At 46.1% G+C, this 72089-nt stretch overlaps 1 pseudogene; it reads right to left on the bottom strand.

The window, feature by feature from the left end:
• Positions 1-26589: 26589 nt before the first annotated feature.
• On the bottom strand, positions 26590-44243 carry LOC143642270 (uncharacterized; annotated as a pseudogene).
• Between the last annotated feature and the right edge of the window lie 27846 nt (positions 44244-72089).

Raw genomic sequence — 72089 nt, 5'->3', positions numbered from 1 at the left:
TGTTTTTGTAGAGTCAGCATGGCTGCTGGTGATTGCTAGTCTCCAGTTCTTGAGAAGTCTCCTGAATCTAGGCTTTGCTGGTGAAGGTCTCTTACACAGCTGAGTCAAGTCCTCAAGCAATGGACATGAACGAATGGACATGAACAAAGGTCGATTGCCCTGTGTAACTGGGGCTGGCTGGCCTCGGGATCTGAGTCAACAGTGGAAAGCCCGGAAAAAGCAAAACTGAAAATTTCCTTGAAGAAAAAGAAATTCCACCTGTGGACGGCAGCTTGAGTTCACAGCCAACGTGCCAGGCTGCCCCATTGGACAGGCCCAGCCAGGTCTCACAATCTCATAGAAGGTCAACTCCTTGCAATAAATCTCTCTCTCTCTCTCTCCATGTATGTATATGGCATCTTATTTCATAAGACCATTCCATTGTCCCAGAAAGTGAGCCCAGGTTCTGTTTTCTCTTTTACAGGGAACTAATATTGTGCTGCTATGCATTCCCACAAAACTCCTATTGGAATTTTTTAATTTCCATAGTGAGATATTAAGAGGTAGGACCAGGTGAGACCTTTAGGAAGTGATTAGGTCAGGCAGGCTCAACCCTCAAGAATCAATCAATGCACTCACAGATAAATGATTAAATGGGTCGATAGGTTATCTGAAGAGTGGGTGGGTCTGTTATTAAAATCAGCTTAGCTTGCTCTCTTGTATGTGTCTCTTGACCACGATGTCCTGAGCTGGCTCTGGACTTTAGAGAGTCCCCATTAGGAAGAAGGATCTCACCAGATGTAGCCTCTTGGCCTTTCAGTCTCCAGAACCAAGAATTAAATAAACCTTTGTTCTTTATAAATTAATTGGCCTCAGATATTCTGTTATAGGAAAAGAAAATGGATTAGGATATGTTCTGAATCTTATTTCTTGGAAAATATTTGATTTTTCAATTATGACTGACTGAACCAAAAGAACCAGCCTCGAGTCCATGTCATTTGAGGACAACAAGTGATGAACATTGATTTATAATTTGATTCAACTTAAAGAAAACTTACTTTCAACTCTTCCTCTGTTGAGGTCTGTGCTAGGTACTCAATAGCTATAAAGGTAAAACAGTCCCTGTCTGTAAATAATAATTATAATAATTACCGTAAGGAGGACTAGAAGAAGATAATAAAAGCAGAAACTTTCACATAAAACTGTACTGTAATATAGGTCCAAATAATGCTACTGGATTTAAGAGAAAAGCAGATTGAATTATGTTGGGAAGATTAAAAAAAAGTTTTTTTTTTTTGTTGTTGTTTTTCGTTTTGTTTGTTTGTTTGTTTGTTTGTTTTTTAAAGAAGAGGTAGGTAAGAATTTGATCAAGGCCTAAGCATTGAGATTCTGACAGGTGGAAATTATTGTCAGAGGAAGGAGAAAATTTCAGAATTATTTTATTTTGCTTGAACTGGAATTATAGGAATTTGAATAGATGATGTTTGATAAAATCTCATTTACTGCACAGAATTTGGAATTACTCTCATCCCCAAATTAAAAATATAATTTGCAGTGTAGTTCTAATCTAGTAGGCTGAATGGATAGTAGGGGTTTTCAAATTATTGCCAAATGTTGATGCCTCATTTGCTGGAAAAATCCTTACTGATGATGTCATTATTATTTAGTTCCAAAACCAATTTGTCATTTATGGGTATTGGAAATCCTATAACTGTGGCAATTATGATGCTACTATTTTAACATTTGCAGTTATTTGAATCTAAAATATCTTATATATTTTGTAACAGTATTGTTTAAACCTTTATTACAAACTGGTGCTCAGACTGGTACAGAAAAATGGGCCTAAAAAACCCTGATAACTTTGGAATGAAGCTAGATGTGGCAAAATGCTATGAAGGAGACCAAACAGTGGTTATGATACATGATAATGGTCATTTAGAAGAATGTGCTCTGCAGAACATTAGCGCTAATGTGGAGAAAAAAATGAAACAGGGTACTTTACGGTGGGTATGTATCACTTAGGCTCACAAAAAATTCTGTAATTGAACAAAATAATGGTGAAAATGGGAGAGCTGATGGCTACCCATCTGAAAGGGCAATTTTTCTTGGAGCTTTATGTGTTCCAAGAACATATTCTCCTACCATTATGTATGTTCCTGCAGGATAATGGGTCCTGAGACAGGAGAGTCAAGGAAATGAACTCTTGGTATGAAATGTGGCTGGCTCTGGCTGGGAAGTCACCTTGTGTGAAGAAGAGGAGGAAAGCTCGGAGCTTGTGGGGAGAACAGGGGAGAGGGAGTTAGAGGAGGATGCTCAGAGCCCTCGGGGGGGGGGGTCTCCAATCCCTGGGGGTGGGAGGCACTGGAACTTAGCTTAGTTTAGTTGGCAAGACTAATGTATCAATGTAGTCCATTTTCTTTTGCTATAACTTAATCCTGGAGACTGGAGAATGGATAAAGAAAAGAACTTCATTTCTTGAGTTCCGGAGGCTGGCAAGTCCAAGACCATTTGCTTCACCTGCTCAGCATCTGGTGAAGGTTTTCTCACGGCATCCAAACATGGCGGGCCTCACATGGCTACGCATAGTACACCTGTTAGCTTGGGTCTCTCTTCCACTGATACCATCGTGGCACCCACCACCTTCATAACCTCCTCTAATCCTAATTACACCTCAAAGGCCTCATCTGCAAACACCCAAAACACAAGAATTTGTGGATAAGTTTCCAGCCCAGGAGCTTTCCAGAGACACCTTCAAATGACAGAAGCAGGGATCTCATGCCGGAGATTGTAGATGCTCAGCAAAGTTGAGTAGGAAGAAAAGGAATGGCTAGAACCACCCTGCAGAAAGTCATCAGTACTTTACAGAGGAGACACTGTGGGACACGTACCCAGGTCCTGAGATCCAACAGACGTGCACCCATGAAATCCCTCTGCTGCCAAAACAAATGTCCCTCAGGCCCCCATTGCTTTCACAGAACCAGCAGTGACAGACACATGCACTCATTTCCAGGAATCTTAGAATTCAGGGAAAAGCCTCTCTGAAGTACATTCGGTACATATAAGTGACATCTCTCTCTTTTTTTTTTCTCTCTCTCCCTAATAAGGATTTGTTGTGACAGAATCACACGGCAGTTTCATAAATCAAATATCAATTTGTTAGATTATTTTTTACTAGTGGCATGGGGTAATTGCTTCTGGGAAACCTCTGTTCCATTATTAGAAAACAAGATTTCTTCACCCCAACCAACAGTGTGTAATTACTTTGGGGCACTGGGCGGGAAGGTGTTAGGATCATCCTCGCCAAACACCATCATCAACATGCAGTGAGAACTGTTTGCAGAGGATTTTTACTTTTTCTGTAATAGCTGGGAGACTGAGCCAATCCATGCTGATTAGTGTTTTATAGGCTGTAATTGGAAAAAGAGAAAACTCCCGAATCTGTATGGGCCTGTTAATACAAATAACGCCAGTGAATCCAACTCAGTCAAGTCGACTGTCCATCTTGAAAAGAAGGGAGGGGGGACACCAGGGTGTTAGGAGGGTCTCCTGGAAAGTCCGTAAAGAGTTCTCATGCTGGAGAATCACCCAGACCTCGTTAGCAGGCCGGGCCTTGTTTTGGATGCCACGAGGCTGGTCCGATTTGCTGATCCTGATGGCGGCTGGGCAGCCCGTAGAGATTCCACACGTCCTGAGATGTGAAGTCTGGTCTTCAGCCCTGTCTTTTGCTTCCCAGCCCCTACTTGCCACCCCTTACCACCTTTTCTTGAACTCTCTGGGGACTGCAGTCCTCCATACATCCCACGCAGGCTCTGATCTCATTCCGGTCCTTCAGACTCCTGAGATTCCCATGTTCGGTCCTACCCTGATTCCACCGGTGCCCTAAACTCCTCCTCACCAAACCTCTCCCTTTCCCCTTGCCTCTTCCAAACAGGACCCTTTCCTGATGCTGGTCACCCAGGGCTAAGGGATTCCTTTCTCCCTCCTCACTTTCCCAAGCTCCTTCTCCTTTGCTGGCATATTGGTCTTCCTTAGAGTTCTGTCGACACCCTCTTTTTCTCACTCCGTGTGTCCTTTCTCAGGCCTCCTCACCCTTTTCCAGAACCTTAGTGACCATCCATTTGTTATTGACTTGCCATCCCTGGACCCGTCATAGTCTATCTTCGGAGCTCTGGATCCATAGTAAACCAACTCCTGGAGTCTCCTCTTCCATGTTGTATCTGTTTCCTGGAACTTTGTAGCCCATTAGTACAGACTGATGCCTGAAATAACAGAAATCCGTGCCCTGTGCACATCTGTAAGAACGACTTTGCTTGTGGCTGGAGGTTAGGTACCCCAAATCAAGGTGTTTGCAGGGCGATGTTCACTCTGCAGCCTCTAGGAAATCCTTCCTTGGTTCTTCTAGCTTATATGGTTGCAAAAAATCCTTGGGTATTAAGTAGCTTGTGACAACATAACGTGTCTCCTCCTCTGTCTTCAAAGAGCCACCTTCTCTTGTGGATGTCTGTAGCCATGTCTCTATTTTCTTTATAAGGAAAGTAATCATTGAACTAGCCACCAATGCACCATGACCTCATGTTAACTTAGTTATATCTACAAAGAACTAATTTCAAAATTCACAGATTTCAAAATTCACAGATTTCCAAGTTCACAGATTGAATGGACATGAATTTTTTTTTTTTTTTTTTTTTTTGGTGCTAGGGATTGAACCCAGGGCCTTGTGCATGTGAGGCAAGCACTCTGCCAACTGAGCTATATCCCCAGCCCTGGACATGAATTTTTCGCAGACGCCATGCAGCCCAGTGTAGATCTTTCAGTTTCCTCAAGCTCGACTATCCCAAACTGAGCTCAGCCTCTGCCCTTGAATTTATTCCCCATCCGGGATCCCGTACCGGCAAACACATGGCCGTCCTCCCTGCTGTTTGACCTTCAACCTGGGAGACCTCCTTGACTCTCTGGTCTCCTTGCTTTCCTGATCCAAGCAAGGTCAAGTTCTATCAGTTGGAGCTAAACCTCTGCTCAAACCATCCCAAGGCCGCACCACCTCTGTCTCAGATGACTGATCAGCTGCAGCAGGTCCCGCTCTCCACCAGCCTGCTCTTGACCTTGGAGGCAAAGAGGTCTCTTCCAAACACTCTTACACCGCACCAAACCTTGGCTCAGGACCCTTCTGTATTTTCCCTTTGCTTCAGTGCAAAGCCCAGATCTCCTAGTGGAGTGGAAGACCTCTCCTCCTTTGCCTCTTCTCTTATGTCTCTCACTACTTCTTGCCTCTGGCTCCATGGTCCAGTTGAGATTGCCAGGTTTTCTAAGGCTTCATGTTCTTTCCTGCCTCTGGACATTTGCACATGTGGTGCCTTCCTTTAGATGCTCCTCTATCTGAAACCACAGTCTTCCCTCTGCCTATCAACCCCTATCCCACCTCTGCTCGCTCTCCCACTCCTAGCCTGAACTCTGTTCCTCTTTCCTTCCTTCCCTGATCGTCCTGAAGCAGAAAAGTCGCCCTGTGATAAGTTCCCTCTGAACCCTTGAGAAGCCACCCTTTGTTTTAATTTCTAATTTGTCTCCCTTCAGTCTCCCTTATAACCTCCCAGGAAATGAATCTTATAATGTGGAATCTCCAGTGTCTCACAGTGAAGGGGCCCCTCAAAAACAGACTTGTGTCTGTCCATGTCCCCTCTGCCTACCGGGAAGGACACCACGGCACATTCCCACATACTTACGGTTTCCCGCATCTCTGAGTGCAGAGCAGACTCAACCTGCTGGGGAGTGAAAAAAGAAAAAATCTTCTGGAACAATCCTCAGATTCCTCACCTCTCTGAGAACAGCTCTCAGAACACCCCCAGTGTGGCCGAGTCCCCAGTGCAGGAGTGATGACCTGCTCATTACACACAGCTGGCAGCCTCCTGCCCACCCGCCTCACTCTCCCTCACTTGATTTGGGGTCTGCTTCAGAGGAACCCCAAATGGACACCAAGGAGAGGCAACCTCCTGTTGAGGCTCCTTCAGGGAATGAACTTTCAGAAAAAGATGCTGCATTCCTTCCTCACTGAGTTTCCACTTTTAGCTAAAGAAGATCTAGCGGCTCTCATCCTTCCATTGTCTAGATAAGGAAACTGAGGGCCGCCCATCCTCTGCCATCTCTTCCCCTCTCTCCACCATCTGCCGCAACATCTTTTAACATTTGAACTTCCCTTGACTCTTCTCTTGTTGCATGAGGAAGCTTCTGGCTACCGCATAGAAAAGACCCAAGGGGGAAAGAGGAGGCCAGCCGGAGAGCCACTGAATGGACATCATCCCGATGACCTTTCCTTCGGAGGTGGCCAGACCCTACGTGTGGGAGCCCACGATGTTCCTGGGGGCTGTTATGGCCTCCGTTGCCTATGCAGTGCTGCAAAGAGCTCTGAAATGCTCCAGGGACTCACTTTTCCAGAGGAAGATGTGGAGTCCGGTGTTGATGGCAGGCACCCCAAAGAGTGTGGCCTCTCCAGGGAAGATGGCTGCTTTGCTCCACTTGGAAAAAGGAGCATTTGATCTTTTTCCCTGCTTCCCAAATCACCTTCCCCACCTCTGTAAGGCACAGTGAATGCGATGCAGAGGCAGAGTGCAGGGGGGGGTGTGTGTGTGTGGCTGACTTTTACTTCATCCTGGTAATGGGTCTTAAGCTCCTCTGTCCATTAGCGCCTTCCCTGGAGTCAGCTCACCTCTAGTTGGAAGGTGCCAGTCCTGGGCTCTGAGCACAAGGTCTGAGCTTTCCTCCTTTTACTGGCTGGGTGGAGGGACTCAAGAGAGTTTAACTTGGAAATGGAGAGACTTTGGAAATATAGTGCTTTTTCCTTTATGTGGTTCATTCAGTCATTCAACAAGTATTAATTAAATATCAGTTCTATGACTAGCGCTGCCGGGAGGACTGCAGTGCTGCAGCGGTGAGACAAAGGATGGGCATTGTGCAATCTAACAGTGAAATCGAAGGCAACAGGTGGTGACGGGTTCTAGAAAGAAAGGCAAAGCAGGGTGAGGGGCAGAGGCACACAGAGGGGGCACTGTTCCTAATGTGGTGGCCAGGGAAGGCCTGTCTGAGAAGGTGGTATTAGGGAAGACACTGGAGGAAGCGAGGGAGGGAGGGGCTATGCCAAGAAGAGGACCAGCTAGTGCAGAGCCCTAAGGCAGGGCTGGCTCCAGGTGTACTCGGATGACAATCAGGGAGACCGTGGAGCCATGGCAGAAAGAGTTGGGGACAGGATGGCAGAAAAGCAGACGGGGAACCTAGTTAAGAGTGTTCAGCAGGCCATGAAAGAACTTTGGAATTTATTCTTAAGAAGCCATCAGATGGTTCTGAGCAGAGCAGGGGATTGGCGGGGTCTGATTTATGTTGCAAAAGGGAACTTTTGTTTGTTCCATAGAGAAGACCTGAGGAGGACACGGGGGACAGTGGAGGCCCGCAAGAGAGCCATTGAAGTGGACATCATCCTGAAAACTGGCTCAGAAGAGGGGAAACTGTCTCAATCAACTTGTGCTCGTGAAACATATTTTGCAATAAATCCATTAAGTGCAGATATTTTTTTTTTTCTCAAAAGAAAGAAAAACATATTGAACACTTCCTAAGTGTTCTAGTCTCTTAGTGGTGTCTTTAAACGTTAAAAGATTAGAAATTTAGGCTACAGACTGGAAGAAAATACTTTGCAAAACATATATGAAAAATGATGTGTATCCAGGTATATAAGGAACTCTCAGGACTCCAACAATAAGAAAATACCCTGTTTTAAAAAATGGGCAAACATTCTGAACAGACACCACACCAAAGAAAATCCATAGATCCCAAATAAGCACATGAAAAGATATCCATCATTAGTTTTTAGGGAAATGCAAACCAAAACTGTGGGATTCTACCATCCACCCTTTAGAATGGCTGAAATTAAAATGATTGGCCTCAGCAAGAATATGGACAAGGATCTGGAGGGAGACTGGAGCACTCTTGTTCTCCTGGTGGAAATGTAAGGCTGCCCCGGGGAGCAGTTTGGCAGCTTCTTAGTAAGTCAGATATTCTTAGTGTACATCCAGCCATCCCAACTCTAGGTAATTCCTGAGAAGAAAGAGGTTATGTGTTTACATCGAGAGCTTTATGTACATGCTCATCACAGCTTTATTTGTAGTAAGAAGAAACTAGAAGCAATCCAAATGTCCATCAGCAGACGAAGGGGAACCCAATTATGGGCTGAGTCATGCCCTGGAAACCTGCCCAGCAACGGATAGACAGGACAACACAGACGAACCTCAGAACAATCATTCTGAATGAAGGAAATAAGATGAAAAAAGAGTACGCCCTATTGTATTGCACCTATAATTCTAGAAAATTCCAACTAATCTAAAGTGATAGAAAGAACAATGGCTGCTTGGGAGTGGGGATGGGGAAAGTCTTGAGAGAGGAATTTCCAAGGGACATGGGGACACTTTTGAGGGTGATGGATATGTTCACAGTCTTCGTGGTGGTGTTGATTTCATGATTGGAAATATGTCAAAACTCGTCCAACTCCACCCTTGGCCTTCAATATTTTGTCTGATACGCGTGTTGCCTGTCAGCCTTCTTGTGGTTGAAGTTGTATGATTTACATGTGGACAGCTGATCATGTGGAGGTCTTGCCTCAACAAAACTTTTCTTTTTAAATAGCCTGCTGAAATTCTTGCACAGGATACGTAGCAGAACCACAAGCTTAAGTCCAGGACCATCTGATTCTAAAGCCTATGCTCTTGAGGACTCTGTAATCATGATTTCCTCTGCAATGCAAATAGCCAGCCTCAGTTGGTGCAGCTGGACTTCCCAATACTGGATGATTTTGGAACAAGGGGCAGCATTCTTTCATATACCTCTGATGTGAGGCAAAAAAAAAAAAAAAATATTCCAAAATTTCTGCAGGGCAATTTGGCAATGTCTTAAAGCTTTATGAATGCTTATATGCTTTGGTCGTGGATTCTGTATCGAGGAGTAATAATAGATTTCTGCACAGATGCATTTGCAGGCATAATAAGCCCAGTTTTTTTTTTATAAAAATGAAAAATTGAAAAATTAATCTGTATCATGCAGTCATTGAAACTATTTTAGCGGAAGAATATTTCCTGACATGGAAAAGCATTCAGGGTATATTATTATGTTAATGGATACATTTTCATAAAAGATGTCATCTGTGTGCAGGAAAAGTCTGGAAGTAAATTTTAACATGCTAATGTGGTGGCTACTTCTGGTGGAGGAATACAGATTATGGCTATTTTAATTCTATTTGTGCTTCTCTGAGTATTTTCTAATTTTTTTTTTCCCACAGATGACTATGCAGTAAGGCAGTGAGTAGGCTTCTTAAAAAAGAAGTTGCCCCTGTGTGTAGGTTTGTGTTCCCAGTTTTCCTGGGACGCAGTCGTCCACTGGGATGGATGGGTGAACATCCCAGGAGAGACTGCTTATTTATGGTGAGCTGGGGTGTAAGCTGTAGCTTGAGATGAGAAAGTCTAATGGTTCCGGCAATCAGAGCTCTTAGTTGGGCCAGGTGGGAACAAGCCCTAAGTTAGGAGTAACAGAGACCCACAAGGTAGGTGTCGTCATGGTTAGGAAAGAGAAGAGCCTATGTTACACTATGAGGATTCTCTGTCCAGACTGAGGACAGGGCTTTCGTTACATTTTATTTTATTTTTGGTACTGGGGGTTGAACCCACGGGTAATTTACCACTGAGCTACATCCCTAGTCTTTTTTATTTTGAGACAGGATCTTGCTAAGTTGCTGAGGCTGGCCTTGAACTTGGGATCCTTTTGCCTCAGCCTCCTGAATTGCCCGGATTATGAACATGCACCACTACACCTGCCAGAGGGCCTTTAAACGTAGGCTTTGGGGGCGAGCTGGTGCACCCCTGAGCAAGCCCACCCTCATTAGCGTGAAGTTGCCCTACCTCCTGGCTCTGTTGGAAACCGAGCCTCATTCCTCACCCGCCTCATCTCTGCCACAGGCTGCTGGGCTCCGCTGGGCCTCCTTCCCACACTGCTCCCCCTTGACCCTCTTCCTCCCCATCCCATCTCAACTTTATCCTGTGTTCTCTGGAATCTCCATTCATCACCCCCAACTTCCTCTGAGTGCTCAACTTCTTTACAGACTGCTTTTTTTTTTTTTGGCATTTAAACTTATGTATTTACCCAATCATAACACATTCTGCCTCCATGTATCCAACTATCTATTTCCCCAACTACTTTCATATTCTATGGGGAACACTTAGACACAACGTGTGCAAGGGCATTCTTCATCTTCCACCTCTAATGTGTTCTTTCCTCTATACCATTTTACTTTTTAAATTAGTCAGTATAACTTACATATGTATTTGTCACCTAGCTAGTTAGTATCTTAACTTAACCAAAGCCCCCATGTCTAGGTATAACCCTCTCATAGGAAGGATGCCATTTGAATGGGGGTCTCAAAATGCACGGGTATTTGGGGCTGGGGATGTGGCTCAAGCGGTAGCGCGCTCGCCTGGCATGCGTGCGGCCCGGGTTCGATCCTCAGCACCACATACAAAACAAAGATGTTGTCTGCCGAAAATTAGAAAAAAATATATTAAAATTCTCTCTCTCTCTCTCTCTTTAAAAAAAAAAAATGCATGGGTATTTAGTTATCCACATCAGAGGGGTCACCCCAGGCCGCTATAGTCAGTGTCTCCATTATTCAGACTTTGATCAGCATCAAATGCTTTGCTAGATAACAGAGTGATATTGGAAACACTTTTATTGGTGACAGTAATAGTCTGTTGGTCAGCATGATGATTATGAGAAATGAGCTCTCATTGGAGAAGTGAAAGTATTCAGGTTTTCCTATTGGCTAAAATGTTGTAGGGTCATTGTCTCCCTGCACACCCAGGGAGTGGAAATTATACAAGGTTGTGACCCACACCCTTTTGTGGGCATCTGAGACTGGTCATTGCATGGCCTTGTGTCCAGCCTCTGACTTTCTGGTCACCTCAGCTGAGAACAACTGATTTCTGCTTCTGGAATTTTCTGTTTTGACCAAACCTTTCCTATAAATGGGATGTTCACAGCTCCCCAAATTTGGAGCCCTGGGACTTCCTTTCAGTCTAGAGGAATGATAGCAGGAACAGTTTGGTGCCAATAAGGTGTTGTTGAATAAATGTCCGTGTGATAGGACAAATTTGGTCTGAAATTTGATTTTTGTAAAAGTCTGGAAGGAAAATTGTTAGAGAGATTAATTCCTCAGCAGTTATCATTATCCAAAAAAGAACCTAAGGGTTGTGCATGACCCTTTGACCAGTTCCCAACAGAAGCACGCATAAAGACAGCAGAGCCTGTCCTTCGTCCACATAGGAAATTTGGAAGTCTGACTTCAAGTTGTTGTTCTAAAGGAAAATTCAGGCCTCAGAAACTCTCTAGTGGAATGTGGAAGAGGAGGATTTCAAAGATTAGCTGCTGGCCACATTAAAGGCCAAGAGGGCAGGGATGTGACTGTAGTGGGGAATGTTGGGATGGAGTCCCCTTGAACGCAGTGGTGATGAAGAGACTTGTTAGGAAGGACATGCCCAATTATCTTTGCCCATAAAGATTTGTGGCTTATTTCCTTCTCTCAAAACAACACCAGACCAGACTCAAATGTAAGTGAGTACCTAAGAGCGGTACAATCAAGGGACGGTACAATCAAGGGTAGACCCATCCAACTGATGGAAACAGCAGTTCAGGGTCAAGTTCAGCCACATCACTGTGCCGTTCGGTATTTCCTTTGGTTTGAGCCTGGAGTTAGCTTTTAGGGATTAGAAGGCAACACACAGGAGATTCATCCCAATTAACCAGATACTTAATGTTATATTTTAATTTCTGGACTGGGTAGTGTTGAGAATGGGAGGTGGTTAAATGAAGGAAGTGTTAGTCTGCCCAGGTACTATAACAAAGTACCAAAGACCAGGTGTGCCGCAGACCGGCTGCAGCAAACTAACCAGCGGGTGACGAGCAACTTGTGTAGATTGACACAGCAGGAGTGGGAGCCGTTTATTGTAGGACAGGAGGGGTATATATCCATTCCACACAGCTTATCTTAATGAACATAAACTCGATACAGCAGTCAACCAATAAGGAATCTCCACACTTAATGGCTCGCTGGCGTTACTTCACAAACCACTCCCTCTGCAAAATGCCAGGCGCCATCTTGACTTGTTTACAGACCCTAACACCGGTGGCTTTATAAAACAATAGAAATTTATTTCTCACTATCTGGAGGCTAGAAATGTGAGACGGGGTACCAGCATGATTAGGTTCTGGTGAGTACCATCTTTTGGGTTACTGGCTGAAACTTCTCATGGAAGAAAAAGAGAGTGTGAGCTCTCTGGGGGTCCCTTTTGTAAGGAGCGCCACCCTGGTGATCTAATTAGCCTCTCCCATCCCCATTCCATCGGACTGAAGGCTAGCCTTCCAACCTGTGAGTTTTGGGTGGCGTAAACCTCCAGTTCACTGTACCAGTTTGTCACTTAGCTCACGAATATGTATTGTTTGCAGTTTCCAGAGGCCAAGTGAGAAAGGGATGTAATGGTTCTGACAAACTGAAAAGGGCCCTGACCTCTCTGAAGTCATGGCTGTTCACATTCCAGATGCTGAGCTCTGCCTTAAAGAGAAGCCCAGAGAGGTAAGAAGGGACCCAGGTCAGAGGCTTCATTCACAGGGAGACGAGCCTGCGCCTGAGGACCCTGGGCATCGCTGCCCAGCCACGTAGCTACTTCCAGAGTCTGGAGGCCCCAGGTGACCTTTCAAAGAATGAATTCCAGGCCCAGAGAAGACTCACTCACGCAGCTTCCCCCGCTGCTAATGAAGCACCAGAGCCCAGAGAGGGGAAGGGACTGGCCCCAGGTGCTCTCTAGCTGAGGTTGGATCTCAGGTTCCTCTTCCTCTTCCAAACCTGGCACCGCCTTCCTGGCTTTCTGGGTCTGCAGTCCCAGGCTGGGGGCCCTCCGTTCCCAGAGTGGGCCTTTTTGAATACACGGGTGCACACTTTCTATTTGTGTTCTTCAAGGACCTTTCCTGGAAAGGTCCTGAGAAAGGCTGGTGTCCTCCGTGGATCCGACGAGCTCTGGGGTGAGGTCAGGAGAGATGGAGAAGCAGTGAGCTGGGTTGGGAGGGCCAAGGGACACAGGCCCAAAGACCTCTCCCTCCCAGTTCTCCTCAGCAGAAGGAGAAATAAATTCCTCATCAGCTATCATTCTCCAAAAAAGAACCTAAGGCCGTTAGGATTCAGAGCGTGGAGTGCTCATCTGGAAGATGGGTTTATCCCTGTTCCTCTGAGCATCCGTTAATTTAATCTGGCTGTCAACTCGATGCTCAGCTGTAGACAGTGGCCCTCTTGGAGTGCAAGATTGGTTGAAAAAAGAGAAGTTTTGAAGTCATCAGGGAAGGCTGGGGGGATATTAGGAAGAAGAATGAAAATGTTTTCAACAACAATGCAACCTTGATGCCCAAAATACGCCATCAGATTACTTCGACATAGAGGGAGTGACGCGAGCTGACATGGTGGCCCTGCCACTCTCCCCGCTTCTCCCATCTCTGTCACCTCCTTCCCAGCCCTCATAGTCAGCCTTTGTACCCTCCTGTCTTACCCACGCCCAGGTGAGCACCACATCATCCCCCTTGCACCTGCCTGGGCTGCAAGTGTCACACTCCTCACTGTCACACTTTCATTATTTTCCTGTGTCCCTATCCACACCGGGAGCTCCAGGAAATATTAATTCATCCTTAAAGAAGAATAAAATTATGGCATTTGCAGATAAATAGATGGAGCTGGAGAGTATCATGCTAAGTGAAATAAGCCAGTCCCCAAAAGCCAACAGCCAAATGTTTTCTCTGATGTGTGGATGCTAATTCACAATAAGAGGGGGGTGGCTAGGGAAAAATAGAGGTACTTTGGATTAGGCAGAAGGGAGTGAAGGGACGAGAGGGGGTATGGGGCTAGGAAGGATGGTAGGATTTATCAGACACTATTACCCTATGTGTATATGTGACTACATGACCAGTGTAACTCCACACCATGTCCAACCAGAAGAATGAGAAGTTACACTCCATTTATGTCCGACGTGTCAAAGTGCATTCTACTGTCATGTCTAACTAATTAGAACAAATAGAAAAAGAACATATTCGAGAACTTTAATGAAACTGATGGTATCTTTGAGCCTGGGGGTTTGAATGGGCTCATGTTCATAATCCTGATAAAGCATCTCGACCATGATGTCTACCGCTCAGCACCCTGCCTATTACATCCCACCCCTCATTCCTGGGTGTCCCCAACGTGGGATTCATCTGTGCTCATGAATAAGTCTTTGAATTTCCCCTGGCCTCTGTCATGTGAAAAAATGCTCCTTTCTTCCTGGGACCTAGGCACCAGCCCATGGGGGGTTTGTCTGAGTGACAGACCCCCATGCTTTGCCAAAAATTGCCTCTTACTTCCCAGCGATCGGGACCTTTTTATTTTCTTCATCTTCTGTGGCCACCTGGCCCCTGGGGACGCCTACAGGGAAACACAGCTTACACTCACGTCTAGATCCTTGCTGCACTGAGAACAATGGGAGTTTTTCACGTTCCGTTCCTCTGTGTGTGTGGCAGGAGATCAGAACGAAGGTCCAGATTCTTCACATGGTGGAAACTCAGCGCCACTCCATCCGAAAGCAATGTGTTTCCTCAACTGAACGACTTATGAGGCTTTGATTTATGTGGTTTTTGCTCATGTGAATATGAATAAAGATATTTCTTCTGTCTTCCTGCTACTGTCTGACTCTGACGTTATTGGTAGATCCGGGCAGAAAGGCAGTCAGGGGTCGGTGGGGTGACAAAGGGGAGAGCCCAGCAGTGTGTGTCCTGAGGGGCAAAGAGTTCAGTGTGGGTGGGGGCGGGGCCGGCTGGGCTGGGGAGAGCTTCCCGGCAGACTGGTCAAATTACATCTCTCGGACCAAGATCCTCATTAAAGGCCAGCACCTCTGAGGCAGTTTGGCCTACCCAGGTACATCATTATGGGAGATGGGGCATAATGATAGTGATTTAAATGAAGTTAAAAAAGCAGTCTGCATTTGAGCAGGTATTCACTTTTCAACATCTCCCAAGAAGAGTCTCTATTGGGTAAAGAAAGTTCACGGAGGTAGATCATCCAAAGGCGAGCTTTGCCAGCCGGTCCGTGCCAGGCTCAGGAACACGCAGCACGCCGGTGGCGTGGTCCTGTGGTCCTTTCCCCCATCACTTCATGTCAGAGCGGTTTTGCCCTGTGACTCAGGTTCGATTCGCAGCCAGAGCTGCCTTGTCCTTCCCAGTGTGGCCACCGCTGAAGAGTGACACGGTTCCCTGTTAGAGAGAGTTTTAAGATGACCCTTGAGGAATCCCGGGTGGAGGATGAAGCATGGTTTTTCTGTCCCTTGCTGTGTCCCTCTGCCATCTTTCCAACCCAGTGTCCAGCAGGGTGACCGTGAGCTTCTTGGAGAAAGGGAGGGGCCGGGGCTGTTTTCTTGCTGCACCTCCTGACACCCAGCAGAGGAAGTGCTCAGCACAGGTGTGGGAGTTTGGCTAATTCACGGTAGAAAATAACCCCGGTTTCCTGTTTGCCTCGCCTTCCCGTCCCTTCCTTCCCGCATTTCCATCTCATTTTCATTCAAGTGGTGAGGAGGGTTGTCACTGCCCGTCAGGACTAACATTTTGTGCAGGCTCAAGAGGTGTCATTTGAGGACCAAAAATATCAACACCCACAGTCTTCCAAAAGTTGTCTCCTCTCCCTCATCACTATCTGTCCTTAAAATAATATCGAGTGTCTTAATCTGGGCTGAAGCCTCAGGTTACTCAGAGCGTTGGATGAAGCACCAGATCTTGAAACATCATGATCTTCAACATATCCACTTAGTCTGAAGGAATCTGAAGTTCAGAGAACACTCAGTTGTCTATGAGTCCATCCACGTAAGAAGACGGTGACTGCTCTGGGTTGGGGGACAGCAGGGACAAAGGCCCTGAGGAAGGACAAACTTGGTGTTTCTTTTTTTTTTTTTTTTTGGCACCGGGGATTGAATCCAGGGATATTTAACCACTGAGCCGAATCCCCAGTTCTTTTCATTTTTTATTTTGAGGCAGGGTCTTGCTAAGTTGCGGCTGGTTTTGAACTTGTGATCCTCCTGCCTCAGCCTCCTGAGTTGCCGGGATTACAGGGGTGCGCCACCACGCCCGGCCAATGAGTGTGGAGTTTCTAAGGAAGAAAAGGTGGATAACTGAGCTGAAGCTAAGTGAGGAGAGGGGAGAAGAGGCAGAGAAGAGGTAGGAGGGGATAAGGAGACAGAAAAGGGGGGTCAGATGTGGGGGACAGATGTGGGGTCCCTGCAGGCCATGTGTGAAGACTTCTGAAGACTTTACTCTCCGTGCATTGGCAAACCATGGGTGGGTTTCAACCCAGGGGAGCAATTTACATATCAGAAGCATCACTCTGGCTGCTGGGTGGAGAAGGGGCTTTATCAGGGCAAGGTCAGAAGCCAGGGGTCAAAGAGAGGTGGCAGTGCTGATGGATAAAAAGGAACAGAGTCAAGATAGACAGGAAGTTGAGAGATGGAGGAAGACGGTAAGTGATAATGGTATCTAGGAGCTCGGCTCGAGCAGTTGGCTAGACGTTGACATCACGGGCTGAACAGGAGACGTGAGGAGCCGTCAGACTTGGGAAGTAGCGTCTGACTAAGAGTCCTGTTTATACATTTAGGTGGCAGCATCTGTGGATCTCCCGAGGGAAGGTGAACAGTAGACGGGAGAACATGTAAGACTGGAGCTCAGGAGAGAGGTCAGGCAGGAGATGGACACCCAGAAGCCTTCAGCACATAGAATAGATGTAAAGACCAGAAAGGTCACCTACAAGGGAGAGAAACTCTCCCTAGACATGGGCAGGAGGAGGAGGAGCCTGGAAAGATGTCCTCATCAGCTCAGTTTGGGGTGGTTGGCACGGGGTGGGATACCACCGGGCAGTAGAGAGCTTCTATGGAGACTTGCAAGTGTGGATTTCTTAGAGCAGAACTCAGTGTTTTCCAGGAACGCTGGCTGTCCCGGCTGTCCAGCTGGATGAGTAACTGCAGCGTGTGTGAACTGCATGGAGTCCCCTGAAGTTTAGGGAAGTAGAAAAAGAGTAAGATTGCTAACATTGCAGAGTGACTAAGGATGTTGGAAAACTTCCCCATCATTGAGGTCAAGATGTTCCTTCAACTACCCAGTTTGTCCAGGTGGTTCAGTGCGGTGGTGAGAACACACTGCAGGTCTGGGTTCTCATCCTAGCCTCAATCCTCATTGTCTACTAGCTTGGTGACCTTGAGCAAGTCACTCAAATCCTCTGAGCTTCACTTCTTTAATATGAGAGATTATCTACCTCTCATTTTCTGTAGCACATTTTCACACACACACACACACACACACACACGCACACACACACAACCTAATGCTGGGGATAGTGATTTGAGCTGTTCGTAGTCCTTACCTGGTTGTGTGTCTGGTGTGTGTGAAGAACCCTGGAGAGAGCATATGGAAGGTGCTTGGCACCTGGCGATAGCTCCGTAGACGTCCTTTCTTACACGGGTGCTTACGTATCCACCTTCCTCTTCTCCCCCAGCCGCACTCTCTGCTCAACCTTGTGCTCATTGTCACTTTGGTCAAAGTTTCCCTCCATTTTGCAATGTCTTTTATCCTTTTTTCCCCTGCCTTTCCACTTCCTGTGTCATGTTCTATGTCTTTTATTCAACAATCAAAAAGCATTTTTAATGCTTTTTTTATGGTTCAGCTCTGTACCAACCACTGCACACCACAAACTCTTCTTAAGCACACCAGCTTTCCATTTATTTCCTTCCTTCCCCTTCCCTTCCTCTTTCCCTTTCTCTCCCAAATTTCCTTCCTTCTATCCTTCCTTCCATCCATCCATCCATCCATCCTTCTATCCATTTATCTATCCTTCCTTGAAACCATCCTTTAATTCATTCATCCATCTTTTTTCCATCCATCCATCCATCCATTCACTCATCCTTTCTTCCATTCATCCTTCCATCCATTCATCCATCCTTCCTTCCATCCATCCATCCTTTCACCCATCATCCATCTTTCCTTCCTTCTATCCATCCATTTATTCACCCTTCCTTCTTTCTATCCATCCATCCATCCACTTATCCTTCCTTCCTTTCATCCATCTTTCCTCCATCCATCCATCCATCCATCCATCTAACCAGCCATTCATCTGATCTCTTGATGTTTACTCCCAACTGATTTTTCATAATCTAGTGTTGAATTTTTCTAGTCTTGCAGTTTCTAATAATTCCAGGTGCATATGTTTGCTTTCTCAGCATGACTGTAATTTCTTGAGTGGAAGGAGAATATCTAAAACTTAAAAAAATTAATCAGAACAAAGAGCAAAAGGCCGGATACCCAACAGGCAGGCAATATACTCATGCTAAAATAAAATGAGACCTGGGAAACGGTCTGCCCAGCCCGGCTGGGGAAGTCCTCCAAGCCCAGCCCTCCTCCTGATTCCCTGCCTGCCTGCTGCAATGTGGCCATTTCCAGGCTGTGATTTACAAGATGGGCAGAGGTGCTTCAATTACTCAAATCACACAGTGCTGCCCAGGGAAGATGCCTGCCAATTGCAGGGCAGGCTGCTGACGTTCCCTTCTGCTTTCTGCAGCTTCTAAACACCCCATTTGCCTCTGTCACGGGCACATTCACCTCTGAGTCACCTTGTGCTCTCTCTGCATCCTCTCCCATCCCTGGCAACAGCTTCTGCATCAGCACAAAACCACATCTGATGTTCCAAAGCCCGAGTGTCATTTTTTTTTTCCTTTTAATTCACCTACTTCTTTGCCAGAGAGTTAACGAGCAGCTGGTGAGGACCAGGTATTGAACTGGGCGTCCTGGGCGTCTGGGAACACAGTGGTCAATCCTGTGTGATTTCCACCCTCGAGGAAATCAGAGGCAGACCACACACAGTCACAGTTCATTGTGATCAGTGTTAGGAGAGTGAGCGGAATACAGAGGCGCTCATTCTGCCTGTGAGTTGGGGAATGCTTCCCAGAGAAGGTAAAGGGTATCAGGAGCTCCCAGGGGTTAAGAAAAGGCAGATTATGGGCAAAGGCCTGGGGGAGCGCCAGCGGGCCAGCGTCCAGGGTAGAAGAGGTGTTTGTGTGAAGCGGGGAATCCTGGACGTGAGGGTCAGATTTGCAGGAGCTGCGTGGGCAGGCGCAGGAGATGCTAGGGAGTTTGGCTCTTACTCTGTACAGGCAGTGGGGAGCCACCGAAGGAGTCGGGAAACAGAATCGCATTTGTGTTTCAACAGGCAAATTGTTGCCAGGCCATTTATTATACATGCATTAGAAGAGGCAACGATGCTCAGGCAGTGGAAGGGACACAGAGATGAGGGACAGGATTAATATTGAAGGTGCTGAGAACGGGGGAGGAGTAGAGATGGTGGCACTGCAGGAGGGACAGTGAGACCTCAAGGTTGACCCTGAGGTTTCCAGTTCCAATAGCATGGTAGAAGGCAGATTTGGTAGATGGCCACAGCTACCAGTCGGCGGTCACAAGAGAAAAGTGGGGAATAGTATTAACAATCTGTAGTGACTTTGTGATAATGCACCAACCCAGCAAGACACTATAAATAGTATGTGACACAGTGTAGAGTCCTAAAAAAAAAAAAAAAAAAAAAAAAAAATTGTTCCAAGTGCCCGAGTAGGCTCCATGCAGATTTAGCTCTTCCCAAGTTTTTCAATTAAAAAACCAACCAACCGGATCATTTCGGAAGATGCACCCAGGCTTTGGATGCTGGGATTCACATTGCTTACCAGTGGCTTCCTTTCTCATCTTTAATTATTCTGGAAGGAAAGTTACAGTTTCCAAAAGACACTGGGTCCCATGATTCAACTCACATAGTCACTTTCCCAGCATTCCAGAAAAAGCAATTTGGAAAAAGCCCCCAAACCTCTTGTCTACACAGCAGCCCTTAGCAATGACTGCAATTGCTCAAATACACAGTTATTCATGAAGTGCAGATTACAGGGTGACTTAGCTGAGGGCTCTGTGACTCGCCCAGATAAAACTAACTAAAAAAAAATAAAGAAACCCCAAACATGCAAACGCCGGACCTTTTCTGAACATATGGCAGCATTTAGTTTTAGTCAGCAAGAACTAGGGACAAAACAAAACAAAGCAGAGCTGGGAATGAGGTATTTTTCCCCTTTATTTTGTTTTGCTTCTCGAGTGTGTGGATATCTGAGACCCAGGCGTGCTTATCGGGAGCCAATTTGGTTGGAAAATACCTGCTATTAATAAAATGAAAAAAGCAAAGGCTATTTGCAGTTTGTATATGGGTCTCGTTTCAAAAGTTTGTTGCTGGATCTGTGGTTTGAGACTTGGAAGTCGGTTTTGCTCAGAGATGGTGGTGGGCAGGTCTCCAGGCTTCCTGGGGAAAGAAGCCTGTCCCAACAAACACCCCCGTCATCCCCCGCCCCAGTGGCTCAAGCCAGAAACTTGAAAGCTGTTTGGAAACATCCTGATCCCATCTACTCCAGCACATTTGCCAGTCTTTCTCCAAACCACGTCTGGGGTCCCTTGCCTTCTCTCCATTTTGGTTCTCCATGCCTGGAAGATGCCCCCCCTCCACAGTGGACTCATCCTTGTCTCCAATTTAAATGTCACTTCCTCAGGGAAGCCTTCCAGGATATCTCAGGCACGACCAAGCCCCCTGCCAATATGCCCCTGTAGAATCCCTTGCTTCCCCCTGGAGATCCTGTGTCTGTCCTCCCCATTGACCTCATGCTTGAGCGTGGGGGTGGGTAAGTGGACAGAGACCACATCTGTCTTGCTCCCAGAGGCGCCTCCAACCCCAGTCCAGCTGCTGAACGTTTCAGGCACTCACTCAGATATTTGCCAAATGCATGCACGGGTCTGAGGTTGAGACCCCTCCCACCGCATATCACAATGGCAGGTCCCTGGGAGAAGCCCTCGGATTGCCACCCCACATGGCAGCAGGATTGTCCCTCCCCATAGCCACAACAGAGGGTGGACCATCAGGGCAGATATGGCTTCAGGCCAGGCTTTGGGTAGTGACCCTATGGTCAGGAACAGGTGCTCCATCCAGAAGGGCAGAGGCCAGTGAAGAGGGAGCCGGGAGGTGACCGGGGCTGGCTGGACTTGGGGACAGCAGGCCGAGGAGGCCTGGTGAACAGGGTGCTGTGGCACTCACTGTTTATGCTGAGCCTGGCTCAAGCCCAGAAGTAGAGGGTGCCCAGGAAACGGGTGCAGATGGATGGAGAGGGACATGCAGGGTCTGGAGCCATGGCACCATCCCCAAGGCCCTGCCTCCCTCCCTTCCCTCCCTGCCCAGGACCCAGGATCCCCTGCAGGTGTAACCCCAGGGACAGGAAAGGCCCCTCTCTGTCCGTTGTCCCTGCTGCAGCTTCCCAACAGTGTAGCTCTCTCTGGCCCAGGCCTGCCCCGACGCCCCAGGATCACCGGCTTCTCCTTCTCCTGCCCCCTCTGAGCCTTTGGGCAGGGGTTCTGAGGGCCCTTCCTAGGTACAGGGGGCATGCATCCTACCTGGAGGTCACAGTGGCCAAACATTTAATTAACAGACAATAAGAGAGTTATCATTTCTAGAATCACAAATGAAAGAACCCCGTTTCTCTGGACTTCAGTCTTGCTTCCTCCTTTGCACCCAGTAAACCGTAGGGCTTTGTTCCAGGCAGTTCTCCCCGTGTATCCCCAACGGCCCCCAGGCCTGGCTCTGAGCAGCTGGCTAACAGCAGCTCTCCCCTGGCCAGGGCTGTGGGGAGCAGGAACGGTGCGCCCTTCAGGGCTGAAGGGGGCTTGCTCACCCTCAGGGGAAGGGAGACATCTTGGAGAGAGCCTCGGTTCCCAAGTTGAGGAGTGTCCTTAAATAAGAGGTTGCCTCAGCCATGTCTTTCCTGAATTCATCTCACACACACACACACACACACACACACACACACACACACACAGTTGATCGCCCTGCTGGTGTGCACAGATTTGACCCTTAGAACCAAGCCTTGCAAGAAGGTAAGGGGAGAATCAGTGATGGCTGACGTTAGGCCCCGATGGGCCGGGCACCAGGCCTTGGCCGGTTGTGAGGGACGCACGCTGTGAGCTTCGCCTTTCGCCAGAGCAGCCTTGACGTCTCCTGGCAGGAGCTCAGTGGGGCTGGGGGCACAGAGAGCTAGGCAGGTGTGTGTTGGAGCCACCAAGTGATTCAAGTCACCAGGGCAGATGGAAGGGTTGAGCCTCCGATGACCTGCTACGGTAGAAACGAGAAAGGGCAGACGCCCCTGGTTTGCTTCCACCATGGAAGCAGGGCTGTCTCCAGCAGTTCGTGGGCCCTGAGGTTGGGGGAGGGCGAGAGGAAGGGCCAGGAGTAGCAGGAGCTGGGTGCTGAGCCGTGGAAGAACCGCGTGTCCTGGTTCCCTCTCCCTCCCCTGCACGGGGAGCCTCAGCAGGCCTGGGCAGGGCGGGCGGCTCTCTCCTGTGTGTCCTCCCAGGCTCAGCCTGTTACCTGCTGTGGTCAGGCCTGAAAACCACACCCAGGCATCTAAGGAGGAGCCAGGCATCTTGCCCACGGCCCCGGGTTGTTCTGGAGCAGAGCCTCCATCACCTCTGACTCCACTGCTCTGGGCGAATCTCTTGCTCCCCTCCCATCCTCCTCGGCTCCCTCTTATGGAGCCTGCAAACTGCCAAAGCCTGAGTGTCTCCCTTCCAGGGCCCTGGCTGTGGGAGCTGCCTGCCCTGCTCAGCCGCCAGGAGGCTGAGGTCCTGATTTTCACACAGTAGCTCTAGAAGGTGGCAGGCAAAAATAGTAGATGCTACAGAGGAGCAGTGTCAGACGGATCATTAGCATTTGATATCAGGTTGTCCCCTCTTATCCAAGGATATGTCCAGGAATCCAGAGGATGCCTAAAACCTGGTTCTATCAAAACCTATATTTATTCTATTTTTATACGTAAATAGCTATGCTGAAGTTTAATTTATAAAGTAGGCACTAAAAGGTTAACAACAATATCTAATAATAAATTAGAGCAATAATAACAACATACTGGTTTAAAATTGCCAGCTTCACTGTTCTTACACTTTGGGACCATTATGAATTAAAGTCAAGACTACTTGAACAGAAGCAGCATGATACTAGGACAGTTGATCTCATAAAAAGATGGCTACTAAGTGACTTATTATATGAGGGTAGGATATACAGTGTGGACACACTGGACAAAGGGATGATTTATGTCTCAGGAGGGAAGGAGTGGGGCTGTGTGAGAGCTCATTGTGCTATTTGGAATGGTGCTCAATTTAAAACTTATGAACTGTTTTTTTTTTCATCTGGAATTTTCCATTTAGTATTTTCAGACTGTGGTTGACTTTGGGTAACTGAAACCTCAGGAAGTGAAACTCAGGGTCAAGAGGGACTACTGTAAATTCATGGAAGAGCATAGAAGAAATAAACGGCAGGTAGGACAGAGTAAGAATGCATTTGCTCTTTCTCAACAAGTGTGGAGGATAAGTCACTGCTAATTGGACCTTGTGCATGGGGTGGGGGGAGCCTGGGAGAACAGGTCCAGGCTGCAGGAGTTGCTGGGTCAACTGCCTAAATGAGAGAGGGAGGACGGCATGCGGTGGCCCTGGTGCAATCTGTCAAAAATCCAATTTTCTGATCTTTAATAATCATGGAGTCTTAGAGTGGAACAGCAGTGTGGGTTAAATGAGACAGATCCCCAAAGCTTTTAGTGCAGGACTTGGAAAAAGCAATTACCCAGGAAGTGTTGGCTGACCCAACTATTATTCCCTCTTACCTCTCAGTCCTGCCTTACCAAAGTCCTATGAGAACAAGAGAAGGTGTTTTTTTTTTTTTCATGTAGCTCTTTCTTTGTGTAATTAGGGAGCTCCTGCAAAGCTGTATATAAATCAGATTTATTGTCCTTCGTGAACCAAGTCGACTGTTCTTCTTTGTCACCTTGGGCGTGCGGTTGGAGGGCCGGAATCTCTCCCCTGCATTCCCTTGATTGTCCACAGTTAACTCTGAAGGGGGTCTAGGTATGAGGCTGTGCCTTGGAAGAGAAAGCCCACCGCACCTGTTTGGAGCTTGTCCCCCTGTAAGGAATCTTCCCTTCCCAACCTGTGGAAGCAGGTGGGAGGGAGTGGCTCCAGGTTAGAATAATAGGAGAGAAGGAAGCTTAGGCACCAGCTGCTTGGTCACAAACACGCAGGAGGGTTTCTGTATGGAGATGGCCGATCAGCCTGCAGGCCTAGTGTAGTGGTGGAGTCAGCAACAGGAAGACGTCTACTGTTAGGTGTCTCCAGGAAGGGTAAGCGCTTGACTTCCTGTGCTGGCCATTTAATCTCCAAGAAGGTGACCACACAGAAGCCTAGATGCTTTGGGGGAAGAGCAGCGCCACTGGGCAGGCAGGACGAGGCAGTGGTGAGAACACAGGTACTGAGGTCACGTCGTCCTCTGGTGCAAGACCTGGTTGTGCTGTTTGCTAGCTTTGCCCCTTCACCTTGCTGGGCCTTCGTTTCCTACCTGTCAAATGGGGGAGAATAACATTCCCTCCTTCCTAAGGTGGCCGCAGATGTGAAATGAATCCATACACGTAGCACACGGGAAGTAACCCACGAATATAGTCTTGTCACGTGATTCATATTTGTGATGGGAAGTTTGGACGGACATAGTCATGGACCTTAGACATTAGGGAAATTTTTCAAAAATTAAAATGAATTTTTATGGAAAAATTTAATAACTTCTAATTCAAACATTCAGAGCTAAGCCAGGTAGAAATGGTGGAGGGGAATCTGGCTTAAGATAGTTCAGCAGGCTCTTCCGTAAAGGACAGGATAGTAAATACTTTTGGCCTGGTGGGCTAACAGGGTCTCCGTCCCCTGTAGCAGGAAGGGACAAAAGCACAATGTGTCAACAAAGGGGCATGCCTGGGTTCCCATAAAGCTTTATTGACACGAGCAGGTCTGCGTGGCGGTCTCTGGGGCCCTGGCGTTGGCAGGATGGGAACACTCCCACATGACCTTCTGCTGAGTGACTGTGAATGACATCAGTAAGGGGCAAAACCAGGAGGCAATCAAATCAACCGACGTGGCTGCAGAGGCGCTGCTGGCCCCACGTGGCAAGAGGGGTGCGTGGAGAGGAGGGCCCTGGCATCTTCTGCATCACATAATTCAGAAATGGACGCGCTGACGTTTTAAATTTTTTTTAAAGGTGACTTTAAAATTTTTTTTTAAACTTAAAAAAAAAATAATAAAAAGGTTAAGTTATTCATGAATCCGTGAAAAATGTTAAGGATTGAAGACAAAGAAAAAGGAGGAATAAGTTGAGTTTTGTTTTCCTTTTGGGGATTTGAAGCCAGGCAAGGACAGGCCTCTCACCTAGGCACAGGGTCATGATGCCAAGAGATGTCATGGCCTCAGTCATGGCCACACAGGAGGGACTTGGAAGTGGACTGGAAAGCTGTTTAAGGAGGAAGAACCAGCCTCCTTGGAAATGTTAAGGAGGAGGGTTTCACTCAGCGTAAATCGAAATCTCTCCTCGTGAAGGTCACGCAGACCTGCTCTTGTCAATAAAGCTTTATTGGAACCCAGGCACGCCCCTTTGTTGACACATTGTGCATTGGTACCTTTGTCCTTTACGGAGGCCCTGCCGTGGCCAGCATTGCTTCCTGATCAACCATTCTCCTACTTTCTTTCCCTGATGGTAGACCTTGCCTCCCAGCACGTCCCCAATGCTCGCTCAGCTTCCTTTATAGTCGGGACAGGGGCAAACCACCTGATTCTGGCTAAGAAGTCTGCTGAGTGGCTTTTGGGAGAAGCTCACCTTTCTCTTTCCAGGCATGTAACAGGAGGAGAAATATCACTCTTCTAGTATTTGATGTGCTCTATGAGAATGTGGTGTTTGGCACAATGACAGCCACTTTGTGACCATGGGGAGCTAAGCCTCAGGTTACTATCCCGTACTTGGGGGGATGGTAACCTGAACAGAACAGAAAAATTAAAAGAAGGATCTTTGATTCATTGAACTGTCAACTATCTTCAGGCTTTTTTCCTCCTCCTCTTCCTCCCTCCCTCCCTCCCTCCCTCCCTCCCTTCCTTCCTCTTTCTCTCTCTCTCTCTCTCTCTCTCTCTTTTTTTTTTTTGTACTGGGGATTGAACCCGGAGGTGCTTTACCACTGAATTACATTCCCCAGATTTTTTTTTTTTTTTTTTTTAATTTGACACAGGGTCTTGCTAAATTGCAGAGAGTCTTACTAAGTTTCTGGGGCTGTCCTTGAACTTGAGATCCTCCTGCTTCAGCCTCCTAAGTCACTAGGATTTCAGGCATCTGCCAAAATGCCCAGTTCATTTTCAGGTTTCTGAGAAAGGGTTCCCATTGAGGATGCAGGTCTAGTTGTTGGAGGCAGTTCCTGATGGCTCCCCCCTCCCCAAGGTATTCACATGGTGGGGGGGCACCATGTCAGGTGTGAGAGCATCTCAGTATTCCTGGGTTCCTACGCTCTAACTGCTTCGATGCGAAGTCTCCCAGCAAGGGGTCCGAACGCGGTTTTGTAATTTTTATTTCATGTCGTTATATTTTGTTGCTTTAACTATTGGGGGAAATAGAGGTGTTTTAGTGTGGTTTATGGTTTCCCGCTCTCATGGGGCTTGTCATTTTTTCCCAAGCCCAGCTCTGTGGAAGACAGGGGTAAATCTTGGAGTCTGATGTCTTGGAGGGACGAAGCACCCACTCTCTGTGTGTCAGAGCTCATGGGCACGTCTCGGGGGCACACCAGCCTTCGCATCTCCCAGGGGGCAGAGAAGGGTGGCAGTGAAACAGGGCCTGGGGGGTGGGAGCACCTGCTCAAGAACCCTGGGGGGATCCACACGCTGGCTCTGGCACAGACGAGTAATGATCTTAGGCAAGTTGCTTAACACGTTTCAGACCGTTTCCTGCTCAAAATGAGCGCTAGGTCAATATCACGGAGGTCGTGAGAAGTAACTGTCTGTAAAGTCTGCAGTTTCACCCCTTGCACGCAGCAAGCACTTACTACGTGGGCTCTGTTGGCACTTACTACGTGGGCTCTGTTGCTCCCTGTATACGGGAGACGCACTCTTCCTCTGAGGAGTGTCCCTCTTGGAGACTGTTTTGTGGCAAGATTTTGGAGGTGGGGATGGAGGTAATAGAAAAGGACTCCTCTCCTTTGAGGTCTGTGCGTTTAGGAAGCTGTTCTTGTGAACAGTTCTTTGTGTTTGTTGCCTGATTTGGGCGCGTGGCTTGGTTCTCCTAGCAGATTGCAAGGGGCTTAAGGGTGGAATTGAGATTTCAATCCTAGGGGTCTCCAGGGTGACCTTTGCACACAAGCATGCTCAAGGGATGCCGTCCAGTGGATGGGGCGAGAAGGAATTTGGGCTAGAAAATCCAGAAGTGCGAAAAGCAGTAGCGCTCTAATTTGCTGTGCCTGGGAATCACAGGCAGACAGGAACCAGCGTCTGATTTTCTCTGGTTCCAAGGACCTGGGACTTTTGGTTTTTAAAATAGGGACTGAGGGATTTGGTGACTCAGGACTTAAAAGTACTAAAAGTTGGAAAGTTCTGGAACAAGTGTGAAGGGGAGAACTAAGAAGCCAGGAGGAGTAAGTAGCTCACTCTCTCAGTAGAGCTTTAAAACCCTTTGATCTGATATCTGGGAACCACCCCAGACCTACCAATCCATTTGTCTTAGTGGGAGGCTGGACACCAGCATGTCTAATCACTCATTCTTTCAGAAAAGGATAAATGAGGACAAACCGAAGCTCCTGACCTGGGTCCCAGTGCACACTGTGGAGGTGTGAATGAGTCGGGTGACATGTTGGTCCCCGTCATGCTTGGGCAGGCTGGCTATTTAGCTCCATTGGTAACCTCCTAAGTTGGGCCCCGAGGGCCTCCCCAAATATACCATTTTCCATGGGAGCCACGACATTATCAGGATCAGGACGTGCTGAATGGGTAAGAATGCGCCAGGGTGGCCCGTAGAGGGTGGTTTTAAAAAGGAAATTCCAAGCGCCACCTGAGACCCTCCAAGTTGAAATCACTATAAGCCTTGGAATCTATATTTTAATGAGGCTCCTCAAGTGATTCACGGGCACAGGTGCATTTTAGGACCTCAAGAATATATAACAAAAATTTCTTCCTCCCCTGTCCACCCCCTTTCCCTTGAAATTACCTCATCTTTAAGTGCAAAGCTGTAACCACTGCCTCCAGATCTTTCCCTGAGCACAGGGACTTAGTCTGGTGTCAGATGGGATGATTATTCTCAATTCTTTACTCCCTTCTGCACTGTGGGCTTCCAGTGAACAAAAGGAATATATTTCTCCACAGAGGATGAGTGAGAAGCATTGACACTTGTGATCGCAAGCTACTGAGATTTTTAGGGTCCTTTGTTACGCAGCATCATTGTGGCCAGAACTGACTAATACACTCTCTGGAAAGAGAAAGCACTGAGTCTTCCCTCAAAGACTTTATTTAAAACCCATTATAAAAGAAGAGCTCACCATGGTGGCAAGAGCCTGGAAAGGAGAGAAGACCTGCCCAGACTGGTAGCGCTTGTGCACATTGACCTCTCCAAAGCGGCTGCGGCGTTCCTTGCGCCCGGCTAGTCTCTTCTCCACCTTCATGTCCGTAAACTGCCAGAAAGCGCCCTGGTGGGGCCAGTGGACCACCTGTGCCAGCAGAGGGGCCAGGGAGCAGTCGGTTACCACAGGCTCGCTCCAGGGCTGGGGTGTTTTCCAGCCCAGGCGGCTCCTGTGCATGCCTTTCCCTTATTAGCTGGGCTTCCATTTGCCTTTCTCAGACAGACAAGAAGGCCCTCCCTCGGTTTCCTGTGGGAACTCTGCCTCCATGGATGGGGAATCAGAGCAAGCCTGCGAGCTCTTGGCTTACTGTCCATCTCCACGGTGGACTACAGACCCAGGTCTTTGTCCAGCCTAGAGAGGGCACGGTTTATATCTAAAACAACGCCATTCCAGAAGGCCAGAGGTTGAAAGTCCTCCTTCCCACAGCCGCAGGCCGGGTGATGGTAACAGAAGGTCCCACCTGCGATTCCCATCTCACCTCCATTAAAAAACGGGTGGAAGGCTGGGCGCCATCGTGGTGCACAACTGTAATGCCAGTGGCTCAGGAGGCTGAGACAGGAGGATTGTGAGTTCAAAGCCAGCCTCAGCCAAAGCAAGGCGCTAAGCAACTCAGTGAGACCCTGTCTCTAAATAAAATACAAAATAGGGCTGGGGGTATGGCTCAGTGGTTGAGTGCCTCTGAGTTCAATCCCAGGTACCAAAAATATAAAAAACAAAAAGCAAAAAAACAAAACAAAACAGCTGCATTTACATTCCACTAGGAGACGCCCATGGGGGGTGCCCGGTGGGTTCCCTAAACCAGGAAGTCTCCCTTCAGCCCCCCTCGCCCAGGCACTGGTCTAGGATTCTGATTCTAACGGCAGTTCCTGCCGGGTGCCCCCCGGGGGGGAGTATCTCTGGCCTGTGGTCTCCACTGCTCTCCCCATCCTGGCCACCGAGCCCCTCTGGACTGACCAGGGAGTTCCTAATTCTGCCTGGTCATGGTTTCTCTGCCACAGCTGGTGCCTCCTGTAGCTCTGCCCACGTGTGGCCTGTGGGAGGGAGAGGCCTGGCCTCGGCTGTTGGCCAGGGGGCCCTTCCCAGGCACACTGGGCCCCCTCCCGTGGAGGAGGCTCAGCCAACGGCATCTCTAGCCACAGCCTGAGTTCCTGGGTCAGGCTGCTGGCGGCCCTGTGTGGCCTCCTTCCTGACCAGAGACCGGGAAGTGGGGGGTGCCCTGAGGAGTGGGCAGCTGGACACACCACGGGAACCTCATCTCCCCAGGGAGTTGGGCCACTTCCTGCCTCCCACACGGCAGAGCAAGGAGGCATGTTGTCCTGTCTTGGCTACCAAGGCTCCGGATGGGCCGTGAGACGGGGGCTGGGGAGGCAGGCTGGGGACGGGGAGCTGGTGAGAGTCAGAGGCCAGCAGGGACTGGAGGGGTCAAGCATCCCCCTTCCCTGATGGAGAATCCTAGTCTCAGTAAGGTCGAAGCAAGGACTTCCTCAGGTCTCCCCCCTTCTCTGGCGTCAATTTAAGTGGCTATATGTAGCTTCAGGGTGGTGCCTGTTTTGGGGGCCCTTGTCAAAGAGCTGCAGCTTATGCCATCGGATCCCAGATGAAGCCACACCACTCAGATCATCCCCAGCCAGGGCTGACCTGAGTTCAGAGCTGGGTCTGCATTGAAGAGAGGCCTCCATCTTTGGCATCCTCCATCCTGCTTTCCCCTGATTTATCCTGTTGAATTATTTTGTGGGGGTGGAGGAGAGGTGTACCAGGGATTGAACCTAGGGGTGCTTTACCACTGAGCCACATCCCCAGCCCTATTTTTCTTTTTTAGAGACTGGGTCTCACTGAGTTGCTTAGGGCCTTGCTAAGTTGCTGAGGCTATCTTTGAACTCATGATCCTCTTTCCTCAGCCTCCAGAGCCACTGGGATTACAGGTGTGTGCCACTGGGCCTGGTTCCCCAGCCCTTTTTATTTTTTGTTTTGAGACAGGTTCTCACTAAGTTGCCGAGGCCCAATCCTCCTGCCTCAGCCTCCCAAGCAGCTGGGATTACAGGTGCGCCACCACATGCCCGGCTCATCATTATCATCATTATCCCACCACCACGGTTTCACTCTAGCAGCTGCAGTTTGCATGCACATCCATATCTGCTTGGACCCCTGACCCTGCCTCCTACCAGTCTCCTGCCTTCCCCTGCCACACTCCTGCTCATCTTCCAGGACGCTGATTTTGGCTTCCATGAAGCAGCACCTTTGCTGAAGGCCACTCTGCCCCTCTGACCACAGTTAGCTACTGTCCTCCGGGCTATCACACCCTTTACTCCCAGGGCCGGTGTCCCTGTTTGACTGCTCACCTCTCTACTGGAACATGCTCCGGGGGGACCCGAGGGCCCCAGTGAACTGGACCTGTATTTGATACACCTTCCTGGACTACACATCTGACAGGAAGTCCCCCACAGAAATTTGTCACACGTCTGAGTGACTAAGCTTTGAAGGAAGAAGACATTTCTGGATTTTACGACAACAGGGAGGGAGGGCCAGCTGAACACCAGACTTTGCAGAAACACCTTTTTCACCAAACAAGCTGACCCTGTTCACCCCAGGGTAAGGTATCAGGTGACAAAGACTCACAACATTTTGCACAGTTGACACGTAGAAGAAACTCAGAGAGGGAGGGTGGCACCGGGGCACCCTGAGGTGGAAAAGACCGTCGGGAGCAACAGAAAACTGTCCAAATTGGAGGATTTTTTTTTTTTTCCTTTCAAGCATCCTCAATGAGGTTTGCAAGACATTATTACTTGCTTTCAGGGTTTTCTTTCCTCCCCATTCTAGGGTTCCCTGTGGCCAGGAGGCAAAGGCGGTGGGACCCGGGATGGAGGTGACAAGAAACCAATTACTTTGGGCCTTGGCCGGCCACGGCGCCTCATTGGCTCAGCTCGCCCTGTAGGGGGCGCACGCTCACTCCTCAGGGAAAGCAGAGGGATCCCGGGAAGACTCACGTCGTGCTCTGGGAGGCTCTTAGATATTGGAGGAGACAATTCCCAGCTCAGTCCCATAGCTTTGGCGGTGCCCAGGCCGGAGGAGGCTGATGGTGGGTAGACAGGTGCCAGGGGCATGGGCAGCTTCCGATCTGCTCCAGGGAGGCAGGGAGACAAGGGCTGGGTTCCGGGATCCCACAGGGGGCTCGCCTCTTCCCCAGAATAGGTTTGAATTCTTGGTGACTTTACCCCACGACAAGGAAAAGCCCAAAGTAACCAGGAGGGAAGCCACCCTCAGCCCAGAGCCCAGAGCAGAAGGCAAATCCAGTCTCTGTGATATTCTAATGTGCTTTTCTGGGCGCTCTTGGCCACGGCATGATTGGTAAATTGTTCTGCCCATGCAACCTGAGTTGGGTTTTACTGTGGGGGGGAGGGTCTAACTGAATAACAATAAAAAAAAAATTAGTAGAGGCTCAACATGGTTGTTTCATTATGTTAATTAAAGAATGAGTCATGTGGCCTTCTCATTTTCCTATGTGTGTGCAGGATTATTCTTTCAACTTAGTGAAGAGGCTGAAGACCTTTCTTATAACCAGAGAGTAGGCAGGCTGGGCAATTTAGTGAGAAGCTGTCTCAAAATAAAAAAATAAAAAGGGCTGGGGCTGTGGCCCAAGAAGTTGAATCTCCTGTATCACCCCCCTCTCCCCCGCCATAAAAAACCCCCCACACAACAACAACAAAAAGTTAATTTAAGGTCTCTTGGGTCATGTGTCTTTTGTTACAATCATGCCACTGTGTCATTCTATAATGACACAGCACGGAAGTGGCCACGGACAGTGTGTGAATGAGTAGGCGTGTTTTAATCATACTTTATTTATGGACATTCAAATTTGACTTTCAAATACTTTTTTTTTTTTGTGTCACAAAATACTTTTCTCTGGGCTCCCTTTTCAACCACTGAGACGTTGGAAGGACATTTTTGGTTCTCACAGACCAAACCAGGTGGCAAGACCCACTCTGCCAACCCTATGCTCCCTGTAGCAGGGAGACAGCGAGGGCTTCCAAAATAGAAATGAGCAATTTCAAAATCCACGTGTAGGGCAGGCATGACCCGGCCCACGAACAGCTCCCAGTGGAACCAAGCCCAGGCTTGCCCACCTAGTTCAGTGATAGAATCTGGGACTCCAAGGGGCCTTCCACGTTCTAGAATTCCCCTGGGCCCACACTGAAACCAGCTTAGCCACACAAGCCTCGGTTCTACTGAGACGCAGAGACCCAGCGTCCTAGAGTGAAAAATCGCATCCCTGGGGCCCTTAACTACTCTCCTCCTGGCGGCCACCCTCGGGGGAGCACTGGGGTCCCTCCTTGATGTGGTCCATCTTCCTAATGTTGTTGGAGAGAGCCACTTATTCTCCCACAGAGGAGCACCAAGGTGACAAGCAATGGCCAGTCTGTCTCTGGGTTTCCCCTGACATTTCCTCTGTGGGGCTGGCCATGACCTTGGGTGTTGCTTACTTCCTTTTTTCCTAGATGGCAGGGGCTGAGGTCAGGGGGAGGTGGGGCTGGGCTTGCTCACGGGGCTCCTGCATGGGATCCCCATCTCTTCTGACAATATTAAGAATAGATTAAGAATGGAGAGTGAAGTGAGCGTCATAGAGCAGCTTCCCCAGGATGACTGGGAGGTATTAAAAAAAAAAAAAGTAACTCAGAATGATTTTTTTGTTGTTGTTTGGGCGGGGCGGGGGGCGGCAGCGGCATCTGCCAAGACACTTAGTTTTGAGGTCAGAGTTAGATTCTGCTATTGTCAAACTTTTCATTGGTGGGGGTTGGGGGGCAGTGGACTAATATAGCTTAGCTCGGTGGCTTGTGCATAGGAGATTCTCCATCAGTGTGAACAAGACAAACGCACGGGTGAGGGTTGCACAGAGGATTTCTTCTGAGTGGGAATTCTGGTCTCCTTCCCACTGTCTGCATCTCAGACTTTGTAGATATGCGACATGTTGTGTGTGTGTCGGGGGAGGACTTCATTTCTCTGGCTTATTGCTAAACCAAATCCAGTCTTCATTTTATGATCCCAGACGACAGGAGTCTTTTTCAAAGGCTGCCACTGGCTTAGCATTCTCTTAAGAGAGGAATCCAGCTGCCCTGGGCTTTGTAGAGCCCTCTCAGTCGATTTGCAATTAGTCCTGTTGGGATCAGAGAGCACCGGGTATGGAGAAGGAGTCAGCCCAGCTCCGCGTGCATTCCTGGGTAGTGGAGAGAGAGAGAGAGCAGAGGAACTGGGGGCTCCTGGAAATGGCAGAAGTGGGAGGTGGTCAGGGCTCCAGCTGGCTCTTTATCCTTGTGAGACAACCTGGGTGTGTTGGCAGTTTTTAAGTTCCCATCCTGGGCAATATATTTTTTTTTTTTTCCTAGAGGAGAAGGAGGGAAAGCTGGAGAGCAGCTGTTCTCTGGAAGTGATTAAACCCTAGAGAGATACACATGATCATAGAAAATGGAGAAAAAAATATTTAAAAGATGGCTTCTAAGCTCAAAATTAGTTCCATGCCTTTGACGCTGAAACCGCTTCTCCTCGGGTGCAGGAAGGACATCTCTGTGTCATGGCACTCGACTCGGAGTTTTTCAGGTGAGCTTGACAGACCTGTGAACCCACGGCACCCAGCCACGAAGCTCAACTCGTCGTTGTAGGTGCTTCATCCGTGGAGGGGACGGTGAATGGGTGAGAAGAAAACATGCTGAACAACAGAAGCTTTGGGGGGTAGATGGTGACTTTCATCTTTTGTCAGTGCCACCCAGCCACCGTCCACCCAGAGAAGAGCCATCTCTGCAGAAAGCAGCAGTGCCCCCTCCCCCCACCCCCCCAAGGATGGTGGCCTGACAGGTGTGAAATGTGCTGAATTTCAACCTCTTTGCTGAAAGTCAGTGGAAAAATGTGTGACCCCTGCTCATGTCTCTGGCTTACTGGGCCTTCAGGCTGTGTCTTTTAAAGGGGAATGATGTTTTCAGACCATTGGGAAACCCTCCGGTTTTGGCTTGAGCTGCAATTCTTGACGCTGGTGGCATGTTGGAATCTCCTGAGAGGTTTTCAAGCCTGCGAGTGCACCGGTGCAATTGCACACATCTGAGTTTGGGTGAGAGGGACCCTGGACAAGCCCCCCCCCAGGGGATCCATAAGCGGGAAGCGGAGCCAAGACACCACCGCGTTGGAATTTGAGTTCACCTGCGCTGGAGTAATGACACTCACCCTGTAGCTTCTCCTCCAGGTGCGACCCAGCAGGCAAACAGGGGGCTTTGGAAGGTGGAAATGATAATCCCGTGGCTTACAGTATTTGATTGGAGTCAGCATGTTTTACTTTTGACAGTGGCTTCGATAAGCCAAGAAAATCCCGAGTGTGTATATTGAAAAGTTATTTGGTTGGATTAAAGCTTTATTGCTTTTTGCCAACTTTTGAATTGGGAGGAAATGATTAGTGTTGGAGAAATGTCATGATTTCCTTTCAAGCAAGATTTGGGTTATTATTTTTTGAATCCCCAGCTCCTAGCACGGAGCCTGCCATGTGGTACGATGTTCAAAATGCTAACGTAATTATAGTAGCTGCTGCTCGCTGGCTCGTCCTGTAACATTCAGCATTTTATTTAATCTTCACAACAACCATAGGGAATAGGTTAATCAGGGTCTTCATTTTATAGGGTACGAGAGGCAGAATTGTAGGGTGTGCCACCATTCTGCCCCGCCTTGTGCACGTCCTAGATGATCCCTTCTTCTTGTACGCGACTACATCGAGCTGTGGCTCCTGGGACTGTGTTACAGGATGGAAAAGATAAAGGAATTTTGTCACTAAGGACCCTAATCAGTTGATTTTAAAGTGACCACAGGGGGGCATATCTGGGGTGGGCCTGACCTAATCAGACGAGCCCTTTACAAGAGAGTCCAGGTCTCAAAGCCTGCTGGCCATGAAGAAGGAAGCCACTGAGAGATGGAAGGCTGCAGGGAAGTGGCCCCTGCCCACAGCTTGGAGTCTCAAATAAAACGTCCAGCAGAAGGCTCAGCGAAGTTGTGCCCAGATAGATCCCTGACCCACAGAAACCGTGACAGAATGAACAGGTGTTAAGCCACCCAATGGGTGGTCATCTGTGATGCAGCAAGAAAACGTCAGCCCACGAGTGAAGGAAGAGCGATGTGGAGAGGCTAATGGACCGGTCAGCTGTTAAACAGGACTTGCTCTGGCCCTTATAAAACGAAGCTCAGGGGTACCGGCTCGCTGGTTTTCTGTAAGCTCTAAAGTGGGCCGTGGCCAGGGCTGACTCCACCTGTGAGCTGGAGTGCTGTGAGAGGCAGGGGCTGCTGCATGTCCCACCTGTGATTTCCAGACGCACAGCGGGGGAGAAAGAGTGCCTCCCAGATTCCAAAGGGTCCCCAGCTGTCCCTCTGGGTTGATGCATATGTAACTCAGGAGCGAGAGAAGGACAGGAGAATGCTTTTATCAGGACTGGGAGCCAATCTGCTGAGTGCTAAAGAAATCTCGAGAAAAGGACGTGGCTCTCGTCCCAAGGCTGTGGTCCCGTGGTGACACCCATCTGCCTGGCTCCAGCTGAGAGGGTGCTGGCCTGTTTTTCTGATCAGATGCAGGATGGAGACCTCCTCATTCCTGTAGTTACCCTTCTTGAAAGAAACGCTCTCCGTGACCTCCAGTAGTAATCCAGCTTTTCTGGTTTGTTAAGGAGACAGACAGACAGAGACAGAGAGTAGAGAGACAGACAGACAGCTGGGGATTTGGTTCCTCTGGGACCCTCCTGGGGTTCTTGGTGGGACCCTGGCTCTGCCGGGAGGAGGAGGAGGCTCGTGTTTGTGAGTAGACGTGGGTTCTAAGCGGTTCTCAGGGAGCCAGTCACCACCCTGCCACCTCGTGCAGAGGCCAGGGGGGTCCCACACCAGGGCCAATCATGAGTATTTGGGAGGTGAGCTTCACAGTTGCCCATGGTGTGAACTTGGCCGGGTGTCAGTCAGCAGCTGTGTGACCTTGAGGAAGCCACCTGACTTCCTCAACCTTTGTTTCTTCTTACAGATCAGGAATAAGAGTTCTTGGCCCTGTCACTCCGTATCCGTTCCCCCGTCTTCCTCCGCAGGAGGATCTCCACTCTGGGATGGAGCCTGTGTTTCCCAGCCCAAGTCACTCCCGGGTTTTGCAGTTGGAATGAGCTTGACAGCTCTGGCTGGTGACAAGTAAGAGTCCTTTGGTGGGAAAGGGGGTGGGGGGCTTGAAAAGTGGTTATTTTCTTGTGCATAGATAGGAAGTGCCCAGAATTCCTCCTGCAGCCACCCGCCATCCTCTTCCTGCCTGGAATGTGCCTGGGAAGCACCAAGGTGAGCAGCCATCTTGTCAACATGAGATTAAGGAGGAGCAGAAAGCTATGCATGCTGGCTCTCTGATGGGTCACGGAGCCACCTGCCAGCCCCCACTGCCTTCCTCCAGACAGACTGCCAAGTGGAGGGAGTGCATTTCTCTCTCTATACTCCTCCTTTTTATCCTTCAGGCCAAATTCACTTCTCTCTGATATAAAAAAAATGTGCTTTATAGAGTAAATTCCCCAAGCATTTGAAAACACTTGGTAAACTGTCAAGTGTTAACATGTGCGGGAAGTAATCCAACGTCTTTAGCCTAAAGAAGAGAGGGTCAGTGGGGGACAGGACAGTTCTGTCTCCTTCCTTCCTCCCTCCCTCCTTCCCCCTCTCTCCCTCCCTCCCTCCTTCCCCCTCTCTCCCTCCCTCCCTCCTTCCCCCTCTCTCTCCCTCCCTTCCTCCCTCCCCCCCCCTTTCTTTCTTTCTTTCCTGGATTGAACCTGTAGTGCTTTGTGACTGCACCACATCTGCAGCCTTTTTTATTTTATTTTTTTATTCTGAGACAGGACCTCACTAAGTCGCCCAGGCTGGCCTCAAACTTACAATGCTCCTGCCTTGGCCTCCCAAACCGCTGGAATTACAGGCATGCACCACTGCCACGGCCAGGACAGTTGTTTTCAATAAATATCTGAAAGGCTGTGTTGTAGAGTTGGGATCAAACTGTTTGGCTCTACCCCAGTGAGTGGAATTGGGACCTATGTTGGAAGCATCTGGAAGGTGGGTTTGGATTTGTCTACAGCACTAACAGCCCTAGTTGCCAGAGACAGGGGCCCATTTCGGCGGAAGGCCCCCCTCCTCGTTGTACTTTAGTGAAGATTGAACTACCTCTCGCTGGACTAGGCACAGGGTAATGTGCTCTCGTGTTGGGCTCTTTGGTGAATTAGTTGGTGAGTTGTACAGTTATTTAGCACCTACTATGTGTCAGGCTTTAAGTGGTTAGACTATAACCTTGAAGATCTTGCTCCTCTATAACCATAAAGATCTAATAAAAAAAAATCTCACCCAACTTTTTTTAATATATATTTTTTTCAGTTATACATGAGCACAATATCTTTATTTTGTTTGTTTATTTTTATGTGGTGCTGAGGGTCGAACCCAGGGTCTCAGACGTGCGAGGCAAGTGCTCTACCGCTGAGCCACAACCCCAGCCCCTCACCCCACTTTTTGATTCTCGGATGCTGTGTGTGTTATGAGTTCCGTTCTGCACCATGGAAGAGCAGGGCACCAAGACCTGCAGGGAGTTTCATGCGCCACACAGCTCACTCTCTCTGAGCCTCAGAGCTACCTGCTTTCTTTATTTTCAAGTCTTCAGTTCCTTTCAGGAAGAAAAAAAAAAAGAACAACAACAACAAAACCCAAGTCGTGTCTGCTACGCCACCCAGACCCAGTTAGCATGTTTGAACAGGGTGTGCAGTTGCCCAATATTGTCTGAAAGATGTGTTTTCCTGACTCTGGACAAATTGGAGCAGACTTTCCCTTTGATGTGCAATCTTCTGTTGCAACACACCACTACACCAGTCAGGGTTACTCCAGGTGAACTGGGCTGGCACAAAATCATCACATAGAGACAGAGGAAGACCTTTTTCTTTGGGTTCTGTGACAGCTCTGCTGACCGAGCGGCCACAAAGGAGGCAAGAAAGAGAGAGAGAGAGAGCAGGCCTTGAACCCGGGTTTTATTGGCTGTTCCATGGAATATTCTATCCCCCAAAGGGCAAAGAGGTAGGATTACAAAGGAACAGGTGAGTGTAACTCAACCTCAGCAGGTGACATCTACTCCTGGAGCCATGCCTTGTTATCTGAGCTGGGTAACACCCAAGTCACGGTGACCTGGCCCTGCTGTGCAAGACTGAAGGCAGTAATTGTTCAGAACTCGGTGCATCAGGACTTAGAGGTGTCTGCATCCAGGGCAGCTCCCGACAATCTTCCAAATTGCCTGGTATCCTCAAGCAGAGGCAGATCACATGCAGGGACTCTGGTTCCACGGCCTGTGACCCATGGTGCTCTGGCTAGGGAGGGCTGTGGATTCCTTGGTCAGTCACTCTCACTATTCTCTGAGCTTAGATTCCCCTAAATTGCTCAAAAACCACATATTTCCAAGAAAAACCATTTCTTTTTAAAATATTTTTTGAGTCTCTTTTTTTTTTCGGGCACGTGCACCCACACACACACTCATTGTCTCCGTATTTCGCATCTGTGGATATCTCCTGCATGCTTAGGAATCCTCATCAGACGATGAAACTAAACCTGTCTTCTGCAGCGGGCCACCCCCAAGGCCAGTGGGCCACCCCCAAGGCCAGCAGGCCGCCACTCCAGCCTCCTTCTCTCTGTGGTGCTTTGGGCTTGCATGATGGAGCATGGGCACAGTGGTGGCTACGGGAGGCTGCCTGACACTGGTTAAAGTATCTGCTGGAAAATCTACTTTGCAATTTCCTGAGCTGGGTCAGAAGTGGGTAGAAACCCCAGATGGGAGGAAAGTCTATTCACTTTCAAGTGGGAGGAAAATAAGAAGCAGATAGGCTTGAGTGGGGGCAGGCTGTACATTCTGAGCTCAGGCTCCTGGGATAGTCAGTTCCAAAACCCTGCTTTCTTAGGAAGCGGACACTCACCTTCTCCTGAGATGATTGCCTTGTTCCAGACAGGACCACCTGGGTAGGGGAGAGTGGTATTCAAATCCCCCCTCCCCTAACATTGCTTGGAGAAGGGCATGCTCTGCATTAGTGTCCTTGACCATCTTCATCAGTTTTATTCACTGATATGTTTTCAGTACCTGGAGCAGCGCCCCCGACACACAGTAGGTGCTTAATGAATATTTATTCAGTGTAAGAATGACTATTCCTGTCAATTAGCTGACTCTGCATAAATGCCCAAAATGGAGGTTAAAAAATAGGGAAGGAAGTTTTGATCTCTGGACAGGACTGAAGAGAAATATAAACTGGGGCAGCTGGAAGAATAGGCGAGAGTCAATGTGGCTGTGCGGGTTGTTTGGGAGATTTCCCATAGAGCGTCTGACAGGGGACAGGCAAGGGTCAGGAGTTTTCCCCGCAGCCTTTGAAGTTGACATCTCTGTCTCAACTCTGTCCTCAGAGAAGATTTTGCACTTTTTCCTTCAAAGCCAAAGCTTTCATCCTAAGGTAGAAGGTCTCCTTTCTCTTCTCTTCCACGTGTGCTACTTCTGTCCTCTCCATTTTCCTTACCCTACAATTCTCCTTAATTACTAGTTCCAGTCCTCGGCAGGAAGACCGGGGCTTTGCAAAAAAAATCCATTTTCTAAGTTCTTCCTTATCACGTTCACATGTCCACAGTTTTCATGAGCCAGAACATGACTCCAGCTGGGAAGTCAGAACCGTGACTTTCAAAAAAAAAAATGCATAGCATCTGACTAACTCAAAACTCGGTCTGACTCTGCAACCAGGGCCTGGAGATAGCTGGGAGAATTCATGTTCCCCTTCTGGCAGCTGCAATTTGTCACTCCTGTTAGCACCTGGAGTAGGTAATAACTCTGCTAATGATCGGAGGGGTTGCATCTCCCAATTAGCATGTGAGGCTTAAAGACCACTTCTCACCTTTAAGGTATTCCGTGGCTTCTCTCCCTCTATGCACACTTAGAGGATGCATCGTGTATTTGCACAAAGTTTGATTTCTTTAGCTAGAATATTCCTCCCCAAACTTAGGTGTTAGGAAATGCAGCAACATTCAGAAACAAAAAAGATTAGACCATGAAGGTTATAACCTCATTAGTGGATTAATCCACTTGATGGATTAATAATTCGAATGAACCACTGGGTGGTAGCTGGAGGCAGGTGGGGTGTGGCTGGAGGAAGGAGGTCACTGGAGACATGGCCTTGGGGACTATATCTGTCCCTGGCCCCTTCTTCTCTCTCTCTCTCTGCCTCTTGGCCGCCATAAGCTGAGCAGCCTTTCCCACCATGCCTTCCTGCCATGATGTTTCTGCAGTGGAGTCACCAACTGTGGACTGAGAACTCTGAAACCACGAGCCAAAGTAAATCTTCCCTCCTCTCAGTTGTTCTTGACCGGCATTTTTGGTCGCAGCAACCAAAAGCCAACGCACACAGTGGCCCGGGTTGGCCTTACCTTTTGCATCTTTCTGAGGTTCTGTTTTGCCGGGAGAAGGACCTTCCTCGGGAGCCTTGTCTCCTGCCTCCTTAGCTCTGTTCTCAGTGCCCGGGGCTCCCTCCTCCTTCTGCAGCGACTGACCGTGGGGCGGGTGCTGGCCTTCGGGCGGGTCTTCTTGCTTCTTGTTCTTCCTCTTCCTCTCACGGGGAACCCTAAACAGAGAAGGAATCCACTGTTAGTTCTGAGGGCCTGAAGAATGGAACAGTCCCCAAATGAGTGGCCAGCATGTGGCCGTGAGAACAAGGGGTTGCACTGGAGTGCAGCTTCGCGAAGAATGATTTAACCTGGATGAAAAGAAGTTGCTGCTCTCGGCAGATTTTCTTTCTTTCTCTCTTTTTTGCAGAGCACAATTAGGGAGAAGAGTGTGACCATGTTCTCCAAAGCAGTCAGATAGGTGACCCACACTAAGGCCTCCGGTGGGGACACCCTGCTTTTTGTTCTGAGGGTAGAGCAACATCTGCAGGTGAGATTCTGCCCCCACCCTACATGACGTCAATTATTATTATTATTTTTTTTTGACGTCTGACACAGTTCCTCAGGGACCCTCAAGCACCCAGGCCTTCTCCGCTCCAAGTCTTCCTGACCCGAGCCTGCTCACTCCTTCACTCCTTCCCCTGGCGCTGAGACACCAGCAGCACCACCTCTGAGCCTGGAAAATGCTCAGGCTCTCAGGCTTCTGGGACTTGGCCTGGGTCCCTCCCTCTGGTGGGAATGCAGCACTTCCCCATCCTCCTGAGAATGTCCACTTGTCACTTCCTTCAGGGCGTTGTCCACGATCCCCCCTGACTCCCACCTGCGAACCTAGCCCTGTCCTCCCTCTGGGTCCTCGAGCCGTGCAAGTACATTCATTCTAGTAATGAGCAGTTGTGCTGGAAGGGCCCCTTCTCACGCCACCTTCTGCTATAAGAAGAGTATGTGCTCCGCGAGGTCAGGCGTTCTGGCCACCTGCCGAACCAGTGGGTCTCTAACCCGCAGCGCTGGATCTTGCAAGAGGCGGATGCCCTGCCCCAATTTGATGGGTGGACGGCAAAATACTGGGTGAAGACAGAGAGGAACAAAAATTGAAGATTCAAAATGTTAACTAAGGGGAAGGGAGAGTCTGGATGCCTTTTGATCAATCCCAATGTTATGGTTTAAGTAGGAAGTATCTCCCGAAAGTTCACGTGTGAGGCAATGCAAGAAAGTTGAGAGGCGAAATGGTTGGGTTATGAGAGCCCTAACCTAATCAAAAAGTCAGTTTGCTGATAGGGATTAACTGGGTGGTCACCTAGGCCAGTAGGTAGGTCACTGGGTGCATGCCTTTGGGGCATATAATTTGTCCTTGGTGAGCAGAACTCTCCGCCCCCATTTCTTGATTGCCATATCCTGAGCTGCTTCCTCTCTAGACCCTTCCCCATGCCCTTCTGCCTCCGTGCTCTGCCTCATCTTGGGCACAGAGGAATGGAGTGGGCCATCTCTGGACTGAGACCTCAGAAACGGTGAGCTCCATATAAAGTTTTCCTCCTCTAATGGTTCTTTTCAGGTCTTTTGGTTACCATAGTGAACAGCTGACTAAAACACCCAGAATATTAACTATGGGGGAGGACAGTCTGGGGGAGGGTTTTAGTCAGCCCCAAATTCACGGTGGTGACAAGAAGGTCCTTCTGCAAAGGTTGGGCCTGGGATTGGTTCACAGTGTCCTGGGATCAGTTAAGGGCTCAGAGAGCAGGACACGGCTTGGCTTTGGCATTGTGGCTCCCCCCTCTGCAGAAGTACTAGTGGTAACATCTCTGATGGGTTTAATTTTTTTTTCCTCAAAACAAAACAAAACAAAACAAAACAAAGAAACTTAATCTGAAAACCAGCATCCTAAAGGCAGTCTTTAGAAGATAATGGTTAAAGGTTTAGAAAAAAACAGAGTCCCTACTGGACCCTTAATGGGAACATCAGTCATTGAATTATCTTCATAGATATTGGACAGAATTCTGAAATTTTCTTCATGCCATTCAGATTAAAAAGAAAAAGAGAGAGTCTCATTTTTCTTTTATGACCTTGAGCTTGGTTTCTGAAGTTGTGGTTCGTGAAACCTCCGTCTACTTTTCTTGCTCCTCTCAAAAGACCCAGCTTAAGCCATTAATGAGCCGCACAGTGATGTGTAGCTGGGCAGATTTTTTAGGCCAACAAAATTCTTAAGCTTGGAAGAACATCTGCTCTCTCCATTCATTAATTTCCTCCAAGTTTTCCAGCAAGTGGTGAATTTGACAACCCCAAGGCACATTTTGGCACTTTAAGGAAATCTATATTCAATGAGCATGTTATTATACATTTCCCTAGTGCCCTCTTCAAGGATCTGAAAGTGTCTTGCTCACTTTGGGATTCTGGTCCATAAAGCTGTGGCTCAGCATTACCAGCTCCCTCCTGTATCTGGCAGATATGCAAATGAGCCCACAGGACTCAATTAAGCCAGGCCTTGTCAAGATGGACCGGGAATCCAGTGCCTTTCACCAGGACAAATTCTAATGCTTAGAAATCATACTCATAAAATTTTTAAAAGACAATTTTTTTAAAAAAATAAAAGGCCCTGAGTCAAGAAACCAGGAAAGAACTGACCAGATTTTCATCTGTTTCAAATTAAATGTGTTTATTACCTTCGCATCCCCCTTCCCAGCTCCATGTAATCAGTTAGAAAATATCTTCCGTTAATCTTAACAGAAAAGCGTATTTTTTTCGTTAAGTTTATCCGGCCGCTTGCTCTCATGCACAGGGCGGCGGCACCTCTTGTTTTGACTCTGATGTGTGCTTTATTGGAGGCATCACTTGGTGACTGTGGGCTCCAGTCACTCAATGTTTATTTATTTATTTTTGCCATCATGTCTCGGGATCTCTGCTAGATGTTTTGAGCACAGAAGGAAAAAGACAGTAAATATAAAAGTCACGTAATTGTAGTTTATGGAAGTTTCCAGAAAGAAAGAAAGAAGGGAAGTCGGGACAGGGAGTAGCTGTCAAGGACCACCTTTAGGCTGGGTGGTCAGAAAAGGCTCTTGGAGGGTTGAAAAATGGAGCCGAGACCTGGAGAATAAGAATAAACCACCGATAGTAGCTGGGGATGGGTGTTCCTGCAGAGGAAGAGGCAGCCGTCATGGTTTTGAGACAGTCAAAGCGCTTGCCATATTTGAGGATGAGAAAAAGCCAGTAGGGTCAGAGTGGACAGAGGGTGGGGGACATGGCATGAGGTGAGCCTGCATAGAAGCCTGATCCAGGCTAGGAGGTTGCATGGAAAGTGGCTGTGATTTTCGACTTTGTCCTAAAAGCAGTAGGATCCAGGGGTGGGGGGTGGTAGAGAGTTGGGAGGGTAATATCATTTTATGAAAATTTGCATTTTATGAAAATTAGGCTGGCCAGAGGCTGGGGTAGGAGCTGGTTGTCTGGGTGCAGGATGGGGCAGTGGTTGGTGCTGGGAGAGCATCACTGGAGAGGAGAGAGGGAGAGTTGGAGGGAGGGAGGGGTGGAAAGAGGTTTTTGGGGCAACACTGACAAATAAGGGTTGCTGACACATTGGCTTGAGGGGCTAGGGAGGGTGAGACGAGGGAGCTGCTAGTGTTTTGGCATGAACTAGGATGTGGATGATGGATGGGCGGGGGTCCCAGGGAAGGAAGGGCTGTTTGGTGGGAGGGTGGTGAAAGGAAACCCATCTTGGAAACATTAACTGGGGAGACCTGTTCCTAAGCACTCTGTAGAAGCAAAGAAGTCTTTTGGCAAAACATCACTTGAAAGTTAACCCTTCTAATTTATGCCTCTAGACCTCTCAAAATCATAATAGGAACAATTTGAAAGAACATGCAGTAGAGCTGGAAACAGCCAGCGTTTGGGAAACTGGAGACAATTTTAGGGTTGGCAATAAATCCAGCAAATGACATCGCACATGGAAATATGTAATCATAGATTTTTCTCCTCGGCTGGCCACTTCTTCTCCAGCCAGGCTTGGTGACCATATTACAAATAGCATGCTAGTTGACATGTGGGAGCTGGAAGGCTGCTTGTGCTGAGGGGGTGGCTAAAACATCCAGAAAGAGGATGGGGGCTATGAGTAAAAGAGAGAAGGACAGGACGGACTTGTGCTCAGAAGACGATAAGATCTACTTACTGAAGACTGTCCTTTGCATTCTAAGGAGGGCAGCTTATTTTTAAAAAGCTACTCTTCAACATGAGGTTCTCTCTGTAAATCAAAATAAAAATAGCTGGGGCCCCCTGTAGCTCTTCTACAGCCCATTTGTTTCTGCAGATCCTGTTTGTTTTTCCACAGGCCTGCCCTGCTCTTGGCTTGGCTTATCTCTTCTTCTGTTTGGAGTTCTGAAGGTATCCGTGGGTCTCTTAGGAAGCATAATGGTCGGATGATCGGTTAGCATTCTGCAAAGAGAAATGCGTTATTTGGACCTCATCACTGAGAACTGATGTGGAAGAACAGATTTTTCCCAGTGGGTTTTTGATTTGTGCATCTAGAATCTCAAGGTCCTGCTGGGTGAAAGTCCTCTGCCATTGTTAGAAAAAGCTTACATTTTGGAATCAGAGGGGCCTGAGTTCAGTCCTTAGCTCTGCTATTTTCTATTTTGTAGCTTAAGCCTTGTGATGTCATGTCTTTGACCCCAGTGGATAATTATACCTCTGTAAATTTCAGGCTTGTTGTGAAGAGTAGAAGATATCACACATGTCAAGTTCTTAGCATGGTACTTAATTCATGCTGGTAATCACCAATGGTTTATCATGTCATTATCATCAGGCTTGCAAACAAATGGTTGTCGGTTTGACAGGGGATGCCCATTCTGGGCTGGCAACCCTGGGAAGGCATCTGGGGTGGAGGGTGTTGGAAGGATGCAGTGGGTTTTGGACCTGTTATCATCTAGCAAAGGTTGCAAAATGGAAACTCCTGGGGGTGTTGACTTTCACTCACTCATTTTTCAAACTGAATTAAAAATTTAAATTGAACAGGGTTTAAAATGGAGAACTCTCCTATGCAACGTGGATTGGTAGCTTCTCTTGTAGGATCAGTTCTATTAAAACAGGATTCCCACCATTCCAGATGACGACCCTCGGCAGTGACCCCCAAGACAGGTTGTTTCCAGGTCTCTACTCCCCCCACTGGCTCCCCACCTTCTTAAACAATCTGGTCTTAGATCTTATATTGTGACTGTTGACCAGCTCGTACGCTTTTGGAAAAATGAGCATTCTTAGCTTCAGACACTCCATCTGTAAAATAGAGATGGCAATAATGCTTATCCCCACAGAAGGTCCTTTTGAGGATTAAATGACATCAACAAAAAAGGTTTTCCACAGTGCTGGGCAAACAGGAAGAGACTCAGCGCTAGCCCCTTTCACCATCATCGGGCGACTTTGCGAATTAGTGGCATGGAACTGGAACTCACTGTAACTTCGGCGGCTGTTTGTGAACAGTCTAAAGAAGGACGTATTCTTCTGGGGCAGGAAGAGACGACTTGGACCATGTGGTATCAGCAGATGGAGAGAAGCGTTGGGTATTTTATGGAGTTGGGGGTGGGTTTCAACAGGATTTGGGGTTACTCGGGAGTATGAGAGGAGGGAGAGGAGTTAATACTGTCTCCTAAGTTTAACTCGGGGAGCAACCAGCATCACGGAGGTGCTGTTTACTGAGACGTGTTGGATGAGCATTTAATTCATGGTCCACGTTACCGACAGCCCTCTGTATGCAAACATTCCCGACCTACAAATTCAACCAACTGCAGACTGAAATATTTGGGAGAAAAACTGAGTTTTTCCTGAACATCTGTATACTTTTTTTTTAAAAAAAAATTATTTCCTAGACAATATACAATATCCACTATTTACATAGTATCTGCATGAACTAAGTATCATAAGGACTCTAGAGATGATTTAAAATACACGGGAAGATATGTGTCGTTCCTACAAACAGGATGGTGTTTTATATGAGGGACTTGGGTGTCTGTGTATTTTGGTACCCCCGGGGTTCCCCAGGGAGAAGGACAGTATGAACTTAGACGGGCACTGATAGAAATGAAACCGGTAAAGACAGACAAATGTCACCAGTATATAATAGTTTGAAAAATAGCGTGGGTTTTTCTTTTTCATACTTCCTTGTACTTGATCCACTGTTCCTTTCCCTTCCAGGGAAGTGTTTGACAGGGCACCTTCGGTTTGCCTGCTGGTGCTGACACGTTTGGATCATGTCAGTGGCTCACTGGCCTCTGGTGTCCATGGGTTAGGCCGATGGACGGCTTCATCAGGAAGGCAAAAGGAGGGAGGATGACTGACACTGACCAAATTACCTGAGTGCAAGAACATGTCAGGTTGAATCCCACCATTATACATAATCATAATCCACCAGTAAAAATGTCTTTCAAAAAAGGGATGTGGACCCATAAATCAGTTGAATTCCCATACTGCAAGACTTCTAAGGAGCAAGAAATAAAGTCAAGAATCAATAAATGGGATGGCATTAAACTAAGCAGCTCTTTCACAGCAAAGGAAACAACCAAGAGTGTGAAGAGAGAGCCCAAAGAATGGGAGAAAAATGTTTGCCACCTGTACCTTGGGTGGGGCATTAATTTCCAGGATATACAAAGAATACAAGAAACTCAACACCAAAAATCCCCAAATAAACCAATCAATCAATGGGCGAAGGAACTGAATAGACCCTTCTAAAAAGGAAAAAATATGAATCGTTAACAAATATATGAAAAAATGTTCAACATCTCTAGCAATTAGAGAAATGCAAGATAAAACTACACTGAGATTTCATCTTGTTCTCGTCAGAAGGGTAACTACCAATACAAGCAACAATTAATATTGGCAAAGAAGTGGAGGAAAAAGGTATGATCATACATTGTTGGTGGGACTGCAAATTGGTGCAGTCACTCTGGAAAGCACTATGGAGAGTCCCCCCAAAACTCGGAATGGAGCCATCAATTTGATCCAGTTATCCCACTCTTCAGCATGTAGCCAAAGAATTTAAAAATCAGCACACTATAGTGATACAGCCACATCAATGTTTATAGCAGCACAATTCACAATAGCTTTAAGCTATAGAGGCAACCTAGGTGCCCTTCAACAGATGAATGGATAAAGAGAACGCGGTATATATACACAGTGGAATATTACCCAGCCATAAAGAAGAACGACATTATGGCATTTGCCAGTAAATGAATGGAACATGCTAAATAAATAAGCCAATCCCAAATAATCAAAGGTTGAATGTTTTTGTTGATATGTGGAAGGTACAATAAAGGAAAGAAGGAGAAGAAGAGAAGTTCAGGAGATTAGACAAAGGGAAATGAAGGGAAGGGAGGGAAGATGGGAATAGGAAAAGAGATAGGAATGAATTTGATATAATTTTCCTGTGTACCTATATGAAAATATCAAAGTGAATCTCACCATCCTGTGCATCCTCAAGAATGGGGTCCTAATCAGAATAAGATCTAACCTATGCATGTGTAATTTCATCAAAATGGATCCTACTGTCATGTAGAACTAAAAAGAATCAATAAAAAAGGGTGTGGATAATGATAACAGTACTTAACCCCCTTGCCTACCTCCTTGCTTGAGGGGTGGCCTTGAGCCTTCCAAGATTCTATGAATGCTCCTACTCCTCTCCACACATTCTCTCCTTCTGGGTTTGGTAACGTTCCTCAGCTCAGCGGGTCTTGGAGCTTGGGGTGGGTCATGATTACACCGGCTCTGTCCTGTTTTTTTAAATTTTTTTTATTTTTCTCTTTATTTTTAACATTGTGATTCTACATTACAGTGGGGTTCACTGCCATCTGCCTGTGTGTGCCCATGACGATTGCTGTGCTGTTTCTTGGAGTGCTCCTATAGCTCTCTGAGGTCTTTATGAATAACCCCTTTTATCAAAACCATTTGGGCTTATCTTAAATAAACATTGCTGGCGCAGGGCTCAGCACCGGGTAGAGAATCAGGACGACTCAGGCGGAAAAGCAAAGAAGCTGAGCCAGGGCAGAAGGCGAGGCTCTGGCAAACTTCCACAGGTGGGAAGAGGACAGGGAAACCGTGGGCTCAGGAGGAGGAGCCCAGGCTGAGCGGGCAGGATGCGGACCTCAGCTGGGTCGTGAGGAGCGACTTCCTCTTCCCCCAGTCCTCCAGAAGTGGGGCCAGGAGGGGACGGCTTCAGGAACCCTCTCAGAAGCTGCAGCTGGCTGAGGGAGGGTCTACAGGTCTTGGCCTGCCCTCTGTCTCTCCGCGGCGTCCACCACGGCAGGAAAATGGTGCAACAGCCAGGTAGAGGGCTCCTTGTGGCACGGAGCTCCTGTCCTCTTTGGAAGAGGTCACCTAAATCATGTCCTGGCGTAAACCTGTGGTCAGGGCAAGGAAGCAAGAGGCCACAAAGCCCAGAGGCCCGGTGATTTGAGGGACCTCTGGGGCCGTGGACTTCAGCAGCAGAAGCCTACCCAGGAGGATCAGTTAGCCACACCAGCCAGGGACATTTAGGGACAAGACCCATCTGTAGTTGAGGACAACAGAAGGACATGTGGACTTCCCTCTGCATCCAGATACCATCCTGGGAACGGGTGGTGGGCAAGGTGGCCCCTCAAGAGGGGAGAACAGCCTTTGAATCCGGGGTATTTACCCAGTGAAGCTGAGCTAACCTCAGAGTGAGCTGCTTCCAACAGGAGCAGAATAAGGTACCTCTCATGGGCAATTTTAAATTTTGTCTGCCATCAGGAGGACGGGAAGCTCCCGCGGAAGCAGGTGGTTATAAAAATTAATGAACGTCATTGTTTTTAACCCCCCCCCCCCAGGCTTCTGGGTAAATGCCGACCTCTGCCCCACTCTCTCACAAGACTGGCCCTTACTCTGGCTCTTCCCCTGTGAGCCAGAGTCGTAGTAAGGGTAGTGGATGAATTTTATCCAACATGATCATTTTTACTTACTAAGTCATTTTTTTAGCATAACAACATTAAAGAGAAACAATCTAGAAAGACATGTTTTATCGGCTCACGTTGTGACAGTGCTGGCTGACCATTGGCCAAACCCTCTACCCTGGGAAGGTTGGTCTAACCAAATTCTGAGTTTGTCCATGGTGACATAAAGGGACAGAGAAAGAGAAAAGGTGGGGTGGGGTGAGTGGGGGAGAGGAGCGGATTACCTGGTGGTGTCACCTGCCCTCAGGTTTTGGCTCCAGTGGGTGTTCTTCCAAATACTTAAATGGGGCATTCTTAGGACGGTGTCCAAACTCTAATGTGTTGATGGAACTTCACCGGCTTTTAGCCTTTATACAAAACCCCAGGGTTCACGAGAATTCCTCTCCATCCTTTCTCCGGCGTCCTAGACCCCTCTCCTGAGGTTCTGGGGTCCTCTGGCATATTGACATTATGAGGTTCCTGGGAGGGTGTGGCTGATGGAATCTCTGGGCTTTTGTGGCGCGGAGTCCTAGAGAACAAAGCTGAGCTCTTCTTACTTGGGCTCTCTCCTTTGTGTCTTAACACACATGACATTTTAAGGCAGCGTTTGGTTTGGGTGACTGGAGCATGGTCAGCGGACCCAGAACGTGTTCCCCGGCTCTCTGATTTGGGGGCATCTCCTGTTTTCAACGGTTGCATACTTCTCTGACTTGGGACTCTAAGGAGACAATCAGGTCTGCCCACATCAGTGAGTAGGGGAGAGAAGCTGTGTCAACCATGGTACCTGCTGGAGTTGTCTAGAACTGGAATCAGGGGCTGGGGAAGCCCATCTGTAGTAAGTTAAAGAAGTTGGCAATTTGGAGTGACATTTCCCCATGAGAGCTCTCAGGGGTCCACCATTCGCAGCTTCTTTGAGATGAGTCTCTGAGGACAGGTGAGGAGGCTCCTGGGGCATCTCAGCAGTCAAGGGGAAACTTCCTACCTGCCCTCTGGGGAATGGGACGGAGGACAGACTGGATAAAATCCAAACCCACCAGCAGTGGACAAAGGAGTGGGATAAGTAAACAATTTAATTAAGAATTCACAGTTTTCTCGGCATCTCCTGGCTGTTGCTCCTGAAGCCCACTGTGCTACCTTAGCAGCATCAACCGGCGTTAAATCACACTGGCGGAGTTAAATGGGGGAAACAGGGGTGTGATAAACCAGCCTGGTGTTATCTATTTTCAATCATAATTTATTTTTGACCTGTGAGCAACTTAAAATCATGTTTTACTTTCTAAACATACAACAGTATTTTTGTCTTATTTCTCTCCCTTTCTTGTTTAGGAATTGTGCTCTCATTTTAGTGTACTGTGGTCTTAGATTGCGGTTTTATCAATTCCAGGTTTTATCAATTATTTGATATTTATTGAAATGTCCTTTATGGCCACATATTTCAGTTTTTAACAATATTCCCTGGAAATTTGAAAAGAATGCAGATCATCCAAGAGTTGACATGAAGTCCTAAATATGTGAATCATATCAAGTTCTTATGTTATTTAACTCTCCAAGATTATTATTTATTTTTTGATCACTTAGTTTGTGATAGTCGAATGTTAAAGTCACACTTGAAAAATTCATTTTTCCATAACTCTATTGACTTTTATTTCATTTTAGGTCAAAAAGTGGCTCTACATTGATCATTACATATGGTTCAATCTAATATTTTGGGGTTATATTACTGATGCTTATTGTTTCAAATGTGTTATGTTTTCTGATATATAATAATCTTTCTTACCTCTTGATAATGTTTCATTTTAAGTATATTTGATATAAATTTATATAGTTAGAGCATCTTTTATTTTGATTAGCATTTTAAAAATATGATTCATGTATCTTTATTTTGATTAAGTTGTATTTTGACAAATGTCTGGCATATATTGTTATTATTATTACTCTATTGAATGTGCTTTTTTTGCTTCTTTTTTTATTCCTGTCTTCCTTTAGAGTAGGTAAATTTTCTTTATTTTATTTCTTTAAATTTTCTGTTTATTGCCTCATTCTACTCTTCAGGAAGTTGTATATTCTGAGATAATTTTAATGTGTAATGACGTAACAGTCTAAAGTTCATTAAAGCTAATATTTTAGCTATTTTTCTGAAAAGGGCAAGGGAATCAAATGCTTTAACTCCATTTACTCATCTTTCGTAATTTTGTTTGCTAACATTTTAGTCTGCTCTCTTTAGAATCACCTCTCACCCGTTAACTTGTTATCAATACTTGTTTAGATTCACCAATATGTTTAGAGGTTTCTTTGCTTACTGTCATTTCTTGTATTCTGCTCATTCTTTTGGGTTCCATTTCCTTTTTTCGGGATACAGATGTTTGGTGAGTGGTAAACTCTCTGTCCTGTTTATCTTTATTGCTCCTACACATTAGCTGGTTATTGAAATTTAGAGTGAAATTTTGTCTTACTGCCTTCAGAATGTAATTCCATGTGTTTAACAATTTGTCTTTTTGTGATTTCTTTTAAATAGCTTGTCTTTGAGAAGCAGTGGAATACAGTGATTAAATGCCTGAGCTTCCAAATGAGATTTTGTGGAATCAAATCCCAGCTCACTACTTAACCGTCTGTGAGAACTTGCATAAGTTTTCCTCTATCTGTGCCTTAACTCCCACATCTGCAAAGTGGGGATAATAGTACATATAGCTGTTATGAGGATCAAATGAGTAGTAAAGGTACAGAACTTAGAGTTTGATTCATAATAAATATTCAGTAAATAGTAGTTTTAAAGTAATACATATCATTAATTAACAATTGATGTATTTATTATTAATATTATTCTATTTGTAAGATTTTAACTTTGGTGTTGGTATAATTTCATTAATATTTTAAAATTGTGATAAAGTCATTATTTTTTGTTTGTTCATTTGTTTCATGAGTGAATTTATTTTTGTCATCCTCTAGAAACTTGATGTGGCTCTGCAATCTAAGGAATCTTGTCTTTCTCCATTTTGGGAAAGCTATTATACATTTCCTCCTCAATATTATCTTTATTTCATTTTATTTATGTATTCTCTCCTTCAAAACCTATGACTTTGTGCACATTGGCTTTTAAAAAAATATTCTATCCTCTTATCTCAAAGTTCCTTACATTTAAAAACTTCTGTGTAGATTCTGGATCATTTCTTAGGTCTATCTTCTAGGTCTCAAATTCTTTCTTCAACTGTGTCTAATCTAACTTGTCCATTGAGATTTCAGTTTCAACGATCAAATTTACAGAAGTTGTACTTGGGTCTTTTAAGAATTTTTTTTTCCCATAGTGTGTTAAGATTTTTTAAATAGTGTGCGTTATTTTTCTCAGGAGTGGGATTCAGGTGAGATAAGAGGGCCAAATTGTACAAATGTAGGATTGGATGTTGTCTTTATTTGAAATTTCGGTGTTTTATTTCTAATGACTTTTTCTGATTTGAAAAATATTGAATTAAGAGATTATCCGTCTTCATTAATGAGATTTTGGTATTCCCTTAAATTGTATCCCAAGGTAAGTAAGTCTTTTGACTCACCTTTGTTCCAGGTTTATAAAACAATAAGTTTTAAGCATTTTAATGTCAAGGAGGCCCCGTGGTAAGGACAATGCCTACTTAGCTCATTTGTGCTATTGATATGTAACTTAAATTCATACACCTAAAGTATCACGCATGAATTTCTAGAATTCATTTTTATTTTTTTTTGTAATAGCAGACCATTATTATTATCATACAGATAAAATAGTCAGTTACCTCCTAAACATTCCAATAGAAATGATGAAGTATGTTAAATTACTGGAACCAAGAATACCTTTATGGATTCAAGCCAAAAATATTAAGAGACCTGTAGAGTCAGTAACATAGTTCTTCTACTTTAAATGTTTGTTCAGTAAGGAAAATTCCACATAAACAACATAAACATAAAGAAATTGTAATCTAATAAATATTGTATTATTTATGTACAATATTACATTACATATGTATTTAGATGGCTTAGCATATATTTCAACTTAGTACTATTTTCTGGCCACCTACTATGTGTTGATTACTATATTGTTTTCTTTAGGCAAGAGCTTGATTTCGATACCCAACAGTAATGCTTGTGGAGCAAAGACTCAGGAAACAAAATAGTAATGTAGTAAGTTGTACAGTAAGAAATCTAGATTGCTGAATTGACATAAATGGATGGATATTGTTCTAAGGATGCAAACAGTTCATAGCAACATTGTGGATATGTTATTCTTTTACTAGATTGTCAATCAATTCTGAGACACATAAGATGATTAATTTGATCAACTCCAGGGGCAAGAAATCATAAATGCATATCTAAAAACAACATCTTCCTCAATCAGAATAGTCATCAAATGTATATTTTAAAATATGTTTGTGTGTGTGTGTGTGTGTGTGTGTGTGTATTATAAGCTCTATAACTAACTTGGGGAAAGAAACTCTCTAACAATTGTAATCATAAATCGACTGAACAAGTAACAAAATGGTTAAATGATGTGCTATGGTTAAATTGGTGCTTTGTGTCAACATACAAGCCATGGAAGGAATATATCAGTATCTCAGTGTTTCCTACCTATCACCTATAATGCTGAGCACATAGTAAGAACTTAGTAACTGAATAACTGAGTGACTATCTGTCTAACATAATCCTACCAAGACACTCTGGTGAGCTTATACTTTTTCAGATAAACTCAACTGAGCTCTTTTTTTTTCTTTTGGTGTGGGGGGCATTGAACTCAGGGGTACCTGACCACTGAGCCACATCTCCAGCCCTATTTTGCATTTTACTTAGAGACAGGGTCTCACTGATTTGCTTAGCACCTCATTGTTGCTGAGGCTGGCATTGAACTCGAAATCCTCCTGTCTCAGCCTCTCGAGCTGCTGGAATTTCAGGCCTGCTCCACTGCGCCCAGCTCAACTGAGCTCTTGGTTGTATTCCACAGTTAGAAATCCCCCCTACATGGATAAACCCACCATCGTCTCCACAGACCAACACGCTGCTTATTTGGTCACTCATCAGCCCAAACACAGATATAGTGCATAAAAAGGACAAAGCCTGCTTGTAGCAGCAAGATAATCACCTGGTGAGCCACAATGTCCAGTTCTCTCACTTGCAGTCTTCAGCCTTCCGTAGTCGGTGGTTCTTAAACTTGGGTGTGCATCCCATCACCAGGAGCGTTTGTTAAATGTAGATCCTGGGGCTTGCCACTCACTTCCTACATAAATAACAACAGGGTGGGGCCCTGGAGGGCTTTAACATTCAGCATTTTGATTTCTTGATTAATATTTCAAGCTGAGTCCCAACGTTGATTACGTGTCGATATGTTTTCCCTTAATGACTACTCGACAGTGAAGCGCGTTTCATTTGGTGATGGAGTTTAATAAACTGAGCTCTACGGAATCGCTTGTGTTCAACTGTGTCGTACAATAACGGCAGTTTCGTGAGGGTTCAAGCTGATAGTTTACTTCCAAATTATGTTAATTTCTCTCTTTTCTTCTCCTTTCTCTTTTTTTTCTACGTTGTCCCCTCACCTTCACTCTCCACCCTGCACTTCCTTCTGTCTCCTGCTTTCTCCTTTCCGCGTTTCTCTCGCTCTTTCCCTGCCTCCAAAAGCAAAATGGGAGGAAAGACTGGAGCCCAGAGAACAGGCTGGAGAACTGGTGACGAGGGTGCTCTGTGACTGGCATGGGGCTAACCCTTTCTACCTCTGTGACTCTGGGCAAGTTGCTTAACCTCTCTGTGCTTCATTTCTTCCTCTACAGAAGAAAGATCCCAATGGTTCCCACCTCATGAGTCTTTTTGTGAAGGTTAAATAAATGAACACAGCAAAAGAACACGGAAAGACACAATAAATACTGGCAAATATTCCTGGATCAGAATCTCCTTTTCTTCAGTTTGAAAGGATACGTTAAAAGATGCTCATGCTACTGAGTTAAAAAAAAAAAAGTCACAAAACAATAAATGCAATCTAACTTGAGTTAAAAATATCTGCACTCATGCATATAAAATGGGCTACAGAATGGGCTAGATGATGGGTTATTTATACCCTCCTTTGCCTAACTGTACTTTCTGATTTCTCTGGAGTGAGCAGATACGACTTCTGGGTAGTAGACGACACTGTAGTAGAGCACGCTGAAGTAGGCCTGTTTGTGTGTTTGCTGTACGTGGAATTCAAATGATCATCACGGGAACTGGGCATGTGCACAAAGGCTACGGTTGAATCTGGTCATTTCGGCTGTTGGTAGGGAGCCAGTCAGATGGGTAATCTCAGCCTAACAGAAAATCCTTCCAAGAATTCCGAGGCTTTTCGGCACTCACAAAGTCTTCCTAAGTCTCAGGGAGGAAAAGCCCATCCCCCTAAGGTGCTTAGGGAACAATCATACTTTGTATATTTTTCAGGGTTGTGGGGTGGGGGTGTGTGGTGGAGGTGGAGAGCCTGGCTGGGGGTATCAAAAATGTCCTTGGTTCTTTTTTGGTCCACTCTTTTTCCACTTCTCCTTCAAAAAAAAAAAAAAAAAAAAAAAGAGAAATGTCTTTCCAATTTTCGGGACACCAAACATCCTAGTGTTCCTGAGCCGTGGCTGCGCTGTGACCTTGTTCTGGTTGTTATTATTCATCCACTGGTCTTTATTTTCAAAAGCACCTCAGATTGAAGAATAAATGACTTGGAATCTCTTTTTAAGTCCCACGTGACCCTGATACTGGTCCTGGCTGGTTAGATACCTTGGCTGGGTCCCGCGCTGAGCTGGGCCCGTGTAGAAATGGTGAATTGAGTCATAAGAACGGAAGCCATCAGCCAAGGTGCAGGGGGTGGATCTGAGAGACCACCTAGACTGGGCCATGCATGTGGACGAGTGGAGCTGATCAGCCCCTGGGGTTGGCCGCGTATAGCCAGCAGGAGACGTGTGGTCCCAGAGAGGAGGGAGCAGAGAGAGAAGCTGCCTGAGCTCCTGATGGCATCTCAGCTTGCAGTTCCAGCCCCTCCTGTGGGTGGCGTGGTGTTTAACGTGCCCCAAGCAAAAGCCCTGTCACTCTACGACTATTTCCCATTCTGTCAACTAGCTGGAGTGAGTTTCCGGTGCCACAGACCAAGTGCTCTGTGAATTTCCAGAAGGCTGACTGCGTGCGACCATCAGAACCCACTATTATCCTCCACTTTGCAAATTTACCTGATGGCTTGTTTTTGAAGTCTTGTTTTCCAGTAGCAGAGCGAGGGAGAGTCTCGCAGTGTGAACTTGGGATTGGCTTTGGCTTCCTGCAGTTACTAATAGCAACTGATGTTAATCCATCAAAAGAATGAAAACACTAGAGATGGAAGAAATTGCTTTGAGCCTTCCCATCAAGAATGTCATTGTTTCTGAGAGGACCAAAGTCAAGACATGTCCCTTGGATGCTGGGCAGAGAGGCTCCAAGCAGTGAGATAATAATGAGGCCAGGGCTGGTTCATCTCATTTTATTTCCATTTTTAAAAAATGATCTGCAACAGACTATGCAAACAGAGTTCCATCTAAGAAATCTAAGCCTACTGCTCTAGAAAGTGCCGATTCCCTCTGAGTCAGACTGGACGTTATTTGGGGTCATCTAAAGCACTGAGTTTTGAGTGATTTTTTAAAGACTGAGGAGGAAGACCTCACAGTTCATGATAGAACTGGACCTAGAATTTTAGTTTCTTGATTCCAAATTCACTAGGTCAGGTGTGGAGGCCACCCGATCCCCTGCATTCCAGTGCACCCTGGTGCTATGAGGCCATGGCCCTTGTGAACCATGTCTTACTATATTTGTTTCTCTTCCCAGGGTCCTTCCATCAGCAGAGACTGAATGGAACCTTCTAGGACCGTAGTCTTCTTTAGGGAGGAAAGAGTTGAACGGTGCTAGGGGACCACGTTCCACAGGACACAAAAGAAGGCCTCGTGGGTGAAGGCTTAAGGCTGAAGTAGAGGAGCAAAAAGGGATGGGTCTATGTGAGTTCAAGGGTCCATTCCACAAGGGGCGGCCCTGCCTAAGGGGCTAGTACTAATAGAAAGTGATAATCGCTCGTTCTTCATATCTTGGTGTAGAAATATCCCAACTTAAACATAAAGTATTAAGACTAGACACAGTTCAACTTCCCTGAATTCACTGGTTCAGAATTTATGATTTTTTAAGGTGGAAACACCTGATATCTTCACATTTTTTTTCATTTTATAAAAGAAATGAGACTGCACACAAGAAAGACATTTAAAACCCAAACAGTAAATGTTTCTTAACATTGAGACATCTAGGTGCATGAGATGATCAATATATTCATTTCCTATTATCGCTATTTATTAAAATCAGTTCTCAAAAATGTTACTACTTGAAGAGTAAACGGATAGCTCTATTGCAATTCCTTCAGATGGGTGTGGGGAAGAATCAACAGACAGATCTCCAGGAAGTTCTAGATCCTGTGCTTTAGGCTAAGATGCTTGGAGAATCTCATTTATTCAGTCAGTCAACAAAAACACACTCAGTGTTAGCTCTGCACCAGGCACTCTGCACCGTTTTCTGTAGCGGAACCAGGGCAAAGGGCTGCCTTTCTTGAGTTTCTTTAAAAGTCGCTTGCTTTATGGTTCAGGTGAGTTTCAGTGCAAATATGTGCTGGCTCAAACATGGATTAGCTCTCACATCTGGTCACAAAGGACAAATTGTGTCTTCACTACTGAAGTTGAACAGCCTTGAACAAAAAAAAGCAATTATTCTTAATAAACCCTGCAGAGGGAGATGGAGGGACCGCAGGGAGCCACGGATAGGCTCATTTCAGTAAGAAAAGACAAAGCTCAGGGATAAGGAGCCAATTTTTGTGATGCATTTTTAAGGGACCATGCACAAATTAATTCTTTTTGTAAAAACCTATCAAATAATCTCCAACTTGGCCCCCCCAAGAAGAAACAGAGCTCAAGTAAAATAACAAAAGCTTTGTTCAGCTCTTCCAAAGAGATAAAGAATGTAACTGATACATCTGGGATGTTCTCAGTTTAGTGGAACAACTGAGCTCCAAAGAAGGAAGGTACTTTGGGGGAAGAATAAAAGCATTCGGGGGTCATTGGTGGATATCTTCATGCTGAGGAGGTTTGGGAAGACTTGGAAGGGTAGCTGAGGAATACTGAGCAATCCGCAGACTCTTTCTTCTGGTGGATTCTGTGTAGAAATGGGAAGCGAGAACTTCTACTTAGCGGGATGATGCTGGTACTAGATGGTACACGCCTACACAGACTTACATAAGCACACGTGTAGATTCTGTGCGTACATAGATTATATATACCCATGAACTTGTTATATTTTATGTGATATAATAATTTAAAACACAGATGTTCCAAGAACTGTGATAAAAGGATTATTTGCTCATTTTATCCATGTGTCCAGGCTCAGAGGGCTACTTGCAGAAGAGGAGGAATGAGGAGTGTGTTCAAGTCTACAGAATTCCAGAGCCCACTATGTGCCCACTGTGTGCCCACTGTATGTGGATGTCCAGAGAATACATTACTTGAAAATCTTAAAAATCAGCTGCTATTTTGATATGTCCATCACTTACTTGGCGCGGGTCCTTTGACAAGCTCTGAAGTGTTCTGAGCTTTATTTGGCCATTTGCAGGATAGAAATGTCAGCAATCTCACTGCCTGATTAAAAGGCTGCTGAAAAACATTCAATGTAATGATGTATCTTAGTGATGTGTTCGAAGTAATGTACAAGAGAGTATTGTAAAACTGTTACCCCAAATATAAGGATCCACCACCATTTTTAGGTTTTTTTATAGAAATTAAAGGAAATTGCCTTAATTTAATCAATGATAAGAGCCACAGCAAAATAAATGGCATAAATAGTTTTTTATTGCAGCTGAAGAAAAATGCAAATTTAAAACTTTCATGTTTAGAACAGTGCGGAGGGGCATTGATCATTGTTTAAACTGAGTACTGGGGACAAGGGATGGTTGCTCTTCTGTGGGTTTGAACATTTCCACCATAGCAAAGTTTCAAAAGCACTTCCTTGTTCAAAAACTACTTCCTTTAAAAATTCCAAGATACCCAACTTGTTAGATGATCAAAGATCGACTAAGATGGTTAAGGACAAAGATTCAGAAGCTTGTATACCTGGGTTTGAATCTGGCCTCTGCTGCTAATCATTTTGTAACGCTGAGCAAGCCACTTGACCTCTCTGGTCTGGATGGCCTTGTCTAGAGAACAATACCTACCCCAAAGGCTTGTGAGCGTTAAGTGAGTTGAGATTTGCTAAGCACTTAAAACAAATTATGTATGTATATGGGAAATTTAAAATATCCGGGGTTCTAAGCAGCTCACACCTACAAGATGTGAGCGCGAGGCTGGGAAAGGTCAAGTCACTTATTCAATGCGACAGTAAGTGGGTGTGGCTGTCTGATTTGGGGTCTATTCAACTCTGTGCTCTGCTTGTCTCCCTTGGGGGCCCTGCCATACTTCAGTCAGGTTCTATTTTGGCAAATGATATCCTATTTACCCCGAGATTGAAGGATATCTCAGGCATCCGAAGGGCGATCAGTGGGTTTGTGTGCCGGAGGGCTGAGGAACAATTTCTTCCCACAAGTCAGGAGGACTTGCAAGGGGTGAAGTGGGAGATGGTACCTGGAGACCCCTGGAGCTTTCTGGAAGGATTATCAGGGGGAGTCAGAGTTCCCCAGGGAGTGGATATGGGACTTGGGAAATACTTTTTGTGATTGTTATGGAGCCTTCACCTTACCCAGAATCAAGAGGTAGAGAAGGAAACGTAAGCCAGATCTGGCGGTGCCCGCTCCTGCCTCAGCCATCCATCAAGACCCACCCTCACTTAGTGCAGAAGGCTTCTGTGTTCATAAGGCATCCTGCACTCCAGGACACAGATATTGGTGCATCGGCCTGATTCCCTTTGGGGATTCACACAAGCTCTAGAGCTTCCATTCCCCTGCAGATTTACTGCCATTAGTTTGCACTTGTCTTTTGCTAACAGAATTGCCACTGAACATGTTCTGTTGGCTCTAGAGTGAACTAGAGAGTAGGACTAGACAGGTTATGTAGGCTGCCTCCATCATCTCTAAAGGCAAGAGCCTTTCCGCTTCACGCCGTCTGATGCTCCGGCTCTTTCTGAAAGGGGCTGATCTGAGCTCATCCTCTGTGAACGAAGAAGTGTCCAACCCATGTGATGTCAGAAGGTTAAAACTCATCTTTGTTCCTTAAAGAAGAATTACAAGAAGCTCAGCTACTTGGACACAGAGGAAAACACTCATAAAAATAGGGATAGCACGTACTGTATACAAAAATCTTTCCATCATTTGTGGATTGAGTGAATTATATTTCTGAGATTCAAAGCTAAATAGCCAAATGCCACACTATGACGTTTCCATGAAAAGAGGGGTTTTCTTGATCCTCTGGACCAGGTGGCTAGTTCCCTGTGATCATGGAGAGGGTACAAACATTAACAGTGGTGTTACAGTCCGCATTGCTACACCTCATCCTTTACAAAAGAGATTCACAGGCATTTCCCCCTCTTGATCTCTTTAACAATCCCACCTGGAAAACTTCATTGTCTTCATTCAACCCAGAGAGATTGTGGGACTTACCTACTATCAATAACTGGTTAGTAGTGAATCTAAGACATTTTGAATATTTTCACCCCATTCCATTTTTTATGACCAAAAAGGAACCAAATTGTGGTAGTAAAGATTGGTGCTCACAAAACTAAATATGAACTTACAAATAAATGCCAAAAGAAATTAGCTTATGAAATATCTTTAAAAACAGAAATTCTAGACTTTTCAGGTGTAATATACATGCAATATTTTTCTATTAGCTGTTATTTTCCCCAAGAACATAAGCAACTAAATATTTGCAAAGCTGGAATGATTGAATTATTTAAGGACAGACATTCCGGTTTGGGGACCACACTGGAACATTTCTAAGCTGGGTCTCTTGAAAATTCTTCAGATAGTCAAACTCAGGTAGGGAAAGCCTGCTGATTTACTGAGACATTTAAGATATTGTAGGAAGAAGTTAATAAGAATCTTTCACATGACATTTTCTGAGATTCATGTTCAAATGGAGAATACAAATATCATGAGGAAGACAGCCTATTAGCAGAAAGGTTCTCTTTCCCCCTAATCACCAATTAATGTAGCTTGGAGAGAAGCCAGCTGGGGTCTCCAGCCTTCCTGTATCATCATCGGATCTGCTGACCAGTCCCCCATGGTCACGGCGAGAGTGGAAATACTAATGGCAGTACTGTAATCGACATGGCTGCACCCATCCTTGACAGTGTCTTTCCCAAGCAGCAGGGGACCACTTTGGTCTCTGCATTCCACACAGTGATGTCTCCATCAACTGGTGGAAGAAGGAGTCCCAGAGGTGGACCATCACCGACAACACACACACACACACGTCCCACGGGGAGCCATTCCCCCTTCCTCGTGCCTACACAACCACATGGAGGCTCTAGAAAGAGCGGCACGGGAGGAGGCTAACCAGGGCCAAGCCCAGCCCCTCCCACCAGTGGAGGGCAATGGGAGACCCCTGCAGACTGCCTTCTGGGGTTTTCTCCTAATGACTAGGTGAACCAGAGACATAACCACCAGCCTCTTCTCCTCCAGCGGTCTCTTGCGGTTCATTTCTCCCACCTTGCCCCTTCATTTGCCCTCCTCAACATACTCTTGGAAAGACTGTGCTTTTCTCTTTGTGTTTATGCTGATCACACATTTATCGGGCTTCTCTCACGGACACCCTTTTTATAGAAGGGGATGGACTTTCTCTCCCTTCCCCTGTGTGTTTGCAGGATTTTGTGCCTCCAGGAGGCCCGCGTGCCCAATGCTCGTTCACCAGCTGCTGGATTTTCCACTACGCTCTCTCTTCTCCTCTGGAAGAGCTTCCGACTAAGCCTTCAGGCAACTCAGGTCAACGTGTTCACAATTAATAAGTTCCTCCCGTGAGTGAAACACAGCGTTAGGACCTTTAAATAGATGAGATGTAGTCTGTGTCTTCCAGAACCTTCAAGCCAGAGCGAGCATCTTTTGACCTTGTTAACACATTCTGGTGGGTCCAAGTGGCTGTGAGATGTGTCATCCGTAATTTGTTACTAATTATAAAGTACCAAGTGGGATGAATTTTTTTTTAAAAAATAAATGAATGGATTTAGGATTACTTTTATAACAACTCTTCGTAATTTTTCTAGCATTATTTACAAGTGTGAAACACTGGGACCCTACTCCATGCCCCCTCTGGATCTCCCTAAGGCGTGCTGGCTTCACTCCAGTTGGGATGCAAGGTAGTGGTGGTTTTTGCGGGACAACCGGCTTCTGGGCTTTGACTCCATTCCTGTCTCACCAGAGTCAGGAGGATGATCTGAATGCAAGTCATTAATGGTGACATTATTGTGGACATTGTTTACTGGGAAGGGGGAGAGAGACAGTTCTGAGGAGGAAGGAAATAGTAGGCGTAGGGCTCTTGGGTAGGGGAGATCTAAGCTGGATCTTGAAAAGAGGCCACACTGGGACAGATGGCTCTGGGTATAGGAACCTGTCCGCACTGAAAAAGATTTTGTCAAGTTGCCCACAGGGAAAAACACGGTCAGTGTTGAAGGGACTGTGAGTTGCCCAGTGTGGAAAGGAAGACAATGAGGAAGGTTCTAGATTAGGTTGGGAAGAATCTTGTGGGGTCACAGATGGAGAAAGGAGTTGCTTAGTCCTTACTTGGTATGTGGTGGGGAGCCCTCCAACTAACTCAAGCTGGGCACATGATCCAGGCCCAGAGAAGAGCTCTGAATAGCTTCTTGAGTATGTCTGACCCTTTCTCAGGGCTTCCACACATTTCTAAACCTGGTGTAATGGTGAAGCACTCAGGCTCTAGAGCCGGTTAGTTTGGGGTTCAAAAACTGGCTCTGTCACTGACCGGCTGTAAAACGGGGCTCTCTGTGCCTCGGTCCGTTCACCTGTAAAGTGGGAGTAAGAAGAGCACTGGCTTCCTAGATCGGTTACTAAGTGTTAAATGGTTTGAAATATCTGTGCTCAGGACTCGGCATGGAATAAGCATTTCTTAGATGTCAGCTGCTGATAAGGTCATTTTTCATGTCATCTTTGCTGTGGATGCAGTTGGGCGGTTTCCTGATAATGTGGATCATGTGGGAGCCCATTTTAATAAATCAGCTCATATTCATGGAGGAGCTGTTCTGGTTGCCATGTTCTGAGGGGGCACAGAGAAACAAGTCAAGGACACAGCCCCCCAGACATTACCGTCCAATGAGAAAAACAAGACCGAAAAACCGATCAGCTGCAAACCAAAGTTGAAGCAGTTCCCTGGACAGTGTGACCCAAGTAAGGACACAACCAACCTCTCCAAGTTTGGAGAAGGAAGTGATGGTGGTGGTTAGAGGGTTTGGGGAGATTTTTATTTTGGGGAGTACTGGGAATTGAACTCAGGGACCCTCAACCACTGAGCCACATCTCCAGCCCTATTTTGTGTTTTATTTAGAGACAGGGTCTCACTGAGTGGCTGAGCGCCTCACGGTTGCTGAGGCTGGCTTTGCACTCACGATCCTCCTGTCTCAGCCTCCCCAGCTGCTGGGATTACAGGTGTGTACCATCGTGCCCGGCGGGCTTTGGGAGGTTTTTAGAATGAGGAGGGTTTTGATGTGGGGATTTCAGTTTGGGAAGAAAGTAGATATCTGGAACCAGTGCTGCTGGTCCCATTCTGGTGTCTGTGTCATCCATGTCATTCATTATTCTCCGTATGATTTCAGTTATGCATTGATTGGCAGCTCAAGGTGCTTCCTACATTTTTCTCAGGCTCCATCATCCATATGTGTCTCTGCTTCTTGTACCTTTTTAATTTGGGGGGGAACCTTGCTCTCCCCCAAAGTGTAGGGATCTGTGTATTCAGTGATAAAGACCTTCCTTCTCCTGGTCTATAATCTGTATCTGCACATGCAAATCTCTGCATGTTTTCTAATTTTGAGAAAACTTTCTTTCTTGGCCCAATTCCGTTTTTCCCCCTGTCATCTGGTCAGTGGGCCACAGATGACGTAGAATGAATTTCTGTTCAGTTCGCACCTGTTTAAAAAAAATGCTTTCAGAGCTTTGCAAAATAAACCCCACTGACCTGGCCGAAAGTGGGGAGGAGCAAGGGAAAGCAACCCAGAGGGGACTCCGTGGGTTCAGACCAGGAAGCCAAGCGTAAGAGAAATGGGAGAATTTAAATTAAATCTTTGCTATTTGCTCCTGACTATTTGTGTTTATAATTTTCCTTAATATCCTGCAAAGGGGACAAACTCCAAGGAGGGAGAGACTGCATGTAATGTGAGGCAAATGGCAAGGAGGAAACATTTGCTGAGTGCCCAGGCCGGCAGAACCGGGGGACACAGGCATGGCAGAGGTCAGAAGGGTCACCAAGACAGTGGTTAGTCCCAAAGCACATGCAGAAGATTGGTGAGCATGCATTCTGGGAGATGATCCTCACTCAGCAGGGACAGAGACATTCAGTGACCACAGGGCCCAGGACAGAGGAGAAGGTTAGGGTAGTTGGGAGAAATGAGGTAGTGGTTCAAGAACCAGGGAGGTGGGAGAAGGGAGACCGTATTGATCTCCAGTGCATGTTGACCGTTGTGATGGTTAATTTTCTTGGCTGGGCCATGGTTCCTAGATAGTCAAAATGGTTCTAGATATTTCTGTGAGGTAAATCCATTTAGTGGACTTTGATTAGAACAGATGGCCCTCTATAATACGGGTGGGCTGCCTTGTATCGTTTGAAGGCTGGAGAGATCAGAAGGCCGACCTCCTTGAACAGGAAGGAGTTCTGCCAGCAGACGACCTTTGACCCAGTTGATAATCTTGGAACTTCCTTGTTCACAGCAGACTGCTCAGGACTTGAACTGTGACTCTCTTCTGAGGGTCCCACTGACCGGCCTTCCAGGTCAGATTTTGGACTCACCCAGCCCCCAACAATGCACGAGCCAGTTCCTTAAAAGAAGCCTCTTTCTCTCTCTGTCCACGTCCGATTGGATCTATTTCTGTGGAAAGCCCCACTAACGCAGTGCTGTAGTAGCCACACTGTGTGACTCTTTTTATTCTCAAGAGCAAATAGCCTCTCAGTGCAGGGTATTCAATACCAACTCCAAGTCTCTGGTTCTGCTTATCAAAACCCCCTGGAGGCCCAGGGGAGGGAAAGACTAAAACTTGAATGGCTGACTTGTTGGCGGGGGGGGGAAAATCCTAATGGGAGCCTGACAGGGGACTCCAGTCACTGGGCTGTCCCTCCCTGTGCTGGGCCTTACAGAGGACCCTGGCCTTCAAGACCAAGGGAGCAGCAGCAGGCCTCGCCAGCTCAGGTTGGCTGGGATCGGGGTGACCTGGTCCTTCTGAGCCCTCTGGTCTAGTGGAAGGAGAGGCCATGTTTCTTCCCATCCCGGGTGCCTGGGAGTTCATCTCGGGAGCACATCATCCATTAGCCACCTGCCAAAGAGATGCGCTACCCTTCTGCTCCCTCTCAATGTTTCCTGGCAGCATTTCTGTCTAAATGTAGGACCTGAAGAGGTGGTGACATCAGGGATCCCAGCCTAGGAGAGGGGTGACACCGCTCTCCCTCACGAATCTCCCCCTGGCAGGACCAGCAAGGCCCGAGACCACGAGGTGACACTCTCGTGACTCCTTTCTGCCTTTTGGCAGCCCGAGTTTCAGGACTGCAAAACCAGAGCAGGTTTTTCCAATTGCTTTGGGCAGCAGAGTGCGTCGCCCCGTCACATGCCTGAGCTCCTCCACTTCCTGAAATCAGGGCCAGCTGCCTGAACAGCCAGCGGCCAGGAGTGCGGAGGTGTCAGACGGTTCAGGGGAAACACAGAATCCCACCACCCGACGGGTCTGAGGCTCCCTTGGGCAGTGGGAGCAGAAGGGAAGAAAGAGGGTAGAACTGTTTTATTTTTTGAGGGTTTTCTTTGAAAAGACTCTACGATTTAACTGTAAGTAAAAGACTATGATCTTTTCGATATTCAGGATACCAAACATTATACAACCCAGGGGATAGGAAGCACATTAATACTCCCCGTGTATTCCGGATCTCCGCTGGGGTATGCCTTTTCTAAAATCATTGCTGCTTTGTCTCCAGAAGCCATCTGAAGAAGCCCATGTGTCCATCGGGAAGAAGGGAATGAAGAGAAATCCGATCTAGCCTGTCAATCACTGTAGATGGGCTGAATCCCACCGTTTAAAAAACGACTGGGTTACAAAGCAAAATCAAACTAACTACAAGCTGAGAAAAGGGATGCATTTGAATCATGGAGCATGATAGGAGTTGAAACTAAAAGCACACAGGAAGAGCCATGTCTGGAAACTGAAAGTTAAAAGAAAGTACGAATCTTTAATCCTGTGTCAAAGCTGAGGCAAAGAAAGAGAAAAAACAAAAAAACAAAACAAAACAAAACAAAAAAACCCAGAAAGAAACAAAACCCCCAAAGGACACTTTACAATTGTTTTCATTTTTTTTTTTTATTGAATATTTTGGTTGCACAAAAAAATTAGAATTTGTGGAGAGTCTTAAGAGACCAGGCAATTTCATATTTTAAAAACCTCTAGGTTTCTGTTTTCACTTGGAAAATCAGGAAGTCTGGCAATGCTGGGCCTGGCTTTTCCTGGAGCCTCAATTATCAGGGCAGGGTTTGCAAGCTACGGCTTGTGGCCAATTCCAACCCACCCCTCGGGAAACCCACATCAAAGGGATGCATGCCAGCACACCTAATAGTCAAACTCCAGAAAATACCGACAAAGGGAAAAAACCTCCAAAGCTGGGTCAGGAGAACTCGTGTCTTAACTATCACTTCTCCTTGGAAGCTCTGGAGGCCAGAATGAAGTCACATCATGTTTTTAATGTGCTTCAAGGAAAGAGCCGCCAACCCCCAATCCTACAGCCAGTGAAAGCACCCTTCAGGAATGGAAGGAAAAGCAGGATTTTTTTCTTCAGATGAAGGAAAAACGAAGAGAACCTGTCACAGGAGACCTGTCCTGGACAGATTGGCAGAGGGAGCTTTTTAAAAAATGTGATCCTTAGCCCATTTATTTATTGGGTTATTTATTTTTTTATTTTGATGTTAAGTTTTTTGAGTTCTTTATATATCCTGGAGATTATTGCTGTATCTGATGTGCGTGTAGTGAAGATGTTCTCCCACTCTGTGGGCTCCCTCCTCACATTATTGATTGTCTCCTTTGCTGAGAAGAAGCTTTTTAGTGTGAATCCGTCCCCTTTATTCATTCTTGATTTTATGTCTTGCGCTTTAGGAGTCTGGTTGAGGAAGTCAGGACCTAATTTGACATGATGAAGATTTAGGCCTACTTTTTCTTTTATTAGGCGCAGGGGACACGAGAAGTGTCTCAGAAGATATACAACCCACCAACAAATATATAAACCAATGTACGACTTCTCTAGAAATTAGAAAAATGCAAGTCAAAACTACTCTAAGATTTCATCTCACTCCAGTCAGAATGACAATTATCAAGAATACAAGCAATAATAAGTGCTGGTGAGGATGTGGGGAAAAAGGTACACTTGTACATTGTTGGTGGGACTGCAAATTGGTGTGACCACTCTGGAAAGCAGTATGGAGAGTCCTTAGAAAACTTGGAATGGAACCACCGTTTGACTCAGCTATCCCACTCCTTGGTCCATACCCAAAGGACTTAAAATCAATATACCACAGGGACACAGCCACATCAAGGTTTACAGCCGCTCAATTCACAATAGCTAACCTGAGGAACCAACCTAGATGCCCTTCAGTAGATGAATTGCTAAAGAAACTATAGTATATATACACCATGGAATATCACTCAGAATTAAAAGAGAATAAAATCATGGCATTTGCAGGTAAGTGTATGGCGCTGGAGAATATCATGCTAAACAAAGTAAGCCAATCCCCCAAACCAAAGGCCATATGTTCTCTCTGATAAGTGGATGCTGATCCATAATAGGGAGGGATGGGGCATAGGAAGAATGGAGAAACTTTGGGCAGAGGTGGGGGAGGAGAGGAAAGGGGGTAGTGAGGCAGGAAAGATGGTGGAATGAGATGGACATCATTACCCTGGGTACACGTGTGACTGCACATATGGTGTGACGCTACATCATGTACAAACACGATGTAGAAATGAAAAGTTGTGCTCCGTTTGTGTACAATGAATCAAAATGCATTCTTCTTTCACGTATAACTAATTAGGACAAATAAATGAATAAATAAAACCATGATCCAAAATTAGTAAAAATAAATGCAATGAAAATCTGGTTCTTTGAAAAGATCAATGAAACGGACAAAACCTCTACCAAGATTTACTGAGAAAAAAAAAAAATGAGACTTAAAAAATACCAGTTACCAATTTCAGAAACAAAGTGGGAGATATCAATATAAACTCTTCCGATCTGAAAAAGATAATGAGAGAACATTATCTGCAAACAGTTCTGCTGGAATTAAACTGACAGCTTTGGTAAAATGGCTGATTCCTCAAAAGGCACAAACTGAAAATTGTTAACTTCAAATAGCCCTTCAAATAGAAAATAATTTTATAATTTAAAAAAGTTCCTAAAAAGCAATTTTCCAACTCAGACAACCTAGGCAATGTAACCAGTTCCTCAAAAGGCTACCAACAAAATAGATAACTTCAATAGCTCTATAAATGTAAAATAAATTTTATAATTTAAAAAGCCCCCCAAAAGCAATTTATAAGTTCAGACAACTTTGGTGAAATGCCCAGTTCCTCAAAAGGCACAAACTATCACAAAATACATCATTTGAACCGACCTATATACATGAAAAGAATTGAACTTATAGTTGAAAAATATCATAAAAAGAAATCTCCAAGCCCAGATGTTATTTGCTCAGGATTTCTTCAAATTTCCAAGGAAAATGGAACACCATTTCTATATATAGGACCTCTCTAGAAAAACAGAAGTGGAGAGGTTTTTTTTTTTTTTTTCCTACTTATTCTCTGAGACCAGCATTCCTGATACTCAAAGACAGAATAAAGCAAGAACACAATAAGCAATGTTCCTCGCTCATGTAGCCTCTCCCTGTTTTTGTAAAGTTTTATTGGAACACAGACAGAACTATCTGTATGACTGTCTTCATATCAAAATGGCAAGATCGCTTGGTTGTGATGGAGACTGTGACTTTCAGGCCACACAGCCTGACATCTGTGTTACCAGCACTGTACAGGAAAAAAAAAAAAAAAAATGGCTGTTAAGGTCAGTGGCTGAGAAGCAATTTTTCTCTTTCTCCCTGTTTTAAATTTATGTATGTTCTTTTATTTCTAAGTTGATTTGGTACCATCTAGATAATACGCAAACATGTACAGACATGAGCATGTACACAAACATGTACACAGACACAACATACAATGCACACACACACTCACACGAAGTACAGACAGAAGAAGCCCTTATACCTTCAGATAGGACCTGAAGTCTCTGGATGGTAGAATTCCTCCATTTCTCATGGTCCCACCTGGCCAGTATTTTGCATTTGCATTTTTGTGTGTGTGTGCTTAGTTCTTGTATATACTTGCAGAAACTGATTTATAGCCACACTTTTTTGTTGTTGTTGTTGTTCACCCACAAAATGTAATTGTAGTTGATTAAAGTAAGTTGGGAAGTTCTTTCTCCTCTATTTTTCTGGAAGAGCTTTGTGTAGAATTGGTGTTAATTCTTTTGCCATTTGCTGCAAGTCTTCAGCAGAACTCTCTAGGCTTGGATATTTTGCTACAATTGCTCCTGACTGATTTGCTGATTTTAAAATAGTCAGCCCACCTTTAAACATGAAGATTCTGCTTCCAGAACTTTGGAATGGTTTGTAGCAGACCAATAATTCTGCTGAGAGCAACTAGGAAAATGAGGTTACCAAGCATTTGTGGCAATCATGCTGGAAAAGGGTGAAACTTGAGTTCAGGATTCTAAGGCAGCTTGAGGCACCAATGTCCCAGAGAAAGTAAACTGCAGATAAATTAGCCTTACATTCTAAGTGGAAGTTACTTTTGCAGTAGTTACTGACTTCTTAATTCCACAACCTTAAGGATCAATTTAAAAAACTAAGTGGAATTAATTGGTGCAACCACTCTGAAAAACAGCATGGTGATTCCTCAGAAAAATTGGAATGGAACCACCAGCAAACCCAGTTTCCCACACTCCTCAGCATATACCCAAAAGATTTAAAATCAGCCTACTACAATGTTGCAGCCATATCAGTGTTTATAGCAGCTCAATTCACAATAGCCAAGCTATGGAACTGAACTACATGCCCCTCAACAGATGAATGGATAAAGAAAATGTGGTATATATACAGAAGAGAATATTACTCACCCATGAGAAAGAATTAAATTGTGGCATTTCTGGTAAATGGATGGAATTGGAGACTATCATGCTAGGTGAAATAAGCCAGTCCCCCAAAACCAAAGGTCAAATGTTTTCTCTGTTATGTAGATGCTAACACACAATAAGTGTGTGTTGGGGGAGAACAGAAGTTCATTGGATTAGACAAAGAGGAATGAAGGGAAGGGAGGGGAAATGAGAATAGGAAAGAGTAGAATGAATCAAATGTAACTTTCCAATGTTCATATATGACTACCTGACCAGTGTAATTCCATATCACATACAACCACAAGAATGGGAAATTATACTCCATGAATGTATAATATGCCAAAATACATTCTACTGTCATGTATAACTGTAAAGAAAAAAATAAAAAATTCAGTTAACTTAAAAAAAATAAGCAGAAAAGAGAAACTGAGAGGATAAAAAGCTAAGCAAAGACTTAGCAGTCTCATTGCCAGACAGGCAAAAATTGGAATTTAGGGCTTGCCAACAAGGGGCCTGGTAGATACCCTAGACTTTTAGTTCAATTCCTTAAAATACTTTGCAATAAGATTAGGCACACCAGAAGTCGACCACACCACTCCTTCTAAGTCTGAGACACAGTTCTGCTTTACCTTCATCTTTACTGGATCGAGGTCATGTGATTAGTGGTATTTGCTTACCAGAAGAAAATCGAACATCTCTGGAGGAAGACAAACTTTGTAACATTTTATGTGCAA

Source organism: Callospermophilus lateralis, chromosome 11 (assembly GCF_048772815.1).
Source record: "Callospermophilus lateralis isolate mCalLat2 chromosome 11, mCalLat2.hap1, whole genome shotgun sequence".
Taxonomy (NCBI): Eukaryota; Metazoa; Chordata; class Mammalia; order Rodentia; family Sciuridae; genus Callospermophilus; species Callospermophilus lateralis.
Note: the sequence above shows the minus strand (reverse complement) of the source record. Positions and strands in the feature narration are given on the sequence as shown.